Raw genomic sequence first — 72089 nt, forward strand, 5'->3', positions numbered from 1 at the left:
CCAAGACAATGCCAAGCACAACACCTCTTATCAAGAGCCTCTGACTAAAAACATAGTTGTAAATTCGTGTGCCCATATCAGCATCTTGCGTAGAGCCACAATCTTCAAGATGCATGCATAGGTGATTCCATCTGAAGAGGCTTCACTTGGCACTCAAGCCTCCAAGACAGTGCCAAGCACAACACCTTTTTTCAACAGCCTCTAGTGGCCGGGCTACGACCTCTCTTCGCATACATATCAACCAAGACAGTGCCAAGCACGACACCTCTTATCAAGAGCCTCTGACTAACAACATAGTTGTGAATTCGTGTGCCCATATCAGCATCTTGCGTAGAGCCACAATCTTCAAGATGCATGCATGGGTGATTCCATCTGAAGAGAGGCCCTCGCTTCACTTGGCACTCAAGCCTCCAAGACAGTGCCAAGCACAACAGTTTTTTTCAACAGCCTCTAGTGGCCGGGCTGCGTTCCTGCCTTGGCTCTACAAAGCTATAGAGAGCCCTCTTTTCAAGAGCCTATGAGTAACAACATAGTTGTTAATTTTTTGTGCCCACATCAGCATCTTGCATAGAGCCACATTCTTCAAGATGCATGCATAAGTGATTCCATCTAAAGAGAGGCCGCCCTCACTGAGCCCTCTCTTCACTCGTTGTTTTCAAAACTTGGCTCTTCAAGACGGTGCGAAGCAAGACAGCTTTTTTCAACAGCCTCTAATTCGGTTGGGTTGCGTTCCTGCCTTGGCTTTAGAAAGTTATAGAGAGCCCTACATCTCCTTGCAAGCTTGTAAAAATAGCCAAGATTCCACGCTTCGGCCCTTCTCCCTATGCGTATCGCTGTCCTAGGTGCATCGATAAAACGATGGAGCCCGTGTGAAAAAGTCTGCCACGTTGCCCCGCCCTTGCTAAGCATATCCTCCTATAAGTGCAGCCCAAGAAACTACATTTGGGGACCCTCCCTCTGCATTCGTTGAAAACACCCCTTAGCTTCCTTGCCCTGCCCCTGTCGAGCATATACTATAATCAGTGCAATTAAGAGACTTCATTCCGGACAGAAAGCTAGTCAAGAACTTGTTGTGCTTTCAAAAGTACACCACACTTGGCATACATGTCAAGCAAAGCCTTGCCAAGCACGACATCTTTTAGTAATAGCCCCTGCCTAAAAATCTCATCATGACTCTGCTTGCCCATGATAGCGTTTTGCATAATGCCACATGCCTTCAAAACACAAGCATAGGTGACCTCACTTTGCATCCGATAAAAATAGTGAAGCACTTCCTAGCCCTGATCTTGTTGGGCATATCCTGCCATCAATGCATTCCAAGAGATTGCATCCCGGACATAAAGCTCGTCAAGAACTTGTTGTGCTTTGGAAACTACACTACACTTGGCATACATGTCAACCAAAGCATTACCAAGCACGACAGTTTTTTGCAATAGCCCCCGACTAACAAGCTCATCATGAATTTGTTTTCCTATGTCGACGTCTTTCAAAGTGCCATATGCCTTCAAAATGCAAGCATAGGTGACCGCATCTGGAGAGAAGCCCTCGCTTCGCATCCGCTAGAAACATCCCAATGCTTCTTGGCCCTGCCCCTGTTGGGCATAACCTGCAATCAATGCATTCCAAGAGACCGCATCTCGATCATAAAGCTCAACTTGTTTAGCTTTCAAAAGTACACCACACTTGGCATACATGTCAACCAAAGCATTGCCAAGCATGACATTTGTTTTCAACAGCCCCTGATTGACAATCTCATCGTGAATTTGTTTGCCCATATCAATGTCTCGCATAATGCCACATGCCTTCAAAATGCAAGCATAGGTGACTGCATCTGGAGAGAAACCCTCACTTCGCATACAATGGAAGCAATTCAAAGCTTCCTGGCCCTGGCCTTGTTGGGCATATCCTGCAATTAATGCAGTCCAAGAGATGACATCTTAGGTGGGAAGCTCTTCCAGAACTTGTTGTGCTTTCCAAAGTACACCACAATTAGCATACATGTATACCAACACATTGCCAAGCACGACATTCTTCTCCAACAACATCTGACTGCATCCGGAGGGAGGCCCTCGCTTCGCAAGCGATGAAAACAGCCTAGAGTTTCGTGACCCTGCCCATGTCGGACATATCCTGCAATAAGTGCAATCCAACCGACGACATCCCGAACTGGAAGCTCATCAACAACTTGTTGTGCCCTGACAAGTGAACCGCACTTACCATACATACTGGCCAACAAGCTCTGTAACCTGCGAACTCCGTGTGGAGAAGATCGGGTAGCTTTTGACGGCGTAGTTTTTAAGGGATGCTATTGCACAGCGAGGTTTGTTGAATAACTTTCAAGCAGGTAATCTTCGTCCTGTTTCTCGACGTGAAGAGAAGGCACGAGGACCGAGGGGGTGATGCCTCGATATCATGTAAGAGGATTGTCTCCCACCCCAGTTAAAACAAACCTCTCATGGTGGTCGACATACTCGATCCTTAGAGAACGCGTGCTTAATATGAGCATCTGTCTCATGAATTTCCTTTCAAAGGGGCCTGCCTGTAAGCATCAAGAGCTCCGCCAGAGTGCGAAGGCAAAGAGAAATTAGCTCAAGGATGGAGGTCAGAAGAGAATTCAAAAGCCACAGTCAAATAGAGGCAGAATATGATGGCGTAGTGCCGTCGAAAAGCATACAAGCCTTATTAAACGGGAAAGTCGGACACGTGGGTTCATGAGGGCACAGATTTAAAATTCGCTACTATGCTAACGAAGTAACTAGGGAAAACTACCAAAATAAGCCTGTAATTTGTGAAAATTCCCAAAGTACTACTCAAATTTCAAAAATTATCAAAATACCCCCATATTTTGTCCAAATTTCCCAAAATGCCCTTCAAATTGTGCAAAATTCCCAAAATACCCCCGATTGTAAGATTAAACATCTCGAAAGATAAATTTTTTTGGAGCACTTCATAAGAAGATTGATTGTCTATCATTGTAAGACGCTAAAACTAGAATTTGAGTTGGTCATGTAAGCTTTAGAGATGAATTGCTTCATTATTTTTAAACATAATTGCCCTTTTTTGACAACTAATTCATGAGAAATCATGTGTTAAGCAGTTAAAAATGGATCTCTATTGTCAAAAGGAACAAAGTTTGAAAAATCTAGAGCAATCCACCCAAAACGGACACAAGGGTATTTTGGGAATTTTTAAGAATTTGAGGGGTATTTTGGGAATTTTGAGTATTTTGGTAAATTTTCCCTAAAAACTAAGTGCCACATTCTTGAACAAGGATTTGGGGCCACAGTTGTCCACAAATCTAGAGTCATCACATTGGCACCTTCCCTCGAGCATTGCCAAAAATTAAGTCAGTGAAATTGACCAAAAGAGTGGTCACTCACCAAACTGCCATCTCAAGTGTCAATTTTTTTTTAGGAGTGGAAGCCAACCTCTGAAAAGCGTCGTGGAATGTGAGATCTTTAAGTTGTAGGAGCAATCCCAAGAGACCTGAATCAAAGACCTATCCGACAAATCTTGACGATTACAAAGGGGGCAACAATAGGGGCACTTGCTTGTTGGAGTAGAGAGGGCGATGCACCATCAAATACACAGACGCATCATCAAATACACTATAGGAAAGTCAAACTTTGACCACGACACAAAATCGGTGTGAGTGCCTCTCACCAATTCTACATCGTCATCAAAATTTGCACCTTTTCGACGATGTAGTCAAAATTATAGGTCCGAAGGCATTAAATAAAACACCCTTGAGATAGAAACCATATGGGAAAAACTACCATTGATGCAAAGTTACAAAAGATGGGTGATACAACAAAAGCTAGGAGCATGGGAGTGAGAAAGAAAGTAGCAAAGAGCTGAAGGAAAAATAAGCCATCCTAACGTTGAGAGGAGGCCGAAAACTCCATCAAAGAATCTCTGATAGCCAACTCCAAATCTCCAAGGCCGTATCCAACGCTGCATCCTCGAAGAAGAGACATCACCACCGCAAAGTGCACTAAAATCTCTCTCTCTCACACACACACATAGACTAGCCATCCCTGGCAATTATCAACAAGGCTATGACATTCTTCAACCTACAAGAAGAAAAAACATTTAAAGGTGAGGCAAAAACCGCTCCCCCCACCCAACCCACACCCACCAAACCAATTCCAAACCTCGATCACCCATAAAACACAAAAAGAACGAGCAATAAACAAACATGCACGCACCTCAACCATAAGCAATCATGCAAAACACACTCACCCCAAGCACATGCATCACACAAAAGAAATAAGGCAAAAACAACCAAGCATGCTAAACAGACAGAAACCAAGAGCAACAAAGAAAGATACCTACATAAGAACAGCAAAAACATACAAAGAACCATCACAAGCAACACAAATGACATGAGTGAGCAACAAACATCTAGTGAAACCGACCAAGTAGAGCAAAACATCTAGTGAAACCGACCAAGTAGAGCACCTGCGATTTTGTAAACCTTAATTAAGCGGCCACCGTAGTCGGAAGCACGATGGTTGCTTAAGGTGGGGGGCATGACAATCATTGCACCCAAAGGCCACCACATGGAAGCTGTGTGTGTGTGTGTGGGCGCAATTTTTGGTAGTTGTAATCAAATTCTCCAACAAAATAAATAGAAGTAGCTCTTTTTCAATCTGGCTTTCTCGAGGAGTAGGGCCTGACCTAATAATCACCATCATGGAACGTCGTGTAATGCTGGCGAAACTTTAGAGTTCTTCGTCACAAGCACCAAAGCCGATGATGGGGTAGGGAATGGTCATGCACTGACCATTCCCCATAATCAGGGTGACCGACAGAGGCCGGGAGTGTTGATTATGGGAATGGTCTATGCAAGACCATTCCCAGACGTCAAAATCCAGGGGAATGGGGGCCAATGCCATATTGACACGTCATATGTAGCAACCCTCTGCTGTGCTGACTTGGATAACAATGATTGTTATGCAACGTTCAGTGTCGTTTTTATTTACGTGCTGAGTTGTCAGAGATCTGACGGGGCTTCAACACGATTGCTACCAGGAAAGTACAGTAGATGTGTGGTCCAGCCTGCATGTTCACTGACCATGGACTTAAACGGAAAGAGTACAGAGGATAATTATGGCCTCTCGTAGTCCAGAGAAAACTAGTGACAAAAGCGTCTGCCCTAGGAGCCTGGGTGCATAGTCCTGGTCGTTCTTCTTGTGCACTTTTTTGGTGTATGAGGGGAGCGGTCGGGAGTGCCCAACCCGACTCCTAAAACAAAAAAACAAGACAAGGATATATAGAACACTCACAAAAGATGGGGAAATATAGAGAGAGACTAGGGCAGCATTCCAAAAGCTCTTCGAGGGCGAAGACGAACAAAGAGGTAGATAGTACGAGAGGGAGCACCTTGTTGGTCGAAGATGTCCAAAAGTGGCAACTCCATGATGGGAAGGTCTGCTCATATCACAGATGACACACAAAGCTGCACTAATCACATTATCACCGTGTGGTTAAACTTTTTGAAGAACAACTCACCACCGTTTTAAAAAGTACAAACAGCAGCAGTTTACAGTACATTTCACCATGCTGTACATTCTTTAACACAGCCTTTCCTGTCATTTACATCTTCCATTCAGATGGCCTGGCTGTGTATCACAAAAAAATCAAGAATCTGTTTGTATTGATGCAGATTATCCAAATCCTCAGCAGGATGCTCCTTCTGTTAGAGCAAGCCAGTGGCTTTGCAAATACCATTCACTGGCAGGCTCCACTTGCTTGATGTATGTGCAAAGAAGCGCTCCAAGAAACCGCCTGATCAGGACCTTGGTTCTACTCTTCATCCATCAGCAACAAAGTTGAATTCAATGAAAAAAGAGCAGACCGACATTCAAATAGGCGGGTGCTGCGGAGGATGACCGCCTGAGCTGTTTACATGAACAATTCCCTTGCCTCGATCTATTGATTCAGCTTCTTGGAATGAGGCATGACCGTTGGGATCGTCAACATGAACACTTCCCTTACCCTTATTCACTGACTCATCTACTTGGAGCCTTTCGTTCATAGATGAACTAGAAGAGCCAATTCCGATTCTGGAGAGCAAGCTTACAGGTGTTTTCAAAAATGGAAGGCGTAGCACGTTCACACCACCATTTGATGAAGAACCCTCCAACTGGCCAGGATCAGGACTGACAGTAGAAGTTGATGCATTACCAAACAGTACACGGTAGGCGACTTTACTTGCTGATACTACTTCTGTCTTTGCCTGCCGTAGCTGCACAAAGGCAAACCTTTGTAACAATTTGCAATTAGTGATGACAATACAGAAAGGAAGGCGCCTAGAGGCTGGGGGCTATTCATACCCGTTTCATTGTTGTTTCGGCAACCTCAAACGCAGTTTCTCCAGCATTTGCAAAACGGTTGACCCACCCTACCAGCCAATCGCTTACGAGTTACAGCAAGATCAATATGCAATAGTCAAAATGCACCACTCCAAAACAAACACAGAGCCATAACCACTGTCCTTGCTGTTTATTATTTCAGCATCATTTGGGCTAGATGGGTGTCCAATGCGTGGGCAGACATGAGTGTCAAACACAGCCAATGTGAGCAGCTACTTATAAGGCCTCATTTACACTGATGAAGACACACCTCTAGCAGATGGCTAGTGGACAGCCATCTGCTAGTGGACAGCCAGTAAGGTTAGATCAGCATGACCTCACCCTCACCCAAAGGAGGTGAGGCCCGGTGTTATGGGACGCACAGTCTCACAATGCTCGCCTTCTCATCTCAACTAGGAGGTGCTTTTAAATGGTGGTTATGGTTGGATGATTCGACCAACACCCGGGACCTCCTCCCCCATACATTATTATGAACCAGAGTGCTCTCACATGAACAACTAGTTCTAACAGAACACCTTTGTGCTATTACACTGTTTTCTTTGTTGATTGCACATGCTTCCCATGCAAAGAAAGTGACGACCATGCCTGAATATCAGTTAACTGTTCTCAAATTCACACCCACGGCTTGCCTATTCAAGCTGACCTCATTCAGCAAAAAGCAAGTGCCTACGCAAACTGACTATTTACTAGAGAAGGGACCAGAAGCACCGAAGAGCTTGATTTAACTACTTACCAGGAAGCTTTTGAACCCCCAGTTCTGCACAAAAATCATTGCAAAAATGGTTGCAATTTCGAGATAGAAGATCATAAGAATTTCCTTGCCATTCCTGGCTAAGTTTGATAAGAATCTCTCTGACCTTTGCTGGAGACAGTTCAGTATGCCCTAAAGATAAGCTCTCCCTGAAGATGTACATGGGATTTTCAGTTCGGCGACAACTGAAAACGCCACTACCTGTTTCACAGAAACCAAAAGACCACTCTAGCTTGTTGTCCACCTGCATGAAAAGTAATATCACCAGACACAATTGGCTTCAAAATTCTGATTCCAACGAATGAATAGAAAAGTACTGGAACTTGGCCATTATAGCAAAATTCATAACAACACACATTTTCCACAGCCTTAGACTAGTTTTAGTTCAAACAGAATACATCACATCATTAACCATGTTTACAAGCATTAAAGGTCAAGGGCAGATGACAAACAGCACATATAAATAGATCCAAAGTTTTCTGATTCCAAACTCCAGATAATCAATGTGCTCTCTTGACACTTAATTCACAATGTTGAGAACTTCTCGAATTCATCTCTCCAAGTTTAAAATCTGTTTAGTATTTTGGTCACAATCGTATGATGTAGTTTCGCTTCAACTGCCAGTGCACATGTCTGCTCCTTTGGGATTTGAGCCCATGTAGTGGGCATTTGGCCAGTTTTGGGCGTCTCTCTAGTTTTTCAACCCATTTATGCTGTTGTGGGGCAGTTGGGCAGCCAGGTATGGGTCCTACATGCCACAAATGATGTGTCAAGACAGTACCAGACTCGAGCAGAGTAGAGCGGACCTGCCCAGGAATCGCAATCCCAGGACTATACGGTTGGTGCTGATGTGGCAATGTACGGACTGATATCGTGGCAGCTGCCTATGGATGTGTTGGTGTAGCAGTTTTAGGGCTAAAGGTGCTTTCTGGGATGCCAGTTATTCTCAAAATAGATTATTTTTTATATGCTTTAGCACTGTGGTAAATAAGAGGCCAAGGTGCCCATTAAGCCTCAGATTACGTCAGTGGGCTCATATGTGCAGTTGTAACCACAACAATTTGTTAGTGCTATAGAAAAATACGGCAAGGGGTGCCTGTTGAGCAGCCAATCTCTCTGAGTAGGAAGCTCTGTCCCCCACTGTCTTGACTGAAGTATTCTCTTTCCATTCAGTTTGCTGTTTTTCCGTCAGTTTTAGTAGTGATGCATTCTCTTCAAGCCTCGTCAGATGATTCGCCAGTTTCAGTGGTATGAGCACAAGTCAACTTTTCTGCTAAAAACAGTCTGATGCAATCGAGATTCGACCATGGAAGCAGTGGAAGCAGCACCTCTTACTCATCAAGAAGAAAAGTACGAGGAAGTGGAAGGGAAAGTAGAAGAACAAGAAGAAGAGGAGTGGGAATATGTGCAAGAGGAAAAAAGTAGAAGAAAATGCTAAGGATGAAGAAGTTGACTACGAAGAGGGTGATGAAAAGGGCCAAGTAGGGCAGTTTGATGCACAACATAATCCCTTTGATGTGGAGAAGGCTTGGGAAAACAAAGTCAAGATCCTCATGGAGCATCTTCTCCCCTATTTTAGAGATCCGCTTTACGCCAAGTAAACGAAGGTCAAGCTGATGAATACAGTGATTAGACAGTGCAAGGGGATGATCAACCCTCAACTAAAAGCAAAAGCAAAGGTAAAAGCAACCAAAGCGTCAAGCAACAAGAAGGGATCCAATTCGGCTGCCAATCATCTGCAACAGCAAATCCCACCCTACCCAGCTATTTGGGCAGGAATCCAACGTTCTCAGATATCACAGCCAAGTGTCAGTTTGGTATGCCTCCAAGGGTATTCAGTCCCTATGCAGTAGGTGCTTTTGGACCTTATGGCATAGGCACTTTTAGCCCGTATGGAGCAAGGATGCCTGGCTTTACGGATACCCTTACGGATTCCACCAAGGAAAGATGCCTCCTACCTTCAGCACAACTATTGGCACAAAGGGAATTCCACTTCAGCAACCTAACTAACATGATCACTTAACTCCAATGGAGGGTCAAAAGGATTACAAAAAAAGGAGCAAGAACACCACGCTTGACAATTTCTTTGGGCCTCCAGATGAGAAGAAAGAGCTTTCTTTATACACCCATTTGATACTGCTTTCTTTGGTGGCAACTTCATCGAAGCATCCTGTTTCTGAAGGGGAACGCTCAGCAATGGTGGTTGACTTTATTATTACATGGACAAGCAAAACGAACATGGGTGGATTCGAACAATTGTTTGCTTCCCTATAGTGGACACCAACCTATGAGACAAATATCTTGATTGCTTAGAACCACTTGCGAATGACATTGTTGTGTCCCCAGACATCTAGATGGGCGCCAAAGCTATGTTCGGCCAAGTGTGAACATGGCCCTACGGTTAGGGCGGTTAAGGAATTCTATAAATAGGACCCTGGGCTCATTTGTGAGCTATCTTGTGTGATCACCACACTTGAACTAACTAGGCCCTTGGCAAGCTGGTGTGAGCTTGATGGTGTGGGACACCAGCCCTTCTGGTTGTAAGGTGCAGTGGAAGTGAATGTTGAGCTTTGTTCAAGATGAGTGCTCCAAACTATGCTCAAGGTTCCTTTTACTTACGGAAGGGAGAGCCTTCCATTCCTTTAGTGAGAGAGTGCAATGGACACCAACAAAGTGAATGGACACTGTGAGTGAAAGTGCATGAGACTGAGAGATAGAGAGAGAAGAGAATACGACACCGGAGATGTTGTCAAACCCTCCTCCGAAGGCCCCACTCTCGATGGCGAGAGCGGTCTACTATTGATTGCACAATCTCTACAATGCTTGGACTTGCCGACGATGTCGACAACGATGAGGACGACGACGAGACGGGCTGAAATCTGAAACTGCTAATGGCTGAAATCTGCAAATCTTTATCTACTGAATTCTGACTCTATGTCGGTGACGACGATGCGACAACAGGCCGCTGAAAACACAGATGCTGAAATCTGCGTTTTCCGGGCTGAAACTGCAAACTTCACTGGATCTGACCGTGCGGCGAGGATCTTCTGCGGGAAGGTGAGATCTGCGAGGTTCGGGACTTCTACTGCAGGATCTGACTGCTGAAAACTGAAAACGCTGGTGCTATTGTGGATTCCGTCGCGAAGGAACTACAAAACGCTAGGTCGCCTGCTGCTCCAAAAACGCTAGGGCTGAATTCTGCTAACGCTAGGGCTGATCTGCTGTCTACTGTCGCCGTGAATCTGCAAATGCAAAAACGCTGGCTGATCTGATGCAAAAACGCTAGGCCTTCTGCAATGTTGAAAACGCTAGAGTTGTCGTGTGGGTTGGTCTTGTTGAGAAGTTGCCTGTTGAGCAAGGTGCTCCCGTTGCCTCTTTTGCCAGAAAGTGCTAGCGCTAGGTTTGCTTATATACAGCTTAGCAAAATTGCCCTACCTACTTTCCGACAAGTCACTTAAAGATAATAAGTGAAAAATGTCAAAAATAGGAAAAATAGGTCTATGCACTGTAAAAATGCTACTGATGGGATCTGACTGGAATCTGATGGTCATGTTGTGTGCAACCAGAGGATATGCATCTAATCTAAGTGTCTGGATATGCACGGTCCGTGAACAGACTCACAAAAGTGCCAGATCACTTCCTATTCTAGACTGACTTGACTGAATTGAACCCTGGTCATGCTGTAGCTTGTCCACGGACACATAGGGTTAGATGTGTCACGTGGCATCCCCTCCTTTTCAAAGTGAGGTACTGGTACCAAACTGTATGCCATCAAGGGAGATCGCCAATAGCGTCCGGAATCTTGGAAGGGACTCTTTGCCAGCCCACTTTGATGTGTGGGTCGTGCGGTACTTGAACTTCATAAAGGTCTGCAACGCTTGCTTTGGGCCGCCCTGAAAGCGACACAAAGTCTTTTGTGGCTCCTTCAATGCTTCAACTTCGTATAGAGTCCTGCTTCTTTCTTCTTCAAGAATCTCCACGGCTGAAAAGTCCTGAAACCACTTCCAACACAAAAACATGAACATACCTATTCCATGTAAAGTGACTAGAAAAAAATCTCGTCTTCCTAAAAGACTGTGCATGCAATGTAGATGAACAAATAGATGGAGTGCCAAACCGTTCATCCAAGACATGCAAACAATGAGATCAAATCTTTTCTTTTTTATCTAAATCAATCAACTGTGGCAATTCACAACAGAAATGCCCATGCTTGGTGCTCATACTTTCATGTGCTCTTTCTAAAACTGTGTCATGCCAAGGAAGAGACATGGAATGTGACTTCCTTGAATGCATACTTTTCAACTTTTCATGAATAATCCGCATACATCTGTGCTCATTCATGAGTGAAACGTGCTCAACGTACAATGTCATGCCTAGGAAAAGGGATCACATAAAGACGTTGACTAAAATACAGGAAACGATCACGAATGAAACACTCGAACAATGCGTGCCGACTAATCACTCGAACACATAATACTTCTTGTGAGGGTTCTTTCGACCTAGGCTCGAGAGCCAAGATCGGTTTGTCAGGATCTATCGAATCGTCTTGTGGGGGATCCGTGGACCTTGACTTGAAAGTCAAGATCGGTTCTTTGTGATCGATCGAATCTGCAATGAGGTTAGCTTCACTAGAAAAAGTATCAACTAAATCATCATCCTTGTGAACAATCACAGTTTCTTCCTGCCAATCATCATGCTTGTGAGAAATCACATCGTGATCATGCAAATCATCATGCTCGTCATTGTCATCCAAATCATCATGGTCCAAGGTGGTTCCAAAGAACGTTCTAGACACAAAACCTACTGCTTGAGTTCCTATTCCCTTCATTATTCTCTTTGAGGAGCAACCATGCCAACATTGCAAGACAGAGAAGGACAATCCGAAGACGCCCTTACTCTTATCAAGGAGCAGATGGCCGCACTTTCCACAAGCCTCGCCTCAATCTACACCCACCTAGAGCAGATGCAGACTTCTTAGAGTCATCCTATTGTTTCTCGAACTACACATGCTACTTCTCCGTCATCTTCTTCCGAATCTTCCGTGGACGAACGAGAAGAATCGGATCCAAGTGCTTGTCAAAGGTGCAACAGAACAAGGTTAATCGGGTGATGAACTTGTCTGCAACCGCGAACAAACCACCTCTTCAGATTGGGCAGCCAAATAGATCTCGGATCTATCGCGATGGATCTCCTTGTACTCAAGCTCCTACCACGTACCGCCCACCGAACGAGCACAGGAACTCATTGCAAGCAATGCCACACACAGAGGGTGTGCACATGGCAAGGGAGAGGAAGCGCTAGAGAGATCGCAAGAGAGAGAGAGAGAGAGAGAGAGAGAGAGAGAGGGAGGGAGAGATTGTTGGTGGACAAAAACACTAGCAATAGAAAACGCTAAGCAGAGAGGATGTGCCAAACATTGAAGCTTTGCAATCATTACAACACATGCCAAAAGTACAAGGAGAGAGGTTGCATATATAGAAAATTCCCATAATTGCCCTACCTACTGCAAAACCCCACGATGCTGATAAATGGTTTGAAATGCTAATAAATATGTGAACTCACTAAAAGTGACCCGACACACATATTTAGTAGCAAAACTGCAGAGCACTCGAGACTTGACCTCGGATAACCCTAGGAACAGGAGTCTTGCCTCATGCCAGCCTACCTGGTGAGCAACATCGTGGAGTGCATTGTCGAGAAGAGATACGTCTACCTCAAATACGACGGTGTACAATCACAAAACAACCCTCACTCCCTAATCTGCTCCTGGGAGATATTGGAGGCACCACCAAAAAGCAATTTGAACCCCCTCTCAGCTCTTGAACGGGAAACAAGTCCAAGGCAGTATAACCGGCCCGTACAACGTAGAGGGCGGTACTATTTCAATTACCTGTTAACTTTACACAGAGCACTGAGAAGGGAAGAGAACACAGTTGCGTCCAACGACTAGAATGTCACTGCGCACACGAGACCGACACCCTGTAGGCCCCAAAGACTGGCGCCCCTTTCGGTATTTCTTTATTCAAATTAAGGTAGACGATCCGACCACTTAGCACAAGCTTTCACAAAGCTGTCCAAACCTGGCGAGGGCTGAAAACGCAGGTTTTCGACCGGATTTCGACAGCATAACGACGCAAAAACCCCTGTAGGTCAAAAACACCTGTCTAGGACGGATTCCCTCGATATCTGGAAGCTTTCTGGTGAGCTGTCAAAGAAATTCAGCGGGCTGTAATTCTCTGTTTTTCACTGGCGGGAGCCCAAAAGCCTGTACACGCATCCCAAGGCTCTCACGAGGCTCCCCTGATGTTCCCTTGCAGTTTAGGTGCGAAACCCTAAACCTGCAGAAAAACACAGCAGGCTGTAATTCCCTGTTTCGGATCGTTTTTAGCGGAGCGAACACGCCTACGCGTGTCCCGAGGGCTCCCGCACGCAATGGGACAGTTCCCCTGTGAATTGGACGAGTTTTCACACGAGAAAACTCTCCAAACTCGCAATCTTTCGTGATGGAACTGTGCGTACCTGTGGGGGATTGGCAATTAGCTAATCCGGTTCCTGTTCAGAAGGCTCTTGCCTTGGCAAACGCGCATAAACCCCCAGAACTGTACATAGGTCAAATGAGAAGCCCACTAGTGGGGCATAACATACTGTACGTAGGGGAGAAAGAGAGCAGTATGTAGCGTGCGGGGCATCACTCCCATCACCATACTGTGCATAGAGGGCAAGGTAAGCATTCCATAGCTTCTGTACCTGCTACAATCCACCTGAGGCTGAAAATGGCGCCCCCTTTGTTGATATGCATCTCGTTTTTGCCTCCAAGAGTGGCAGAATCGCTTACAGGCTGACACGTCGCCCAGTTTCCGAGTTTGGGCTTTCCCTACTAAAAATATCTCAATTGGTGCGTCAGTTGACTTGGCAGCAGAGCAATAAAATGTTCCCCTTGTCATTCCAGAGCTAATGACGCGAACACATTTTCCGGTCAAAAATAGCAGTTCCCTAAATTTTAGGAGATGCTTCCATGGCGTCCCTATCGGTCTCCTGACCATCATTGAAGACTACCATTTGACCAACATCTACAATGTGGGTTAATTTACTGGCCCCTTTCAACTTATAAAGTTGCAGTGACTTGACGAGTGGCCCAAATTCCAGTTTGGCGCACACGAGCTTCCATACTCATCAGAATTCAGTGCTAACTGCCCGGGCAGTCCCTGTCTGACCGACCTAGATCCCCGATGTGAGAAACCCATTTGGCTGCAGCCGTTTCACACTGGCCATGCAATGTCCACTTGCACCTTTTCAAGGGTTTTGGGACAAACAAGTAAAAATAAAATAAATATATCTAATACTTATTTACGGAAGGCAACAGGAAAAATACACCTCCTGGTGACAGGCAGCTTATTTGAAGTCGGGATGTAGACACAATAGGCTCCTTATATAGGAGACGAAGAGACATAAATGAAAAGACACGTCTCATGGTGAAGAGACATGACTGTAGACTTAAAGACACATCCTTTGGACGGAGAGCTGCAACTATTGAGAGAAGGGGTGTGACCAATCGTTGAAGGAGTGTGGCTTTTGGCAAAGAGGCATGTCTTTAGAGCGAAGAGTCGTGACCATCTACGTATAGGGATCCTCCTTGGCATGCCACTTCACGTATCTGCAACTAGGACTAGATGTAATAATGTAACATAGTCACAATCGTGACACTCAACCCTTGAGTTACACACAACATTGTCTTCCGCATTACATAACCTTCCTGCATAGCATAGCCTGCAACTGTCTCCCCACTCTTTAACCAATCAAAGATGTCTACAAAATCTGGACCTGTGGCATACTGATCAACCATATCCTCAAAGTTTTGATGGTCAATCGCCGAAATAGCCAATATTTGTGGCTTGCAAGACAACGCGTCTGCCACCAACTTTTTCTCTCCCTTAACATGGACGATGTAAAAATGAAAAAGTGACAAAACATTTGCCCATGTCATTTAGTTGTTTCTAGGACAAGAAGAGAGCATGGATGACTGCAAATAGCTCCTTTTCGTAAATCTGTGTAACCCACTCTGGTCGCGAGAACATTCTACTCTCATAAGCTACATGATGGCCCTCCTACATTACGACACCTTCAGAGAAGCAATCGGCTTGTGCTTGCAAGAAATCTTGTCGTTCCTTCTCAAGGTCAAACAAATTGGACATTTTATTGTCATTTGACTCATTCAAGTAGATCGAGTAAACAATCAGACTGGATTTCATTAATTTTGAAACGGCCGAAGCCGATACAAGTAGAACGGACTCGCCCTTTAATTTTACATTAAAAATATCTCTAACCTTTTTGTTCTTCAATGTCGCTTTTCTAGCCATGCAGTTGACCACAACAAGCAGACAATGATTGTGCACAATAAAGACTGAAAACGGTACTTTCATCCATCTATTCTAGGTCGGTCTCCACAAAATCTCGGACCAGTCTTGCCTTGGTCTTTCCTTTCTTTGCTCGCTCCTCTGATTGGAACTCTCTGGCTTGTGCTCAGCCTAATCATGAGACACTTTGTTAGGGAACTTGGCAAGAACATGCCCATGTTCTGTAAGGTGCAGCGGAATAAATGTTTGAACTTTGCTCAAGGTGAGTGCTCCGAACTGTGCTCAAGGTTCCTTTTGTTCTTATGGAAGAAAGGGCCTTCCGTTCTTAATGAGAGAGTGCAATGATCACAAACATAATGAATGACACTGTGAATGAAGGTGCTGAGACTGAGAGATAGAGAAGAGAATACGACACCAGAGACGTTGTAAAACCCTCCTCCAAAGGCCCCACTCTCTATGGCGAGAGCGGTCTACTTATGATTGCACAAATCTCTACAATGCTTGGACTTGCCGACGATGTCGACGACGATGAGGACGACGACGAGACGGGCTGAAATCTGAAAACGCTAAGGGCTGAAATTTGCAAATCTTCTATCTGCTGAATTCTGACTCTATGTCGATGACAATGTCGATGGCGACGATGCAACAACGATGCAATGAAAACGCACATGCTGAAATCTGCGTTTTCCGGGCTGAAACTGTAAACCTTGCGGAAACTGACCGTGCGGCGAGGAACTGCTTCGGGAAGGTGAGATCTGCAAGGTTCGGGACTTGATCTACGAGTGCTAAAGGCTGAAAACTGAAAACTGAAAACGCTGGTCCTATGGCTGATTCTGTCGCGATGATCTGCAAAAAGCTGAGGTTGATCTGCAAATCAAAAACGCAAGGGCTGAAAACCGACCTTGCGGGGAAATCTGCTAACACTAGGAAATCTGCTGCGTTGCTGTGGGAATTTGCTAACGCTAGGGCTGATCTACTGTCTACTGTCGCCGGGAATCTGCAAGTGCAAAAACGCTGGCTGATCTAGTGCAAAGATGCTAGGCCTCCTGTTGAGAGAAAACGCCAGAGTTGTCGCGGGGGTTGGTCTTGCTGAGAAGTTGCCTGTTGAGCAAGGTGCTCCTATTGCCTCTTTTGACAAATAGTGCTAGTCTAGGTTTGATTATATACAAACTTACTCAATTTGCCCTACCTACTTTCCAACAAAAGTCACTTAAAAATAATAAGTGAAAAATGTCAAAAATAGGAAAAATAGACTAAATACACTGGAAAATTCCCCTGAAGGATTCTGATGGATTCTGATGGGAATGCTTATGATCATGATGTGTGCAACCAGAGGATATGCATCTAATCTAAGTGTCTGGACATGCACGGTCTGCAAACAGACTCACAAAAGTGCCAGATCACTTCCTATTCTAGACTGACTTGACTGAACTAAACCCTGATCATGCTGTATCTTGTCCACGGACACATAGGGTTGGATGTGTCACGTGACATCCTCTCCTTTTCAAAGTGAGATACTGGTACCGAATTGTATGGCATCGAGGGAGACCGCCAATAGCATCCGGAATCCTGGAAAGGACTCTTCGCCGGCCCACTCTGATGTGTGGGTTGTGCGGTACTTGAACTTCATAAAGGTCTGCAACGCTTGCTTCTTTGGGACGCGCCGAAAGCGACACAAAGTCTTCTGTGGCTCGTTCTATACTTCAACTTCGTCTAGAGTCATGCTTCTTTCTTCTTCAAGAATCTCCATGGCTGAAATTTCCTGAAACTGTTGTAACACAAAAACATGAACATAGCCATTCCATGTAAAGTGAGTGGAAAAAATCTTGTCGTCCTAATAGACTGTGGATGCAATGTAGATAAACAAAGAGACAGAGTGCCAAACGGTTCACCACACACACGCAAACAATGAGATCGACTCTTGTCTTTTTGATCTAAATCAATCAACTGTGGTAATTCACAATGGAAATGCCCATACTTGGTGCTCAATCCTTCTTGTGCTCTTTCTACGACTGTGTCATGCCAAGAAAGAGACATGGAATGTGACTTCCTTGAATGCATACTTTTCAGCTTTTCATGAGAAATCCGCATAAATCCGTGCTCATTCATGAGCGAAACGTGCTCAACGTACAATATGTCATGCCTAGGAAAAGGGATCATATAAAGACGCTGACGAAAATACAGGAAACGATAACGAATGAAACACTCGATCAATGCGTGCTGACTAATCATGCGAACACATAATACTTCCTGTGAGGGTTCTTTGGACCTAGGCTCAAGAGCCAAGATCGGTTCTTCTTGAGGGGGTTCTTTGGACCTTGACTCGAGAGCCAAGATCGGTTCTTCGTGGTTGATCGAATCCACGATGAGGTTAGCTTCGCTAGAAAAAGCATCAACTAACTCATCATCCTTGTGAACAATCACGTCATCTTCATGCAAATCATTATGCTCATCATTGTCATTAACATCCAAATCATCATGCTTATCATTGTCATTCAAATCATCATGCGTATCACTATGCAAATTCTGTGTGTCAGCTTTGGAGAAGAAGAGACTGAGAGAGTCTCCTTCTCCTGATTCTGTGCAAAAGTGCGCCTGCACTTGAGAAAAGAGTCGCAAGAACTCTTTCATGTGTTGGTCACTCTTCTCTTGTCTTGCTTTGTTCTCGCAGTCATATTCTACTTGTCTTTCGTTGTTCTCGCGATCAAATTGTGCTTCTCTTTCTTTGTTCTCACGATCCAATTTAGCTTGACTTTCTTTTTCTTCCGAGTCGTACTGACGCTCTATGGCTGCCATTTCTTCTTTGTAGGCCTTTCTATCTGCTTTTCGTACTTCGCGGTCTAACTTCATGTCCATCACCATCTTGTCGAAAGCCTCCATACGAGTTAGTGCAATCCTTGACGTAGATGGGGAAGGGTGAGGGTCGGAAAAACCTCTTGGTGGGGAAAAGTCTTCTTCGCCTCTCTCATGCTAATCACCTCCAAGCGAAGTATCCATTCCGCTTCGAGTGACGACCATTTTGAAGTCGTGGATTCTTGTGGGTTCTTGTGGTCTTGGGTAACTTGGGTTCTTGGGGTTCTTGAGTTCTTGAGGTTCTTGAGGTTCTTCTTTCGCTTGCAATCTGTGTTCGTGAAGGATCTTCTCTTCATCCGAGTTCTGCTCTTTTCCGCGGGCGCACCCCTTGGTGGCCTTGCGCTCACACCAAGGTTGCTTTTTCCCACCTCACGTCGATTGGCCGGCCGCTAAGTGCACGGTCCAGTCTCAATGAGTGAAAAGAGGCACAAGGGGAGGCTGGACAAGCCCTTCTTTCCTAGGATTCCTGTCACTCTTCAAAAACACGATTAGGAATCTACACACCCAAGCGAACTTGGGTTCGTGCGACCGCAACAAGCAAAAAAAAATTGTTGTGATTCTTGTGGTTTTTTCCTTGAGTGATACAAAACACTGCCAAAGCTCTGATACCAATGTTAGGTGCAGCGGAATGAATGTTTGAACTTTGCTCAAGATGAGTGCTCCGAACTGTGCTCAAGGTTCCTTTTGTTCTTATGGAAGGGAGAGCCTTCCGTTCTTAATGAGAGAGTGCAATGATCACAAACATAGTGAATGACACTGTGAATGAAGGTGATGAGACTGAGAGATAGAGAAGAGAATACGACACTAGAGACGTTGTAAAACCCTCCTCCGAAGGCCCCACTCTCTATGGCAAGAGCAATCTACTTATGATTGCACAAATCTCTACAATGCTTGGACTTGCCGACGATGTCGACGACAATCAGGACTACGACGAGACGAGCTGAAATCTGAAAACGCTAAGGACTGAAATCTGCAAATCTTCTATCTACTAAATTCTAACTCTATGTCGATGACGATGTCGATGGTGACGATGCAACGACGACGCACTGAAAACGCAGATGCTGAAATCTGCGTTTTCCAGGCTGAAACTGTAAACCTTGCGGAAACTGACCGTGCGGCGAGGAATTGCTGCAGGAAGGTGAGATCTGCGAGGTTCGGGACTTGATCTACGAGTGCTAAAGGCTGAAAACTGAAAACGTTGGTCCTATGGCTGATTCTGTCGCGATGTTCTTGAGTTCTTGAGGTTCTTGAGGTTCTTCTTTCGCTTGCAATCTGTGTTCGTGAAGGATCTTCTCTTCATCCGAGTTCTGCTCTTTTCCGCGGGCGCACCCCTTGGTGGCCTTGCGCTCACACCAAGGTTGCTTTTTCCCACCTCACGTCGATTGGCCGGCTACTAAGTGCATGGTCCGCTCTCAATGAGTGAAAAGAGGCACAAGGGGAGGCTGGACAAGCCCTTCTTTCCTAGGATTCCTGTCACTCTTCAAAAACACGATTAGGAATCTACACACCCAAGCGAACTTGGGTTCGTGCGACCGCAACAAGCAAAAAAAAATTGTTGTGATTCTTGTGGTTTTTTCCTTGAGTGATACAGAACACTGCCAAAGCTCTGATACCAATGTTAGGTGCAGCGGAATGAATGTTTGAACTTTGCTCAAGATGAGTGCTCTGAACTATCCTCAAGGTTCCTTTTGTTCTTATGGAAGGGAGAGCCTTCCGTTCTTAATGAGAGAGTGCAATGATCACAAACATAGTGAATGACACTGTGAATGAAGGTGATGAGACTGAGAGATAGAGAAGAGAATACGACACTAGAGACGTTGTAAAACCCTCCTCCGAAGGCCCCACTCTCTATGGCAAGAGCAATCTACTTATGATTGCACAAATCTCTACAATGCTTGGACTTGCCGACGATGTCGACGACAATCAGGACTACGACGAGACGAGCTGAAATCTGAAAACGCTAAGGACTGAAATCTGCAAATCTTCTATCTACTAAATTCTAACTCTATGTCGATGACGATGTCGATGGTGACGATGCAACGACGACGCACTGAAAACGCAGATGCTGAAATCTGCGTTTTCCAGGCTGAAACTGTAAACCTTGCGGAAACTGACCGTGCGGCGAGGAATTGCTGCAGGAAGGTGAGATCTGCGAGGTTCGGGACTTGATCTACGAGTGCTAAAGGCTGAAAACTGAAAACGTTGGTCCTATGGCTGATTCTGTCGCGATGTTCTTGAGTTCTTGAGGTTCTTGAGGTTCTTCTTTCGCTTGCAATCTGTGTTCGTGAAGGATCTTCTCTTCATCCGAGTTCTGCTCTTTTCCGCGGGCGCACCCCTTGGTGGCCTTGCGCTCACACCAAGGTTGCTTTTTCCCACCTCACGTCGATTGGCCGGCCGCTAAGTGCACGGTCCAGTCTCAATGAGTGAAAAGAGGCACAAGGGGAGGCTGGACAAGCCCTTCTTTCCTAGGATTCCTGTCACTCTTCAAAAACACGATTAGGAATCTACACACCCAAGCGAACTTGGGTTCGTGCGACCGCAACAAGCAAAAAAAAATTGTTGTGATTCTTGTGGTTTTTTCCTTGAGTGATACAAAACACTGCCAAAGCTCTGATACCAATGTTAGGTGCAGCGGAATGAATGTTTGAACTTTGCTCAAGATGAGTGCTCCGAACTGTGCTCAAGGTTCCTTTTGTTCTTATGGAAGGGAGAGCCTTCCGTTCTTAATGAGAGAGTGCAATGATCACAAACATAGTGAATGACACTGTGAATGAAGGTGATGAGACTGAGAGATAGAGAAGAGAATACGACACTAGAGACGTTGTAAAACCCTCCTCCGAAGGCCCCACTCTCTATGGCAAGAGCAATCTACTTATGATTGCACAAATCTCTACAATGCTTGGACTTGCCGACGATGTCGACGACAATCAGGACTACGACGAGACGAGCTGAAATCTGAAAACGCTAAGGACTGAAATCTGCAAATCTTCTATCTACTAAATTCTAACTCTATGTCGATGACGATGTCGATGGTGACGATGCAACGACGACGCACTGAAAACGCAGATGCTGAAATCTGCGTTTTCCAGGCTGAAACTGTAAACCTTGCGGAAACTGACCGTGCGGCGAGGAATTGCTGCAGGAAGGTGAGATCTGCGAGGTTCGGGACTTGATCTACGAGTGCTAAAGGCTGAAAACTGAAAACGTTGGTCCTATGGCTGATTCTGTCGCGATGTTCTTGAGTTCTTGAGGTTCTTGAGGTTCTTCTTTCGCTTGCAATCTGTGTTCGTGAAGGATCTTCTCTTCATCCGAGTTCTGCTCTTTTCCGCGGGCGCACCCCTTGGTGGCCTTGCGCTCACACCAAGGTTGCTTTTTCCCACCTCACGTCGATTGGTCGGCCGCTAAGTGTCACCAGCGTGTGACTACTATCTATCCTTTTTGTTGATTTCTTTCTTATTATCTATTTACTTTCACTTTTTGGAAACACCCCTCGGGAAATCTAACTGCCCTGCATTGCATAGCTAGTGTGGAACTGTCCAGAGGGAGTCCAGGCCTGAGGGCAAGAGAGCACTAAGGTTGGACAAGGACTATGGTTAGCCAAGTGGGGTCATTGACTAGCCAAAGTGGAATCCTTTGCTACAGAGGCTACATTTCAGTTTTGGATGTGGCCACAGTGTACAAAGAGGGTCGGATGACCTAGAAAGATATAATGGCAGCATCTCCTAAAATTTAGGGAACTGCTATTTTGGGACCTGAAAATGTCTTCGCGTCATTACGTGCAGTTTGACATGGGGATCATTTTGTTACTCTGTGGCCAAGTCAACAGAGGCTGCAGGTGAGATATTTTTAGACCCGAGGGTCTAAAGCGGGAAAATGCACAAATGAGTGACACTTGGCACTCTGAGGCCAGTTTACTACTTATAGAGAAGGCAAAAACGTGATTTATAGCTGGGAGGCTCATTTTGCAAGTCTCTGTCACAGGTTAAGAGCTATGGAGTGCTTGCTTTCCCTCTTATGCACAGTGCGGTGCCAGGAGTGATGCCCTGCACGCTACGCACTGCCCTCTCTCTCCCCTTTGGCAGTATGTTATGCCCCTCTAGTGGGCTCTTCATTTGACCAATGTACAGTTGTGTGGGTTCATGCGCGATTGCCGAGGCAAGAGCCTCTTGCACAGGTACTGGATTAGCTAGCGGCTAATCCCCCCGCAGGTACAGGTGAATTCGGAGAGGTTTCACGCCAGAAATCTCGTCCGATTCAAAGGGCAAGTAGCCCTACAGGTGCGGGAGCTCGAGGACTTGCTAGGGATGCGACCGGCACGCGAAACGGAGCCCGAAACAGTGAATTACAGCCTGCTGTGTATTTTTGCAGGTTTAGGGTTTTGGCCCTAAACGGACCCTAATACCCCCAGGAGGTTCGGGGACGCAAGGGGACCGCTGTACAGGCGATCTGGCGCATTTTCAGGGCTGAAAACAGAGAATTCAGCGTGCTGCAGATTCTCGCCAGGTTTTGCAAAGTGCCCGTATGCGTCGGGAAAGTCAGTCAATGCGTGGGAATACTGACCGTGAAAGGTTCTAGTACAGTTATGCTGCCGAAATCGGGCTGGAACAGTGGAAATTCAGCCGAGTTTGTGCGGGGCAGCTTGTAGGAACCACAGCGTTTATTCCCTCTTTTGAACAATAAAGAAATACCGAAAGGGGCGCCTAAGTTAGGGGCCAATCTGGTGTCTGTCCACTCATACAGGTGCAATCTAGCAGCCTGTATCCCTCTCCCCTTTGTTGTGTCTTGAAAGTACAGGTAAAATAGACGACTAATAATGGGTGAAAGCTAAATCAAGGTTTAAAGTAAAGTCTACCGCCCTTTTTGGATTGAACAGGCCGGTTTCACTAAGTGCACGGTCCAGTCTCAATGAGTGAAAAGAGGCACAAGGGGAGGCTGGACAAGCCCTTCTTTCCTAGGATTCCTGTCACTCTTCAAAAACACGATTAGGAATCTACACACCCAAGCGAACTTGGGTTCGTGCGACCGCAACAAGCAAAAAAAAATTGTTGTGATTCTTGTGGTTTTTTCCTTGAGTGATACAAAACACTGCCAAAGCTCTGATACCAATGTTAGGTGCAGCGGAATGAATGTTTGAACTTTGCTCAAGATGAGTGCTCCGAACTGTGCTCAAGGTTCCTTTTGTTCTTATGGAAGGGAGAGCCTTCCGTTCTTAATGAGAGAGTGCAATGATCACAAACATAGTGAATGACACTGTGAATGAAGGTGATGAGACTGAGAGATAGAGAAGAGAATACGACACTAGAGACGTTGTAAAACCCTCCTCCGAAGGCCCCACTCTCTATGGCAAGAGCAATCTACTTATGATTGCACAAATCTCTACAATGCTTGGACTTGCCGACGATGTCGACGACAATCAGGACTACGACGAGACGAGCTGAAATCTAAAAACGCTAGGGACTGAAATCTGCAAATCTTCTATCTATTAAATTCTAACTCTATGTCGATGACGATGTCGATGGTGACGATGCAACGACGACGCACTGAAAACGCAGATGCTGAAATCTGCGTTTTCCAGGCTGAAACTGTAAACCTTGCGGAAACTGACCGTGCGGCGAGGAATTGCTGCAGGAAGGTGAGATTTGCGAGGTTCGGGACTTGATCTACGAGTGCTAAAGGCTGAAAACTGAAAACGTTGGTCCTATGGCTGATTCTGTCGCGATGATCTGCAAAAACGCTGAGGTTGATCTGCAAACCAAAAACGCTAGGGCTGAAAACTGACCTTGCGGGGAAATCTGCTACTAACGCTAGGAAATCTGTTGTGTTGCTGTGGGAATTTGCTAACGCTAGGGCTGATCTGCTGTCTATTGTCGCCGGGAATCTGCAAGTGCAAAAACGCTGGCTGATCTGGTGCAAAGACGCTAGGCCTTCTGTTGAGAGAAAACGCCAGAATTGTCGCGGGGGTTGGTCTTGCTCAGAAGTTGCCTGTTGAGCAAGGTGCTCCTGTTGCCTCTTCTGCCAAATAGTGCTAGTCTAGGTTTGCTTACATACAAACTTACTCAATTTGCCCTACCTACTTTCCAACAAAAGTCACTTAAAAATAATAAGTGAAAAATGTCAAAAATACGAAAAATAGGCTAAATGCACTGGAGAATTCCCCTGAAGGATTCTGATGGATTCTGATGGGAATGCTTATGATCATGCTGTGTGCAACCAGAGGATATGCATCTAATCTAAGTATCTGGACATGCATGGTCTGCGAACAGACTCACAAAAGTGCCAGATCACTTCCTATTCTAGACTGACTTGACTAAATTGAACCCTGATCATGTTGTAGCTTGTCCACGGACACATAGGGTTGGATGTGTCACGTGACATGTTCCCAACATCCCTAACATTTGCCCTGTTTGTAGTACTGAACGCGTTGTTCTGCTGACAATCTAGGGCCTGATGGTTTCTTTTTCTGTTGTTTCCCCTTCTTCCTATTATCGTCAATCAGTCCTTGACCGATTCTGTCTCCCACAAGTCTGTCTGTAGGGTAGGTGAGTGTGACAGCATGCATAGCAAAACCTTGTCCGATGTTAGGTTTGTCAAGCCCAGTACTATCCATGGGAACATGCTTTTTAATAGTAGCAATTAGATCTCCAGATTGCATGCCTTTTTTTTGCATGGCCAATATTAGCCTAAAAGGCTATATAAAGTTTACAAAGAAAAATATCAATATAGCGTTTTTTTTAATTCTCTGTGTGTCGACTCCTCTCTCTCTCACGCGTTTTGCTGCATCTCCTCCACGCCATGGCACTGCTCAGGCTACATACACCCTAGCTACATCCCCTACATATGGTATCAGAGCCCAGGTGGGCCGCCAAAGCAAGGAGAAGCTGGGCGCTGGCAAGCGGTGGCATCTGCAGGAGCGTATCAAAACGTTGCCTTTGTTGCGCTATCTAGAGCAGAGCCGAGGAGGGAAAAGCTTCAAGGCAAGAAGAGCTCCAGGAGGTGTTTGTGCAAGCATGGCGTGAGGCTGATGCTCTTCGACGTCAGTGTATTAAAACGCTATGTTGTAGGCTTCAAAGCAAGAAAATATCTTTTCCAATAACTTCTCAAAATGCCCCTCTGACTGTAGATAGTTGACGACACTACAGAGGCTTCGACTTTCCCACCTGAACAATTTCTCAGCATCCGAGTGCACAAGCTCGAATTTCCTCCACATATAGGCAGTTCGCAACTATGGAGCATCTGGTTTATTGGTGGAAAAGTATCCTTCATGCATATGATCTTGCACACACACTGATGGGACTACTAGATGTGAAATCTTTTGCCCTCGTAGGACTATATGTTGATGTTCATTTTACAGCCTTCAAGTTTGACTGCTTCTTTGAAGAGTTCTTGGACAATCAACTCGAGTTGCCCTTACATGAGAAACTTTGTTTTGTCAAGATGTTTGAAGAACTATTTGTTGTGAAAGTGCAAGAGCTATGCTTCCTTATCAACTCGGCATTACACACCCATCCCATGTTAGAGATATTCGCTTTTGTGGTGAGCCATCAACTTGGAATGGATGCAAAGGAGGATATGGAAAATATTCAAAAAGACTTCACAGATTGGCAAAAACAACATGCCTTGTATGTGTTGAAGGTTGTTTTGGAAATTTCTCGATTTACATGAGTTGTGCTCGAGGCACATGAAGAAGCGGAGATTTTGGAGCTATGTTGTTTTATATGCAGCATCAGTTGTCATGCATGGATGTTCGCTTCAAAAATGCGGTATACGACTTCAAATTCAAAGCTCATGCAGCAGGAAAGAAAAGCTCATTGAACGGTTTGCTCAGAACACTTGACATATACACAATCCAAAATTTTATTCTATTTTTCTTGTTAAGTGTCATAGACTTATGGTTTGTCTTTTGGCACAATTGTACGGGCTCTAGACACGGCCACATATGAGTGGTAAGACCTCCCAGAAATATATATGTTCTCAGCCTATTTTTCCATTTCTCATGAGGTTATTGGGTACACCTTAAACCCAAGGTTTGGCAGTGAACCAAAAACTCCATTTTTGGTAGCTAATTTTTTGACCTACACCCTATCTGTTCAAGGGGGGGTTACTGATCTAGCACCAGGTTATGGATACACCAGAAATCCTTGGTTGTGAGAGAACCTAAAACTCACGGTTGCCGAGTATACCAAAAACTCGAAGTATCATGAGAGGGTCTGTCTAGTTCGGGCTTGAGGGGGGGATTGTTAGGTTTTTCAAGCCTAGTACTATCCATGGGAACATGCTTTTTTATAGTAGCAATTAGATCTCCAGATTGCATGCCTTTTTTTTGCATGGCCAATATTAGCCTAAAAGGCTATATAAAGTTTACAAAAAATATATATATCAATACAACGTCTTTTTAATTTCTCTATATGTCGACGACTCCTCTCTCGCGCGCGTTTTGTTGCATCTCCTCCACGCCATGGCACTGCTCAAGCTGCATCCACCCTAGCTACATCCCCTACATCTGACATGTCCCATGAGTCGTTGCATGGACTCGGAATTCTTTTGTAGGCAATAACTCCGTATCTCTTTGAGAAGTCTACGGCAAAAACGCTCAACTTGTTGCTTGAAAGTTACCTTTTTGAAGGAAGAAACAAGCAGAAAAGCATCCCAAAATCTCTCGCAATAGGTATCCAATGTGTCACCCTTAGTCATCTCGGGATGATTCCAAGCGGTGATCACATCTTGTTCGTATTCATGTGTGAGCCATGAAGAAGTGCAAACTCGTTTCAACTTCAACTACTTAGGCGGAACATCCCTACCTAACACTAGGATAGACCACCATGTCTGGCATTCCCTATTAGATATGACATCGCTCTTCGTACCTTGGAGTGCTCTTAGTAACGCCCTCCCGAAAAGGTGATGTCAAACTGTTGGATAAAAGCAAGGGCTCTGTGGGCATCCCTAAAGCCTGAAAATGTATCAAACTTTAGAGCCTGCCAACCCTCCTTAAAATCCTTGGCCTTCTAGCCCTTATCCTCAAGATGGTCGTATTGATTTGCTCAGTACAGGCATTTTCTCCATTGGCTCCTCAGAATCTGACTCCTCAGAGGACAAAGAGTCCTGATCCGCATTGTCGGAATGTTTACTAGACTTCCTACGGGATTTGCTCTTCTTTGCCTTCTCCTTGCCTTTGTTGTTTTTCCAAGTCTTTCTTCGCTTCCCATCTTTTCTACTCTCATCATTGGAGTCAGAGGACAAGGAACTCTCCAAATTGTTAGAAGAGGACGATCATGAGGTAGGATCATCCTCTGTAAGGTGCAACGGCAAATGCTCCAAACGCTAGTCAAGGCTGATGAATAACGTTGGCTCTTGCTTGCTGAAAACGCCAGGTCTTCAATGGTTCCTGCTTGAGAGAGAGAGGGAGATGCCTGCTGCAACTAGTGCAAGTGCTCTCCTTGCTCTTCTGCCAGAAATGCTAGTGCTAGGGTTTGCTTATATATTGTCTTATGCAAATTGCCCTACCCAGTTTCCCAACAAAAGTCACTTAAAATAATAAGTGAAAAATGTCAAAAATAGGGAAGATAGGTTATGTGCACTGGAAAATGCTCCTAATGAATTATGATGGATTCTGATGGTAATGCTCATGATCATGCTGTGTGCAACCAAAGGATATGCATCTAATCTAAGTGTTTGGACATGCACGGTGTGCGAACAGACTCACAAAAGTGCCAGATCACTTCCTATCCTAGACTGACTTGACTGAACTGAACCCTAGTCATGTTGTAGCTTGTCCACGGACACATAGGGTTGGATGTGTCACGTGACATCCTCGAAGTGAACACACTTACCGGCTGGCCTCAAAGGTATATTTGCGACCCAAGTAGCCAGGATAGTCTCTTGTTCGACTCTTTTCCACAATTGCCTCTTGGTCTTCATGAGTCTGTTGACTCGTCGCTCCACAGCTTCATCAAATTTATCCTCTGAGTACACTCTCTTTCTAGATGCAATTGGTGTAGGTTTCTTCTTTAGAGCCGACTTGAGAGGTGAATGAATGGCAACACGCCATCGAGAGGGCACCTCGTCAAGTGGATACTTCGCCAAAAATTTCGTGTGCTCGAAATCCTTGGAGTACCGTCTCATTTGTTGAGCACAGTTGTCGACATGTTGTTGACGCTGCATCTCCAATCTTTCAAAAGTTAAGGGTGGACACGGACCATGCTCCTTGTCCGTTTCCTCAGAAAGTAATTGAAATCCCTGTTGGTTTCTTCTTCATCCGAGTGATCGAGTGCGACAGTTTCCTCTTGGCGCGCTTCATCGATTTAATCTATGTGTGCTACAAGTGAAGGGATCGGATTTTTCGTAGAAGAAGAATCATCTAAGCTCTGATACCACTGTAAGACTTCAACACCCCAAGCCAAAGATCTAGAGCAACACACGCAAGAGAATCTGAAACAACTGAACACGACTGAGAGAGAGAGAGAGAGAGAGAGAGAGAGAGATACGACATGGCACGATGGAGTTCCGCACCCAAAAGCACTTGCCCCAAAGACTCTTTATTTAACAAGTACAATGTCCGAGAGTCCTCTCTCTAGCAAGCTTTCCAACTAATTTGCTTGGAGAAAATGCCCTGGCACACTTTTAAAAGGCCTGGCCTGTCTCAAAAGCAATTACATGAAAAGCATTAGTCTAAAAGCATCTGGTAGCCAAAAGCTAGCATCCCCCCTAGGGTTGTCCGTACGGCATGCCACATCAACGTTGTCAGCGCGATTTGCACCGCAAATCGTGGGCGTCCATACAGTCTGCCACACCATCATCTGGCTACACAAATTTGGTCCTTGCTTTTATTTTGAAGGGTTTAGGCCCCTCGATCGGGGTACCATAAGTTAGAACACTTTTGGATTAGGTTTTTTGACCTAACCCCTTCTGGGCACTCGAAAGGGTCCTATAAGTTGGTAAAACTTCTTTTGCTAGGGTTTAGGCCCCTCCTATCCTTTAGGCCATGCCACGGCATCAGTTTGTGACACTACAATGTACACAAGTGTCACGTAGTGATGACGTGTCTGCAAATTCCTTGAACAAAAGAGGAGATAGAGACCGTCCAATGGCAAGTCCCGCAAAACGTGTTGGAAATCCCGTCGGGATGTGCGACTCCAAATGTGGTCTATATAGTGCAGATAACGTGGTAGACCATACATTGCTGACCTGGCACAGTTGGCAAATTTAGACAGTAAAAAGCAATTGACTTTTAGCAACGCCATGTTTTTAGCAGGTTTGACTTTATAGGTGCACTAGCTTTTTGTGCTTTTGACCTCAGTGCCCTATAAAATTGTACCTTGGTCCACTTGACAGATCAATGTATAGTTGCACATCTACAAAGCAACTCCCCGGCAGTTATACTCTGTGGATTATTTGATATGAAAAGAAGCATTGAAAGGGGTGCTTGACTTTGGAGCCAATGCTTCCTAAGTGAAACTTTGCCACTCTATGTCTCTTGTCTACTATCGAGTGTTATCTCTTTCAAGTTGAAGTGTTTGCTATCCAGTCCAGTTATTCTTGGAGTGATTTTACCGCCTTGCTAGGGGTTGCGCAGATAAATGCTCCAGCAATCACTATTGAAGACAATCTTTTTACAAAAAATGCTCTTTGAAGAAGAATCTTTTTACAGAAATTGCTTTTGAAAGAAAGCATTTTGAAAGAAGGTGCTTTTTGGAAGAAAGAGTTCTTCGGAAGAAGAAGCGATATCAAGAGAGAGAGGAGATGAAGAAGGAAGGGGTCGTTTTTGCCCTAAAAAGCCCAAAAAAAACATGCCTATGGACGCTTTTATGTGTCTCAAAGACCTCCAAATATCTCTTCAACGGATAAAAATTGAGATATGTGTAAGAAGTCAAAGTTGATCCGCTTAACAAGCCCTACGCATTTACGCAAAAACTGATTTTGATTCCAACAACTGGGCTTTAATTAGGTTGCACAAAATTTCAAGAAGTATGTAATGGATTCAAACAGTGTCACGTGCACATCTAACCCTATGTGCATGTGGACAAGCTATCTCAGGTCTAGGGTTCAGGTCAACTCAAGAAGTGTTCTCACACCTTCGTGAGCCTGTGCACAGGCCGTGCATGTCCAGGCACTTAGATTAGTTGCATATCCTCTGATTGCACACAACATAATCATCAGCATGGCATTCAGTACCCATCATGAGCATTTTACAGAGCATAGAACCCTTTTCCCAAAATACACATTTTTCACTTATTTACTAATAAGTGACTTTTGTTGGGAAAGTAGGTAGGGCAAATTGCTAAGGAAATATAAAAGAAACCCAATGGTCACTCAGTAGAAGCAGAAGAAGCAGCAGAGGGAGCTCAGGCGACTTGCAGTGCATCTTCTCAGCAAGACCAGCAAGAAACCAAGCGTTTTCAGCCTACAAGACCCAACGTTTTTGCATTAGCAGATCAACCTGGCGTTTTCCCAATTTGCATATCAGCCTGGCAATTCTGCAAACTCAGCAGATCAGCCCCAACGTTTCTAGACTTGTAGATAGATCAGCGTTTTCAGTTTTCAGCCTTCTGCATCAGCAAAACCAGCCAGCATTTGCAGTTTTCAGCACTTACACTTTGCAGATCTAGCCCCTAGCCTCGCAAATCTCACCTACCCACAGCAGATCCTTGTCGTATCGTCGAGTTAGCCAGTGTTTACAGATTCAGCCCGCTGTTTTCAGATTTCAGCATCTGTGTTTTCAACGCATCGTTGTCGAGTCGTGGTCATCGCCGTCCTCATCGACATAGTGTCAATGCTCAACAGAAAGTCAACATCTTCCATATTTCAGCTTTTCAGCCCTAGCGTTTTCAGTTTTCAATCGTCCTCGTCCTTGTCGTCGACATCATCGGCAAGTCCATTGCATCTAGACCATTGTACCAGATTTATGCAATCTATAGCATAGACCTCTCTCGCCATAGAGAGGGGGCCCTTGGAGGAGGGTTTGAGAACCGCCTGGTGTCGTATTCTTCTCTCTTTCTCTCAATCTCAGCACTTTCATTCACAGTAGAATTCACTTTGTTTGTGATCATTGCACTCTCTCTCTAAAAGGAATGGAAGGCTCTCTTCCATAAGTAAAAGGAACCCTTGAGCATAGTTCGGAGCACTCATCTTGAGAAATATCAACATTCACTTCCGCTGCACCTTACAAACAGAGTCAGCTAGTGAGCTACTCGACTCGACAGATTTGGAAAGGGATTGTTAGAATCACTTGAAAAGTTGCAGTGTTGCGAGAACTTTTCAAAAAGTTTCATAGAGAGATCTTTCAACTTTCCACAAGTTTGGATTTGGAGAAGGGACATCCTCAAAAGAGAGAGATCTTTTCAGCTCATAAGAACCATCCACTTTATAGAGTAAGCAAAACCCATATTGAAGAAATCATGAGCCAAGTGAAAGACCTTTTGAAGAAAGATTTGATCTAGCACAAGTCTTCACCTTTTTGTTCTCCATTGTTGCTTATGCAAAAGAAAGACGGATCATGAAGAATATGTATAGACTACAAGGCTCTTAATAAGATTACCATCATGCGCAGGTTTCCAATACCCAAGATAGATTACATACTTGATGGATTATCAGATCTACTTGTTTGAGCAAAATCGATCTTAAGAATGACTGTCATTAGATCAATATCGCTCCTGGAGATATATGCAAAGACCGGGATTAGGACATCCTTCAAATTATGTGAGTATCTGATGATGCCTTTTGACCTCACAAATGCGCTTGCAACATTCAACAGGATGATAAATAGAATCTTGCGAGAACATAGGTAGTTTGGGGGCTCATTTTTGTTTTCTTCAAGTCCAGAGTAGAACATCGCAAGCCATTGTTGCAAGTGTTTAAACTTCAATGCATTGCCCAAACACAAATTGGTATTAACGGAAAGAAGAGAGTTCTTTGTGTCAGTGCTACACTTTTCCCAACGGTGCTAGCATGGATCCAGCTACACTGATGATTATTCAAGATTGGCCTATATTAAAGAATGTATATGATGTTCAGGGATTACTACATGCAATTTATCAGATAGTTTGCGAAGATTGCTTCGCCATTGCATGCCCTAACTCCAAAAGGGGTATCATTACTTAAGGACCTTCACAGATTGCAATTTTTGAGAGACTCAAGCAGCACTTGACAACGGGGCTTATTGTGATTGATAAATAGAATCTTGCGAGAGCATAGGTAGTTTGGGGGCTCATTTTTGTTTTCTCCAAGTCCAAAGTAGAACATCGCAAGCCATTGTTGCAAGTGTTTAAACTTCAATGCATTGCCCAAACACAAATTGGTATTAACGGAAAGAAGAGAGTTCTTTGTGTCAGTGCTACACTTTTCCCAAGGGTGCTAGCATGGATCCAGCTACACTGATGATTATTCAAGATTGGCCTATATTAAAGAATGTATATGATGTTCAGGGATTACTACATGCAATTTATCAAATAGTTTGCGGAGATTGCTTCGCCATTGCATGCCCTAGCTCCAAAAGGGGTACCATTACTTAAGGACCTTCACAGATTGCAATTTTTGAGAGACTCAAGCAACACTTGACAACGGGGCTTATTGTGATTGATGGAAGCCATTTCTATTCTTTGAGAGTTTTTAGCGTGTAGAGACTTACGCTTACAACATTCTTTATGTAAATAGCATCAACCAACTAATTCAGCACGAGAAATTTTAAGAGAATTGATAAAGTTGTCTCCCAAAAATTATTAACAACACCACATCTTAATCAAGCGTTCTCAAACAATCTAAATAGGCTTTTTCATACATAAACTTCTGGTCTCCTTCTCTTTAACTGATATACATCCAAGATACTCAAATTATAGCACATTTCTCTATGGGACTCCAATGATTTAAAGCAATGCTCTATGGGGAAATATTATGATCTCATTCTAGGATGTGACACTAATTCTCAAAATTACTGCAAGGTTTGTATATTTCCTATGAGTTTAGCATCTTTGAAGGCAATGTCATGAGGGAGTAAATCAAGAAAATAAGGTGGATGGTCAATCAACTAATTAAGCGGGCAGAGCTACATGAGCATGTCTTTATCACTTGCATTCAACATTCTAGATATTTATGGATTAAACTACAACAAAAACATAACACAAAGACCAGATAACTCAGACCCACTCACTATAAGTAACATGTTGATGTCACAAATGGGTCACAACACACCTATGGCTTATCTATTACAGAGAAATTAGAAACATTTTGTATCTAACTAATGGTTCATGCATCACCTGTACCCATGCTTACAACTAAGACTCACTGACCATTCCACTAACCTTGGCTCTTAAGTAGCGGTAGTTTCTCTACATGATACATGAGAGATGATGTGTATGTGACATTACTTGCAGGAAGCTACAATAAAGAAAAAAAACTCTCGACTTTTGTCGTCACCAGATTGATGAGATTACAAAATTTTACACATGAAACTTCTTCTTAAGTGAGCTCTAACAAAAATAACTTTTTAGCAGCTGCATTGAGAGACTATCTCTCCAGGTGCTAGTGCATGTAGAAAACAAAGCCCAAGAAAAAAGAGAAATTTTATAGCATACCATCAAACACAAGAAAACTCTTCAAACCATTGAGCTAATACGCTTTCACAAACACTAAGCAAAAATGTAGAGAGAAAGAAAGTAGAGACCTCAATGGCGCTGTGGAAAATGCCACCCAAACCAATACCATCCTTGCAGATCTTGTTCAGTTGCAAAATGGCGTTGTTTGTCTTGACTGAGTCGCTATTTGCCACATCATACACATGGAGGAATACCTCTGTCATTGCAATGACAGACGTCTGGAGTAGCGATGGCGGAAAAACCTCCAAATGGAAAAGCCGAGGCAAAGTTCCAAGAGTCACCTCAAGGCGAACCCAGATTATGGTGTACGGATCTGTCGAAAAAGGTGGCCCAGCAGCGAAAAGGAGACCCTTGAGAGCCTGATCTGCACAGAGTCATGTGACGCGAGACGCCTAACGCAGCAAGGCGTTGCCATGCCTGAGGCATTTTTGAGCCATTTTGGAGTGTGTGTGTGTGTGTGTGTGTGTGTGTGTGTGTAGCAGTGGAGTATCGATAGTGAAATAAGGCTACTACCTAGTGTACAGTTTATACTTCTGAAATCATGGTCGGCCACGGTCCACCCGCGGAAGAAAAAACTTGTGTGCAGTTTGGTTTGTAGGATTGAGAGTGTGACGCCCCAGAATGTGGGCGCGTCGGGGAGGGACCGTTTTTCTTTGCTCTGATACCAAGTGTGACGCCCCAGAATGTGGGCGCGTCGGAGAGGGACCGTTTTCCTTTGCTCTGATACCAAGTGTGACGCCCCAATATCTGGGCGCATCGGGGAGGGACCGTTTTCCTTTGCTCTGATACCAAGTGTGACGCCCCAGAATGTGGGCGCGTCGGGGAGGGACCATTTTCCTTTGCTCTGATACCAAGTGTGACGCCCCAGAATGTGGGCGCGTCGGGGAGGGACCGTTTTCCTTTGCTCTGATACCAAGTGTGACGCCCCAGAATGTGGGCGCGTCGGGGAGGGACCGTTTTCCTTTGCTCTGATACCAAGTGTGACGCCCCAGAATCTGGGCGCGTCGGGGAGGGGACGTTTTGGGCCCGGCTCGGACGGGACCGCCGGCTCGGGTCGGGGTGTTTCTTCAAGGGGTCCTGGTGCGGACGGCACCGGCTCAGGAGGGTCCGGCTCGGACGGGACCGGCTCGGGTCAAGTTGCCTTCACGAGGGCCCGGCTCGGACGGGACCGGCTCGGGCGTGGTTGCGTTCCATGGGTCGACGGCTGTTTACGTTTCGCGAGTCTTCGCGGGTCTTGCGTTCCGGGTCCCTAGCCCCACGTAGCCTCAGGCTCCGCCGCACTGACGGAGGGTCATAGCGTGCCCCGGGGAACCTTGCGTGGAGTCCCCACGGTGCGCGAGTGCGTGGAGTGAGGCTACAGTGTCTAGGTGGGGGGTCCCCTCCCGTGGCCATTCTCGGGAGGCTCATACCCCTTATAGAGAGTCCCGTCCCACGTAGTGCACGGGGGCTATGCAAGCCTTGGGAAATGAGGTTCCATGGATTGGTTGTGGCACTTAGGGGGCCATGACCATTCCACTCTAGGCGCTCCAAAGAGGAGCCTTTGACCCCGTTGGAGCGAGCATTGTCTATTGTGAAAGACGTTGTGCGCTGATTTGCATGCTTTAAATACCTTTGTCTGGAAATTGGCACGACCAAGGGTTGGCACTTACAAAGCATGACATAGCCAGCCCTTCCAGTGCTGAGTGGGATGGAGCTCAGCGTGCTTCTATTTCAACTTTTTGTCCCGGCAAGCGCAAAGCCCTTAGCATTCGATTAGATTTGTTAAAAACAAAAACGTGAGGGTGTAGGGAAGTATCTAGACAGGAAATTGTGTGTACATCATTGGAACCCAGGGTCTCACGGGAGGTTGAGTTACAAAACTTCAAAACATCAAGTCACATCACATAGGGAGCTTTGTGGAGGGGAAGGCATGATCTTTGTCTTGATGTTCTTGAGAAAAACTTGACCTTCTTAGATTCTGTCCATCACCTTCTAGATTTCTTTGCCAATGTCTTTAAACCATTTATACAAATGAGCATAGGTCCCCTCTTTGATTTATGCTTCCCTCCCCTCGTCTTGAAGAGATTCTTATTGTTTAGCAATGTCTTTGAGGGCATCTTCTCCTCTTGACAGCCTACCAATGCTTAGACCCTAGGCTATGTATAAATTTGATGACCTGTTAGACTGCGAATCGAATATCAGGCCTTGTATTGTATACATAAATAAGGCATCCATGACAAAGAATGACATCAAAAAGAGCACCACCATCATGAAAACTCAATCTCAAACTTGTTTCCATGGGAGTAGCAATAGCTTTGCATATGCCCAAGTAATGATGCAACACCCCCAAATCTTTCATCTTGAAAATAGCATTCAGATTAACCTCAAATTCAGCAATATGTGTCTCATTCGATCCAATGATCAACAACTCATCAACATAAAGAACGACGATGAGAAGTACATCACCCTCACACTTTACATACAAAGTGTTTTTTGTTGGACTGTTACAAAAGTCTTGTTTAACCAAATGAGTGTCAGATTTCTCATACCAAGCACGAGGAGACTGCTTCAACCCATACAAAGCTTTTTTACACTTGCACACTTTATCTTGTCTTTTTATGACAAAACCATGAGGCTGTGTTACATAAACTTTCTCAAATATATCACCGTTCAAGAAAGCAGTAACAATGTCTAATTGATGTACATCCCATCCAAAATGAGCTGCCAATGCACATAGAAGATGAACAGTAGCCATACGACAAGTGGGAGCAAAGTACTCTTCATAATTTATGCCTTTCTTATGTGCATGACCTTTTGCAACAAGTCAAGCTTTATAGCGATCAATCTCACCATCCGGCTTACGTTTCAACTTGTACATCCACTTCATACCAATGGACTTTTTTCCAAGAGGCAAATCACATTAAGTCCATGTGTCATTTTCTATAAGTGCATCATAATTTTGATTGCATGGCAGCCATCCAATTTTTTGAATTCCGTGCTTCATCAAAAGACAGAGGTTCCTCCACATCACATAAACTAGAAACAACCAGAGCATAACAATCTGACACATAAGATGCATGGGGAGAACTTGAACGAGTACAACTAGACAAAGGTGTATCCAATTTATTGTCACACAAAGTATACACCATACATTTTGGCATACCTCTAGCCTCCATCATGTACATCTACATCAGTAATAACATGCTGATTCATAGCATTTTCAAAAAAACCTATCGGTTGTGCATTTGCCTCATTGGAATTTACATTCAAGTTTTCACCAGTAAAAAGAGGCAACTGGGAGACCCTATGCATAGATTGGTAGATCACCATAGAATCAGACCATTCTCCGGTCCAGAAGTGGGTAAACAAGAAATATTTTGAGAACAAAGATTCCAGGGATCATGTGGCAGCATTTGTGCGCGTCATTAGAGTTGAGGAAGTCCTAGACTTTCCAAACACAATTCTTAGGATTTGGACTAACCCTTGAAGAGGATGCCGCCACCTGGTTCATTTCCATAAAAAGTAAGGATTTTGAGTCAATTGAGGAGATGTTTGACAAATTTATCAAGGACTTCTCTCAAAGGGAGATAGTCCACAACATCATCTCACAAATCTACAAATTCAAGCAGAAAGAAGGAGAATCCGTACGAAAAGCAGCCTTACGAGACTGAAGAGATATGTGAAGTTTTGTCTGGTAGAAGATTTGCCAACCCATACAAGGTTAATGCTCATTTGTATCCAAGGACTGAGGAACAAAAATCTCCAGAAAGGCCTACGCATGAAAAAGAACCCTACATTGAATGAGTTGACGAAAGAAGCTCTCTACTTGGTAGAGAATTGTGTTGTCTACAAGGAAGGAGAATACAAGGATTTAGATGATGATTCCTCATCATAGCATAGTGGATCCAAGTCTACTAAGTCAATACAAAAAATTGAATCTTCGTCAAATCAAGAACAACTCATTGAAGAGGTGCTCAAGAGGATTAATCCATTTGCTAAGCTGCAAGTCAAGCAACCTAAGTGGTGTGCGATAGAGAAGAAATGGACAAATCACCCGATTGAAGAGTGCTATTACAACAAGGGGTACGTAAAAGAACGCTAGTATGCCCCACAAGCCCAAGTAGTGCAAGCATAAGTTCCCCCAATACCTTGATACACAACAAGAATTCTTTATGGAACAATAGGAATTGAAAAACCACAACTAGTCTTAGGACAACAAACCCCCACTACCAAGGACGAGACCTGTAGGAGTCAGATATGCACCAACTATAGAAGAACCTAAGGAACAGACACTTGTACCAATCCCAATATATTACGAGGAACCTAGTGGATATATGACCAAAACGGGATACTACTCCCCTGAAGAACCTAAAGCGCCAAAACCATGGAGCATGATTGGGTCTGTTGGACCACCACCTGTTGCATATGTTGTAGAAGAAGGTAGATACAGTTTGGACGAACACACATTGTTAGGTTTAATGCCCATGTGGCCGATCGCCCATCACTAAATTGCTATTAACCCTAAGTGTACAGTTATACACTTGTGTGAGCCACTAACACAAAAGTAGAGTGTGTATTCTGCCTAAGTGCATAAGATAGGGAAGAAAGAAAGGGGGCACACAGTGTGTGTCGGCTCTCCCCTCCAACCTGTGTGTGTGGCTATGGTGGTGTCTGTATGTGAGTGTGTGTGCGTATTCATCTTCCTCTTCCGCTGTGCTCCCAGCTCCTCTCCTGCATCTGGTATCAAAGTTGTTTCATTCTGATGAGCTATGCAGGTCTATGATTAGACTGCAGTTGGTGAGTTGGTGTACTTTTCAGTGTTAGAATGCGAGACTGCTCATGCTTTATGGTAGAAATTATGCGACACTTATGAAAAGGATACGGCTAGCAATAAGGTTTTCATGATGCAAAAACTTTTCAACCTTCGTATGAAGGAGTCAGCTAGTGTTGCCAGCCATATCAATGATTTTGATTCTCTTTTTGCCTAGAGTCGTGCACATCGCATGACCATTGATGATGAGATGAAAGCAATATTTTTGCTTTATTCGTTGCCACCCTCTTGGGATATCTTTTGCACAATTGTTAGTAACTCTGCTCCTGATAATGTTACTAGTGTACTTTTGTCAGAGGAGATGCGTCGGAAGACCTTGACTAGCTCGCATTATGGCAAAGCTCATTATGTGCAAAGGGATGATAAGCAACATAAGGGCCTTTCTTTGCAACGTGAGTCCAAGAAAGAGGGCAATACAGATGCATCAAAGGAAATATCAAAGTCTCGTGGTTTTCGCAATGTTCAATGCCATTATTGTGATAAGTTTGGTCACATAAAGAAGGATTGTTATGCTTGGAAGCGTGACAAAGAGAAGGGCAAAGGTAAAGGCAAAGACCGTGATGATAAAGAGGAGAAACCAAAGAGTTCGGTTAAGATTGAAGAACTGAACATAGTTCAGGATGACAGTGATGTGCAAGACATTAATATGTTGACTGAAAATAATGATGTCTTTTATGATGCACAGGAAACTCTATCTTTGCAGAGTTCTATGCCAGTTGTACTCCTTGTTAGTGATGAAGTATCCCATACATGGATTCTTGATTCGGGTGCTTCGTTGCATGTCACACCTCATAGGCATTGGTTTACTACATACGAGGAAACCATTGGCTCTGTTACACTTGGTGACAGTTACTCTTGTCACATTGTTGGAGTAGGTGATATTGCCATGGTTATGGCAAATGGGGTGAAGTTTATCATCCATAATGTGCGTCATGTTCCAGCTTTGACATGCAATCTGATTTCGGTTGGACGTCTTGATGACTTGGGCTACAAAGTCACTTTTCATCAACAAACTTGGCGTGTTGCGAAGGGTCATCTTATTATAGCCCATGGTTCTAAAGTTTGTTCACTTTATGCTCTTTATGTATCTGATAAAAACAGTGTTCTTTTTGTAACCGAGCAGACAACCGTTGCTTTGTGGCATATCCGGTTAGGACATATGTCAAAGAAGGGAATGGAGACACTCTCTCATTTGGGCTACTTACCGTCTTTGTCATTTTTTTATTTTTCCTTTTGTGAGCACTATCAATATGGAAAGCAAACACAGACACATCATACACATTCTTTTGACAAAGAAAGAAAACCCTTAGAGCTTGTGCACAGTGATTTATGTGGGCCTATGCTTTCTAAATCCCATGGTGGTGCGTCCTATTATGTTACATTCATTGACGATGCAACACGGCATGTTTGGGTCTACGCCATGAAGTCTAAAGATGAGACCTTTTCTTGCTTCAATAAGTACTTATATAGTGTTAAAACTCACTCTGAACATAATTTGAAAGCTTTGCGCTCAGACAATGGTGGAGAATATGTCTCCAAAGAGTTTAAAGACTTTTGTTCAAGTAGGGGAATTAAGCGTGAGTTTGCAACTTCTTATATCCCTGCACAAACTGGTGTTGCGGAACGAATGAATAGGACCATCTAAGAGTGGATTATGTCTATGCTATCAGAGGTTAATTTACTGCAAGCGTTTTGGGTTGAAGCATTATACACAGCTGTGTACTTGATCAATAGATCAACCACATGCTTCATTACCGTTTCGTGTACCTTTGGAGTTATGGTCAGGACATAAATCGTTTTATGAAGAACTTTGCACATTTGGCTATGAAGCTTATGCACTTGTATCCAAGGAGTTGCGTGCTAAGCTAGATCCTAAGTAGAGGAAATGCATCTTCATTGGCTACGGTGTAGATGGTCAATTTGGCTATCGTTTACGGGATCCAGAAAGTCGATCAATGATCCGTAGCAGTGATGTTGTCTTTAACAAGACTAAGATGCATAGACAGCCAATGAAAGAGGTTGAATTTCGGAAAGTGACATTTTCCAATGTATCACCTTCTGTCCAGACAGCTCCCAAGCCACTTACTACATAGGCTAGTACAAGTTCTGATCAGACGTGATCTCAAAGAGTCTCACATCCGCCAGAATGTTTTGTTCCAGGCATGGATTTTGTTTTTCTGACAGGTAGTGGTGAGCCTTCTTGTTACAAATAGGCTATGCTAGCCAATGATAAGGTTCAATGAGAACATGCTACAAAGAGGGAGCTATACAGTATTGCAAAGAACAAAACATGGGAGCTTGTTCCATTGCCAAAAGGTAGGAAAGCATTGCCTTGTAAATGGGTTTACAAGAAGAAGATTGACAATTACAAAGCTCGTTTAGTTGCCAAAGGTTTCAAGCAAGAATGGTGTCGATTTCCAGGAAATCTTTTCTCTAGTGGTCAAGATGACCACACTAAGAATGTTGCTTGCTTTGGTTGCCATCTCCTTTCCTAGAGTGCAACCATCGGCTTGGGCTAGCCAACTACTCTTGTGGAAGCAAGCTTCTCTTAATGAGTTTGATGCTCTCCTACAAAATGAGATTCTTCAAACCCATTTGGCCTCTTCCTTGAACTTGGTGGCTCACAATGCTAAAAAAAGATCCCAAGGGCTCTCCTAGAGGAGGTAGAATCTCTATTTAAGAAAAAAACGGTGGGCAAATTGGTTTACCACGAAGTCACTACCCAAATGAAAAAACTTCTCTCACCACCACCCCCAAAGAAGCATTTATACAAGCCTCCCCACCATTATACCCACAAAAACCTCCTTCCCCCATCTATGATTGGCACTAAGCCAATTTTCAAATATTTCCCTCCCTTGTGCAAAACCTCCCATGGAGAATTCATTTGGCAACCTTTAAAAAAATCCAAAACCTCTCCCCCTTTAAACCACCCCCGCTCAACCTCCCCTCTTGTATTTCCCCCATTTTAACCACTCCAAAAAAACCCTCTCCCTCTCCAAAAAACCCCTCCCCTTCTCCCTCCTCTTTTAACCTTTCCCATCAACCCTCTCTTCTCCAAACCCCCAACTATCCTCTAATTTCTCCTTCTCCTAACACCTCCCACGTATCTCAATCTAGATTTAGCTTGCCCAAAAACTCAAAAAACTTGCAATGGAGGAGGATGAACTAAGGAAAGAGCACGCTACAACTTGGGTCCACTTGCTCTTTTCTCAACCTCCTCTTCTTTCTCACATTTGGACCCCTCCTCCATGTACCTTCCCTCTCCTCTCCCACCCCTCCCCTTCTCGTAAAAAATGTTGTAAGTATTGGCTTCCTCTCGCCAACCCTCACCTCTTCAAAATTTTGGTCTTAAAAAATATCTCTACCTTTTCTCTTGAACACAAAGTCACCAACCTCTCTTCTCACAAACTCTCGAATCGCTCCCTCTCCTCCCTCGAAAAAAAACTTATATGTCTTGGTCTCAACTATATTCCTCCCTCTCCTCCACCCCCACCAACCGTAATCCTAGAAGCCTACTCTAACCTAAAAAGATCACTTCAACTTAAACTTTTTCTTTAAAAATACTTTCCCCGCGTCTCCTCTCTCTCTCTCTCTCTATTTATCCCTAATCTCTCTTGGAAACCTCCCTCTCCTTCTTCTACTCTTAACCTCGCCTTCGAACATATTTTCACCTTCCTTAAACCCCTTCTCTCTCTCTCTCTCTCTCTCTCTCTCTCTCTCTCTCTCTCTCTCTCTCTCTCTCCCCCCCCTCCTTTTACTCAAAACCTTCTCTATTTGAAACCATATCCTCCTTAAAAAATGACCTCAACATTATTATCAAGCCGGCCGATAAGAATCTTGAACCGGTAATCCTCTCAAGGGCATGGTACGACAATGAAGCACTTCGCCACCTATTGGACCCCCTTACCTACTCCATAATATCTTCTCCCCCTTTACCTTTTGTTTCTTCCCTCCTCACCTTCATTGTCTCAAAATACCCCCTTCTCCCCTACAATGAATGAATCTTTATCCTCTCCTCCTCTCTTGGTAAACCGAAACCCAGACCATGTGCTTTCTTTCTCCTACCTAAGATCCACAAATCCTCCCTTGTAGGTCGCCCTATTTGCTCCTACCAATGATACATTTTGAAACATGCTTCTAAATGGCTCCATGCACAACTCTACCCCATCCTCTTATCTAAACCCAACACCTCAAAGACTCCCACTCCCTTATCTTGGACCTAACCACCACCCCCTTTCCTCCCCACATAATTTTATTTACTTTCGACATGGAATCCTTCTATCCAACCATTCCCATACATGAGGGTCTTTTGGCTCTCAAAAACACCATCCATGATATCTTCCCCTCTCCCAAAGTCCACTTTATCCTATCCCTAGCCTCTCTTATCCTAAACCATTACTATCTTTCTTTTAAAGCAGATTGTTGGCACCAAATCAAAGGAACGACAATGGCCTCCCAACTTTGCCATGGTCCATGCATGCCTCTTTCTTTGCTCCCTTGAAGAAAGCATGAACCTCCTCGCCTCTCCCTGTCATCTCTACGTTAAAAGATTCGTTGATGACACTTTTGGGATTTGGTATGGCCCTTCTTCAAGCTTGGGCAAGCTTCTTCAAAGCTATGGACACCCTCTCCAACAGCATATAAAGATCTCTTCCTTCATCTTCTTTAAGAGGCGGTTATTTTAGACATCCATTTTTTCAAAGGAACCTCTTTTGCCACGCATGGGATTCTAGATTCTAAGTGTCATAAAAAAAGTCTCAACTCCTACAATTATATCCCTTGGCAGTCCTAGTATCCTACACACCAAAAGATTTCCTTCATTCTTCAAAAACTCAAAAGGTACATCATTTGAGAAAGCTCCCTTTTGGGATTTATCTCGATCCAAAACCTCTTCTTTGCTAAACTAAGGACAAAAGGTTAGCCACCCTCTCATTTGGAAGCTTGCTTTTGTTTCGTCTCTTACAACTCTAGATCTTCTCTCCTTCAAAAAAGCCAAAAACCCAAACCACCACCCACCATTATAAAAATTCTCTTTTTTACCCCTCACCCGCACTCTCAACCTCTCCCTCTCCATTAACAAACCTCTCTCTAAGCTTTTTAAAGCTAATCCCGAGCTTGCACACCTTCCAAAACTAATCGTGTGTTGGCTTAATGCACCAAACCTTGGCTCCCTTCTCTCGAAAAAACCCAGTAATACCTAATGTCCCCCCTCTCCCCCCGAAGGTTTTCCACTCCTTTTTTGGCAAAAACCTTACCTCTCATGTATCCCCCCCCCCCCCCCCCCCCCCTCGCCCTCTCCCCGTAGGTTTTCCACTTCTTTTTTTGCAAAAACCTTACCTTTCATGTATTTCCCCTCTTAGAGCTTCTCCCAACCATGGTACTTTGCAAAACCTCATTAAACTTTATCTAGCCTCCTCCTTTTTTGTACAACCCCATTAACTTTAAAACTAGCCTCCAATTTTGGTACACCCTTTAGTAGACTACAGTTTTGTACATCCCTTAAGAGTTCCCCCCTCTTTATTTAGTACCTCCTAAAGAATTTGGGGAGTAACTCATCTTTATAACTAGCTCCATCCTACCTTGATTATAGTACTCTGTACAGGTTTTTGAACCATGCCCTCCTATTTATATTCCCTCCTCCCCTCCACCAATTTCTTGCACCACTGATGAGCTAAATCTAAGTGAAACGTGTTTGGTGTAAAAATTGGTGTTTCTATTACCCCACCCCCCACCTCCTTTTTCTCTATCCCTTTTGCAAGTCTCGCTCGCTATAAATTTTTCTTTAAAATAATGATGTCATCACAGCTTTCTTACATGGTGATCTCGAGGAAGAGATTTATATGCAGCAACCCGAAGGATTTGTGCTAAAGGGCAAGGAACATTTGGTCTATAAGCTTCTAAAAATGGCTTGAAGCAATCGTCTAAACAATGGTATCAAAAGTTTGATGTATTTATGCGTTCCCTAGGCTATAAGTGCAGTAATGAGGATCCATGTCTTTACACGAAAAGACAACCCAATGGACATTTTATTATGCTTATCCTTTATGTAGATGACATGCTTATTGTTGGTCATTCCGAGAAGGACATTGCTGACTTGAAAACCAAGCTGAAAAGTCAATTTGACATGAAAGATTTGGGTGAAGCCAATCACATTTTGGGTATGCGCATTACTCGTAACCGTAAGTAGAAGTTGTTGTACCTTTCTCAAAAAGAGTATGTGCACAAGCTTCTTGATTGTTTCAACATGCAGAAGGGAAAGGCTTTGAGTACTCCATTGCATGCATATTTGAAACTTAGCAAGAACGACTATCCCAAGTCTGCTAAAGAAAAAGTTGCGATGGCTAAGGTTTCTTATGCTTCAACTTGTGGTAGTCTTATGTATGCCATGGTGGCTAGAAGACCTGACATTGCACATGCAGTGGGAGTTGTCAGCAGATTTATGTCTAACCCTAGTAAAAAGCATTGGGATGTTGTCAAGTCGATTCTCAGATACTTGAGTGGCACTGCAGATAGACAGTTATGCTATGGTCATGGAGAGTCATCCATTCAGGGATTTGTAGACATTGATTATGCAGGCTATGTTGACAGTCGTAAATCAACAACACGTTGGATTTACACATTTGCTAGTTTTGCTATTTATTGTTCTTCAAGAGTGCATTTCTACCATAGAGGCAGAGTATGTTGCATTGAGTGAGGCATCCAAAGAAGCTATTTGGCTTGCTCGCCTAGTGAAAGATCTTGGATTGGAGCAATGTACACCAGTTCTTCATTGTGACAGTCAGAGTGCTATTGCCTTGGCTAACAATCCAGTGTTTCATTCAAGAATGAAACACATTGATGTGCGTTATCACTTCAGTCATGAATGCCTGGCAAACAAGAGCCTTAATTTAGTGAAGATTCCTACGTCAGAGAACACAGTAAATGCAGTCACTAAAAGTCTCTCCAGCCATCAGTTTCAACACTATTATGAGTTGATGGGCATTGGGTGAAGCGTGGTTCTCTTTCATTCTTATGGTCTCCCACATTGGCCGTCAAGTGGGAGAATGTTAGGATTAATGGCCATGTGGCCGATCGCCCATCACTAACTGCTACTAACCCTAAGTGTACAGCTATACACTTGTGTGAGCCAGTAACACAAAAGTAGAGTGTGTTTTGTGCCTAAGTGCATAAGATAGAGAAGAAAGAAAGGGGGCACACAGTGTGTGTTGGCTCTCCCCCTCCAACCTGTGTGTGTGTGTGGCTATGGTGGTGTGTGTGAGAGTGTGTGTGCGTATTCATCTTCCTCTTCTGTTGTGCTTCCGGCTCCTCTTCTTCACACATTGCTATGCATAGCAAATGGGGGATTCCTCCGTTTTGCATGGAATGCTTGGTGTTGTTGCGTATCTTGATGGTGCGATCGAATCTCCAATGCGATGAGCAAGCGGGAAATAGCGTCAGGATGAAGCTCATGCTCTCTCTCTTTCTCTCTCACACACAGTCGACGCCAGCTCAAAACTTTGATTAAGATAAAGTTATCTTTACAAAATGTCCTAGGTACCTTATATACTAAGGCTACCATAGGCTATACCAAAAATAGAGTTCAATGGGTCAAATGGCTTTGTATTTACAATTTGGAAGTGACAATGCATCCTGGCTTTTGCAATTAGACTAGCAACTCATTACAAATGATGTTTTTAACCATAATCCGCATCATTTCATAACTCTCAAAAAATAAGACTTTGGTACAAAAAGTGAGTTATGTCGTATTGTTGACAGTGGGTCAACACTCCTCCCCTCCGAATTCATGTCGTCCCTGACACGACCTAATCGTCAATGTCGGTGCGATCTTTGTTGTCATTTTTGCTTTTGTTTGCTCCATTGCTTGTACATTGTCGTTTGGATGCCTCTATAAATTCCTTACAATTATATATTTTGATGTCCAGTACTTAAGGAATGACTTAAGGCTCTGAGTCTTCAATTGTCGACCTTTTGTGTCTGCTCTTCTTCATTGGGGACTTCTTTGTTCCTACATCAAGGTGATCAAAGTCTCACTTGCCCCTGCTAGCTTTTGTGTGTTGTGTAAATTATTATACTGCTTCTACTTGATACATGACTTAAAGCCTGAAAACTCCCAGTTAATTCCCCAAGTTAGTAACTTTCTTCAAAAGGGCCTTATCCAACATAGTTTGTGATAGATGACCATCTTAGAATATCATTGTCCCAAAATTCATATACATAATGTGCAGGGTATGTAGATCGCTATCATGGCTTCAGATTTGAAAAAATTGCATCTCTGGCGCTAGGGGTTAGATGTCTTTTCTTTTTTAAAATTTTTTTCTTCACCCTTAGCTTGTATTCTCTATTCATAGCCTATTGACAAAGTTTGGCTTAATTTGGACTTGTATTTGGCTTTCTAAGCTAACTTTTTGGATTTCGGTATCGAAAAAGACTGAAGGGCATCTTTGGCACCTTCCGACTGCCAAATTGAAATGAATTATACACTGAGCATCATCTAAACATGTAGAATCAATATTGATGACCAGGATTTGGCTTGACCCCTGGTTGCTCGTACAGACATCTATCGCAATAGATGACCGAGTTGTCATTTTTGCCCCCCTTTTTTTGTCGGTATTGTTAGTCCCTTTTGTTTGTTAGGCTTCATTAAGTCATATACAAGATAGAAGATTTATAGTATAAAAATCTACTTTTTGTATACGGTCTCTAAGTCATGTGAAGTGTCTGATAGGCAACTTTACATTTGATGGATGCTTTTGTTGAGTTGCATCACCAAGTTTCTTTGTCCTTGTAGGCCATCCCGGAGTTTATGACCATTCTCAATCATTTTTGGCCTCATATTGTTGTTGAAGATTGATCAGTATTCTTTTCTTACCTTTGACATTAAAGCGTTGTGCATATGGCTTTTGAGACATACCTTGTGAAGTTTCGTCATTTTCTAGTACCTTCTTCTCTTTGTACTGTTCAAGCATCCCTTCAATGTTTTCTTCATGTGGATTATGGATTTTATTTTTTTATAATGTTTTTCTCAAGAAAATAAAAAAAAACTAAATAAAACCAAAAATCAACTCAACAAAAAGCAAAATCATTTAAATAGAATTCTGATACTATGTTCACTGTACACATGTCCCTAGGGGCTCATATATGGCTTTTGTCCCCGTACTCCTCCTTTAACGCTATTATGAGGGCTTATACTCTAAATTTTGTCAGTGGAGGTTGTTGTCCTAAGACAGGTTGTGGCCTTGAAACTCCTACTGGACCTAGCTCATTCCTTGTAACGTATCTAGGTGAAGTAGGTACTACTGGAATAGGTTGTACATACCTTTCCCTAGCATATTTCATGCTATAATAGCACTCTTTCCTTGTATGGTTTGTCCATTTTCTCTCAATGTTGCACCACTTAAGCTCTTCTGGATCACACTTTACAAGAGGAGTTAACCTCTTGACCATTTCGTTAATAAACTTTTTTTGATCAATAGATGCCGTCACAATGGACTCACTCATATGTGAATCACTGTGTTGAGAGGATGTCTCGTTCTCTTGACTCTTATGATCCTTTTCTTTATATTTCTCACAGTTATCCACCAAATAAAGAGCTTCTTTGATCAATTCGTTTAGTGTCAGGCTCCTTATCATATGCAGATCCTTTTGAAGACCCACATGTCTCATTCCCTGGATAAAGATCAGCATCGATCATGCCTGCGTAGGTAGTTCCACTGTCAAACAGAACTTGACATATCCCTTGAGCTGTAATGCCGCCTTGCACATTGATTCACCGTCTTTCTACTTAAATCTGTGGATTTGTGAGACAGTATTGTGAGCTATGCCTTTATGCAAGAATTCTTCAATGAACTCTTCAAACAACTCGTCTAGAGTCTCAAAATCTCGTCTTTCCACTGAGTCAAACCATGTAGCCGCGTCCTCCTCTAGAGTCAGTCTGAATCTTGCAAACTGTGTTACAAAATCCGAAACTTTCTCTACTCTAATTACTCTTTTGAAAGCCGCTATGTGATCTCTCGGATCTTTATCTCTGAAGTATTTCCTCTTTACCCATTTCAAGACTTGGGTCGGTCTAACTCTCTGATTGTCTACAAATCTAATCATAGACTCTCCCAATCCTTCTCTCGTTATCGCTCTAGGAGGGAATCCAGGTGGCTCCCTTTTTCGAATTCTCGTAGCAATCCTCATGTCTAGTGGGGGTATCTATGGTCCTTCATTGACCAAATATCCATCTATTTATAATGCAATCTATGGATTTGTGCTTTCTACATCTCTGTATTCTCATCCATACTTGTCAACAACTATAGATTTCCATTGACAATCGACTACGTATGTATAGACATATAAGAGCTTGTAATCCATCAGCTCTTATGGGTATTGGTATGAGCATCTATACAGGTTGACCTCACTACCGTCGACGTATCTATATAGTCCTTCACTATCATTATCTATCATCCAAACTCTCTCAACAAAATTGGTCTTTATCAACTGCAAGTTTGGAAGATCCATTATGCATAGATGCTCCTCTATCGCTGGGATCTCAGAGCTTGTGTAAGCTGAGTTTGAGTCTAAAGTAGACATGTTCTAGACTTAATAGCTCTAGCTTGATGTAAGTAGTCTTGTTCCAATGCGTTCAAATGCTTTGGTTAGGAAAAAGTAAAAACTATGTCCAAAACCGCGATCGTTTCCTCACAATTCTCTCAAATTGTCACTTTTAGACACCCCTATTTTCGGATGCATTTTAAGACCTTAAATGACGTGTTTTTTTAGTGCTGACCAACAATATGACCCAAAGGGTCGTTGATTATTGTTCATGGGTTGCACTAAATGTTGTAGAGCTACTCTGGAGCTTCGTTTTGATAAGAAAGGTTTTTGAATCCGATAATAGGAGCTCAAGTTATGGCCAAAACAGTCTTCTATTGCATTCAATCTTCCTGTAGGTCAATTCTGGAATTTTCAAAGTATCAACACTAGATCCATGCTTTGGTCCACTAACAAGTCTCCATTTTTTTTTTTGGAATGATAATTGGGATTCTAGGGTCAAAAGGAAGTCCTTTGATTGGTCAACGTTCCTCTCTGACCTTAACCTATGCCTGAAGTCTTCATACGCGTATGATGTCTCCTGACTCATAATTACTCCAAACTTTAAATGTAGACTCTCCTTGATGTACTCTAACCACTCCAAGTCTCAATTTGTGATTCTGACACTTTTAGACAGGTCGTCACTCCTTTTTCTGTTTGGTTGCTTGCAACTTCCTTAGGAGGTTAACTAAGCCAAAAGTAATCCAAATTGAATGAAACTTGGTCTCTAGAACTATTTTGTGATGGCAAACACTTCTATAAAATCAGTTGTTGGCGCTTGAGACATCAAACAAGTATGATGTCTTTTGTGGCAAAATGAGGTGAATTTTATCCCAAAGACTGTCACTCAAGCAACTCTCAACAACTTTTAGAATTCAATTTCAACACTTTTTGTGCAAGTTATGGTCAATACAAGCATGAACCTTGCCCAATTTTTGTTGTTTGGCACTTTTTAACCCAAATGTGCTCCAATTGCAAAGAAATTTTGGCTAGGGACTTCTTTTGTGCTTTAGGATAGTAGGGTATACTCAAATGTCTGATTTGACCCAGATTTGGCCTAAAAGTCTTTATACGCGTATGATGTCTTTTGGCTTAAATTTCAATTTTGCTTCTACCCAAGGTGCTCCTTGATGAATAAAACAAAAATATGTGCTCACAAAAAATTTTGGACGTAAAAAATGCACAAAATTGCCACTTTTTACGTTTACCTTCTTGGAATTGCAAAAATCTCCTTAAATTTAAAGAAATGCGTCCAAATGAGATGAAATTTTGCAAACAGGTTTAAATCATTATTTTCAAACCTACTGTGTGGTCAAAAATGCAATTGGACTTGCAGATCTTGACTTGACATCATACGTGTATGATGTCTATGTGCTCCAAATGCAATGAAATTTGGTCCCTAGGCTTGTTTTGTGGTGCTAACACCTTGGTAAGCTATAATGTCAACTTTGGTCCCTAAAATTGCCCTTTAGACATCATAGATGTATGATGTCTAGCTAGTCAAATTGAAGTGAAATTCACTCCAGAGGTTTCCCACCTCTCACAAGCAACTCACAACAGCTTTCAAAATTCAATTCCAACACTTTTTGTGCTAGATATGATCAATTCAAGCATTCACTTTGCCTAGATCTGTCTTGTGGCCTTTACAAACCCAAAAATGCATCAAATTCAGTGGTACTTTGCTTATTTGCTTCTTAACTGCTCTAGATCACAAGGGTTCACTCAGATGTATCGTTGGACCTCAAATCTGGCCTCTAGGACATCATACGCGTATGATGTCTATTTGGTCGAAATGGACTTCTGTTTCTACCCCAAGTGCTCCTTGGTATGTACAACATGCACATGTGCTCACATTAAATTTTGGAAATCAAAATTGCACAAATTCACCACTTTTTGACAAGGAAATCCCCCGAAAGAGTAAAATCAGGGTGTAAAGTCAAAAAGTCAATTTTGCTGCCAGAATTACCCTTCAGACATCATACGCGTATGATGTCTGCTGATGGATTTTTGTCTAAAATTCATTCACAGTCATCCACTAGTCTCCAACACTGGTTTCCAAGCACTGTACCAATTTTCATGCTAAAATATGCTAAAAATCACAAGTTTCTCTTTTTTTCGTTTCTGACACTCCGTCTTTTGTCTTTTGGGTGCCAAGGGTTGGTCAAAACCCTAGTCTTAAGGTGTACTTAGAGTAAAACACCCCTTTTGAACACTTTGGTGCAGTCAGATTTGTCAAATTTGGTCTCCAGATGCCTCTTGAGAAATCATATGCGTATGATGTCCAAGTTTACAAAATTTCAATATTTCTTCACAAAACTCTTGCAAATGTCCTCTTATATGCACATCATCAATCAGTCATGAAAATATGTCAACAAGAACCTATTTATTGCATTTTTACCATCAAAATCAACTTTTCAGAGATCGTGAATGCAAACAAGCACTTCAACATATAAATTAGTGATGAGTAACTCTAGATCAAAATCAGATCACTTATCGAAAGCTACTCCTACACATCCTATGGGGTTTTGGATTTATGAGTAGAAAAACGCTTCACTGCCACACACGGACTAGCAAACGCTTTTATCACCTCACAAATCACTCAACCACCAGCAACTACTCTAATCTACAACTAATACTACAAATCCTAACTAAATCTATCTAGTCGCATACCCTCGACAAGACACACGCTTCTTGGATGTCCACTTGATCTCGTAATATCCTCTTCTGGATCCACTTAAGAAAAATGCTCTCTTTAGTCAAAACTAAAGCAAGCAACCATCACACGAGTGTTAGTAGGATTACCTGCTCAAGTCCTTGTGTCTCCGACAACAACGCCAATGTGAGAGCGAATCACACCACCTATAAAGTGCATGCATTACTACCAAGATCAATATAATGTCAATCAAGGACACATATGACATGATAGGTGCACGAAGGCAATCTCTAAGGCTTGTCAGGCTGAGACCATCCCACACATACAACACTCTGGAAGGCCAACTAAACCTAAATTAGGAATTTCACTGCTCTCAACTACACTACCCAACCCACATACACACAAACGAAAAGAAACTCACCAAACCATACAAAAATTGTATGAAACTGAAGGAACACCATCCCCTCACTAGGATACACCTGTCCCAAAGCCTCTACAATCAATATCCTCACTCCAAACCCATTTGCAAAAAATGCGTAGGAAGACAGAGTAGAATTTCAAAAGCGCTCAAAATTGAAATGTACGAGTACCTATGAGTAGCTTATGTTGCCATGATTCTAAGGACTACTTGCACATAGAAAAAAAAAATTGTTTGATATACTTACGACCACAAATAGCTCGTAGATGAGCTAGCATGTGTACTCCGTTTTGCGTGGAATGCTTAGCATTGTTGCGTAGCTCTCTTTGAACCTATTGCGATGGTGTAGTCGAATCTCCAACGCAATGAGCGAGCGGGAAGTAGCATTAGGATGAAGCTCACACTCTCTCTCTTACACACAATCGACGGCAGTTCAACAGTTTGATTAAGATAAAGTTCTCTTTACAAAATGACCTAGTACCTTATATACTAAGAGCAACCATAGATTATACCAAAAGTAGAGTTCAATGGTTCAAATGGCTTTGTATTTAAATTTTGGAAGTGCCATTGCACCACGGCTTCTGCAACTAGACTAGCTACTCATTACAAATGATGTTTTTAACCATAATCTGCATCATTTCATAACTCTCAAAAAATAAGACTTTGGTACGAAAAGTGAGTTATGCCATATTGTTGACCCATGGGTCATTAGAACCTATGGCAAGGAACCTATGGAAACTATTATCGGGCATTGTCTTACAATGTTTTAAACCTTGTTGCGCTTTATTGCGATTTGATTTTTCAACAAATAATAAGTAAATGCCCGTAAGTACGTAAAGGGGAATCATGTCAGGTCAAGGCCAAAAGTAGCTCCATACTCTTGTATATACTCCATACATGAAAGCTTTTCATATTCTGTTTCTAATTATATGGTCAAATTTGGTTTAAAAAATCGAGAAAAAGTACAAAATAGACCAATATTGGTCTACATATTTTGTATATAGCAGGACAACTTATTTTCTTAACTAGGAATAATTTACCTAATTTTGGATAATTTTTGGCTTTATTTTGCTAAATTTTGGGATTTACCATAATTTTTAAAGTACCTTTTCGAATTTTCTTTCTAAAAATCTAATAAAAAATCCAATTAAGCAATAGGAAATCTGAAGCCAAATGACAAAATACCATACCTGGAGAGCTCCGAGAATCCAAAAAAGTTTGGAAGCAAGTTGAAGATGTCGAATTTCGACCTAAATATGAAGGTGACCTAGAAGGTAAACGTGTTGTATTTGGGACATACGAAGCCCAATCGCAAAAATTGAAGATCCATAAAAAAACTAAGGGATGCACAAGGATTGATGAAAGCGAAAATAAAAATGGGAATCCAAAAGCATTAGGCACATATACTAACTTAGGGGGATTTCCTAGTCATTTCCACATAGCGACCATGTGGGAGAGAGCGAGCGAGCAAGTATGCGCAACATCCGGAGAGTCCGTATGCACAAATCAGACATCCCCATGGTAAGCAAAGCTAGTGATGAGTTCTATGGTACTTATAAAACATGTGCATGCATGCCAAATACTAACCAACTCACCAAAAACACAAATCGGGATAGAGGCACCAAAGATATAAACATGCACATTAGGGGTTGCACAAGTGACCAAAACTTGAATGGAAGGGATCAAAAGAACCATTAAGGGGTAGGGAAAATAGATCCAGGGTCTCATCATGAAAAAATCACCAGTGGCAACTACCGTGGTTGGTGCCATCACTCCAGAAAGTGCATCAAAAGGTCACATCAGCTTCATAAGGGCATGTAGACCATGTGCATGACATGAAATCCCACTTTAAGCAAGTACTTGTCAGCAATGCAAGCAAAAAGTTTTCATAGGGAAAAACAAGCCATCCAGACCCAACCTTGGCTCCAAATGAATCAAACAGGGCACCTTCAAGTACACAAGAATAGGAGGAAGCTACCCATGAAAATTGGTCAAGAAATCATAGCAGTTGCTTCTTTGTTTTTTTAATCAACTTCAACTCTTTCATGCTTGTTCTAATCATAACTGCGGTTGCTGCTGCCACAATGCCATTTGCACAAGCAAGAGATTTTCCCAATTTCCCCAAGCTAGGAACACGTTGCCCATGCTTAGAAATCACCGAATAAACCACCCAAAAGGAAAAATAGCAAAGATCTTGCAGATTCTAGGACAAAAAACCAAAAAATGGCAAAAAACAAGCCAAACCAAGGTGCATTTCCATAATTTTGATACCACAACTGAGAAGTACCCAATGGAAGCAAATACCATTGGAAGTTTAGCAAAATTTGCCATAAAATTCAAATTAGGGCAAAATGTGTGTTTTTTGTGCGTTTTTCACCAAACAAGTCACAATCGGCTAAAACTCAAAACCACACACACGAATTTCTCCATGAAAGTTCTAGAAGGACCCAGGGAACAAGCATGAAAGAGTTGAAGTTGATTAGAAAAACAAAGAAGACCATAACAAAGCTGAACACCTTTGGAAACAGGAAAAAATTATGCAAGGGACCAAATCAAATTTTCTAAGATGGTGCATAGCATAAAAGGAGTCTATACATCAATAGGGACCACTTGGTACCATTCCCTTGATGATTGATCATGGAAGACAGCTATCGTGGTTGGTGCCACAGGGACAAGCCAGGCAATTGCAACTAAAAAAATGACACTTGAACTATAGCAAGTGGGTAGTCCACTGATCCAGAATGATGAGGGGATCCCATCTATGGCCTTGGAATCACAAAAAAGTGTGTCAGGTAACAGATGACCACAAAGGGCCAAATACTTAGGAGCCAAGATCCTTTTTTGCTTGTAAATAGGGATGTTGAGATCCAAATTGGTCAAACAAGGTATGATTGGAAAGAGGAAGACAAGTACAACCAAAATGTACAAATTTCATCTTCATCTGACACAAAAGCTAGCTATTAGCCCTAAATGCTTAAAGACTTCGACACAATTGACTACACACCACAAAATGCTGACAGAGCAATCTCTAGACTGGGAATCGAGGACTTCTTATCAGAGCCAATAGTTTGATTCGATTACAGGCGAGTTCATGAGATGATAACAACTCTTTAGAAGATAAACAAAGATAAAATGACGGCAACACTCACAAAAGATGATGGAGAAAAGGTGATAGATGAAATCACCCCAGATACGATAGTAGAAATCACTAAGTTGCCAAGGGGAGAGCCTGTGAAGCCACAAGGCTATGCAAATGAAGATTTTAGTACAATGAAATTGCCAACTTTTAGCACTATCAAAGAAAGGAGGATCTAGCACTTGAAGAGGGTCTTGCACGAGCATCTACATTTTGATAAGCATACCGAATACACAAGGCCAAAACAGAACCTAGCATCAACACTACACGAGCTAGTACCACATCACCAACATGCACCTATTGATATGGCCAAGTGGAGATTTGATCTGCTAGTAGAAGCAATGGACAAAGCAATCCGAAATCCCACACCTAGGGGGAGCCAAGTTTCTGACAAAAGTTGCAGCCTGTCTTGTCGGGGAAAGAGACCCACTAGAAAATGCTCTAGACTCTAATGAATGCACGTAAGAAATGTGTCAACCGAAGGGTAAAAAGGTAGCAGAACCTTCTACATCAGTAAGAACCACCAAAGCAAAGAAAACAACACAACCTGAATATGTCAGAGATGAAGGAGCCAAAAACTTTGAGTCAATAGGATCAGAGAATAACGAGGAAGCAGTAGAGCTCCAGCCAGATAGATCCCACAACTCAAGAAAGAAAGCCAAAAACTGTATACACCAAGAGAGTGGAACAAAGAGAGAAAAAATCCAAGGAAGAGTATGAGAGAAAGCAAAAGGTCGAGGAGGAAAGGAAGCAAAAACAGCAGGAAGCTGCTCAGAAGAGAAGAGACACAAAACGATTAAGAAAAGAAGAACATGCTTGAAACCTGTCAGATTTGATGAGAGAGAGGCTGAGAGAAAGAACATGCCTAAAATTGAAGAGGACATCCGAAGGTGAGTTAGAGAAAGAAGCAAAGAGAATTAAAGTCCAAGAAAAACAGGAAGAGGATACACTCTCCAAGGAATTAAGGACAAAGACAAGACTTGACCGCCGGGAAGACAATGTGATAGAAATGATGGAGAGGATCTACCAACAAGAGGAACAAGCAAGGCAAGAAAAAGGATAGCAACAAGAAGCACATATAGAAGAAATTAAAGAACCAAGTCTAGTACATAGCCCCTTGATCCACATGGAATACAAGGCCTTTGAAGCAGAGATACATCTCGAGCAATAAATCCAACACATGGAAGATACAAATAAGGAAAAGATTTTGACCTCGCCTCTCACACCTAAAGAAACCGCCAAGTAGGTAATCAAGGACCTTATGGCCACCGGATATACATGGGAGGAGGCCTATGTTGCGGTGGACTTGCCAATGTCATTCCTAAAAGAGCCCAGCTAGGAGCCAAAGACACTAGAGCAGGCCACAAGACAAGATGCTCAGTTAGAGGGCTTGCAAAAAAAGCAAGAAAACCCCATGACGACTGATCAAGACAAGAAACTAAGAATGAAAAGGTACAAAAAAAAGTAGAACAACCTGAAGACTTGATAAAAATACAAGAAATTCTCGGGATGGTTGGTTTACGTATCTCATCAGAAGCTCAAACACGACAAGTTCTCAATGCTATCACAAAAATACAGGAAATGTGGAGAAAGCACTAGAAGGACCTTATGGCCACCGGATATACACGGGAGGAGGCCTATGTTGCGGTGGACTTGCCAATGTCATTCCTAAAAGAGCCCAGCTAGGAGCCTAGCTAGGATCCAAAGACACCAGAGCAGGCCACAGGACAAGATGTTCAGTTAGAGGGCTTGCAAAAAAAGCAAGAAAACCCCAGGACGACTGATCAAGACAAGAAACTAAGAATGAAAAGGTACAAAAAAAAAGTAGAACAACCTGAAGACTTGATAAAAATACAAGAAATTCTTGGGATGGTTGGTTTACGTATTCATTAGAAGCTCAAACACGACAAGTTCTCAATGCTATCACAAAAATACAGGAAATGTGGAGAAAGCACTAGAAGGCAGGGCTAATAGCCTTGCCCAAGCACTCCCTTAAGGAAGCTCCACATGGAGACAAATCAGAGAAAGGGATGGAGATATCCACTCAACCAGCAATCATGCAAATCAAGAAAGATAATATCAAGGAAACCAAGGAACCTGTCTAAGAAACAGCCCAAGAAACAACAAAAGAAGTTGCTCAAGGACCTCTCTTTCAAGAATCAATGTCCAATATGGCCACGGCAACATTGATTTCTAAGTTGGCTAAAGAGTTGAATAAAGAAATCATGCAAATCACTCTCAAATATTGGAAGGAAGAAGAGAACAATGCCGATCTCAGTCTAGTAGTAGTCAACATAAAGCAAGAGATGGACAAAACAAGGGCTGAAAATAAAGAATTGATCGAGATCGACATAATTTTGGTAGAGGATCTGCAAAGGAGAGATGCACAAATAAAACATATCAATGGGGAGCTTGCAAAGTACAAAGAGCTTTATGAAAAAGAAGTGATGGCTAGGCAAGTACAAGAGAGTATAGTCCAAAGCAGTAAGCTTGCCTTGGACCAAAAAGAAAAGCAATATCAACAAGCGCATCAAAGTGCCAAAGAGTCAGCAACATTAGCTCCGAAGCAAAGGGTATCAATAGATGTGCTAAAAGGCCGAATAGTTGATCAGAACAGACAACTTGAGGCATTTACAGAGGACCCTTTGCTCATCCCTACAAGTAGCTTTGAGCGGACTGACATCTATAAGAAGCAGATTGCAAATTTGCAACAAGCACTAGAAGTCTCTCAAACAACAAGGATTACACTGGAAGAGGCTCTACACACTAAAATCAAGGCCATGACAGACAAGGGAAAAGAAAAAGATGAAAGCATTGAAATGCTTATGAAGGAAGTGGAGGATCAATGAAAGCAGCTATCAAAGATCAAACAATTCCAGAGCCTCCCTCCTAAAGAGAAAGACCCTTGGAAACATGGCCCGACTTTGAGAATATAGAAGAAGAGATAGAACAAGAGAACAAGCAGTTTGAGGGCCTGGTAGGTGTGGGTACTTCAATTGAACCTCATAAATTACCTCAGGAGTACTCCTGGTAGGTGTGGGTACTTCAATTGAACCTCATAAATTACCTCAGGAGTACTCAATCTACTAGAGGAACACTCATAAGTGATGAGGGAAGTTGTGGCCAGGATCCTCCGCTAGGAGCATCATTTATTGAAGTTAGATTTATTAAAATACATCACTTTAGAGCAGCTACAAGAGGAGGTTTCTGAGCCAGAACTTCTCTACCCACTACTCAAGTGGCTAACAATAGAAAAGAATAAAGAGCTACTACTAGCAATTTTACCAAATGATGAGGGGAGTTACAAGGATGCATATCTCTCGAAATGGACCACTGAGCAAATCAAAGAGGCCAAGCCAGCATGGAAAATTCAGTTCATGGGAGAGAACAAGTAGGCAATAACAGTGAACTCATTTGCCCCAACCCACCTTCAGATCGACCCAACATACTACCCAATCATTAGGAGGAGAAGGTGGGATGACTTCAAGCAACTGCTTGTTTCTCACCCTACATGGCTGAACTACCTAGTCTTCCCTGAACCAAGAGAGACACCTTCACTCACTTATATGAGAAAAGCTATCAAGCAAATGATCAGCCTAGTACAAGGGAATCAGGCATAGCATGCAAAATGATGTTAAAGATTTGCTACTTTCTTTACACATGTATCAATACATTCAGAAATATAGAAGCCACCAAAGTAAAGTGGACTTCATTCTTGGAGGGATACAAAGGACTTATATCAACTTGAATGATACCCCTAAGATGAAGGTAATCCATCACATGTTTTCGTGGGCAGCTCTCTTATTGCTTGTAACTGATAATAACATAAGATTGTATATATGAGTTTAACATGGTCAAGGGAAGACACTGTTTTTAAAAGCAAGGGTATCAAACATTGAACTTAGGAAGATAATGAAAATGTGAAAGAACCTTCATTCCTTTTTTACTTGTATGGTCCAATTGGCAATGCCACAAATATTAATTTGTCAACGTGATTATACAAAACATAGTTGTTGATTTGGATCCTCAAGATACAACCTTAGAACCTCCATAATTTTCAAGAATGGTCACGAATAATGACATGGTAACTATAGTCATCCAAGTTTCCAATGCCAATCAATCTCTTTGCAAGATTTGGAGCATTCCAAGTATATTTGAGTATAGAAAATGAGCCATTTTCAAATTTCAGATGCACATCTCCTATTGCAACTATGCCACAAGCATCGTCACTATTTGCTCATGACTCCTTTACTCTTTGCCTTCATTTTGGTTAACCACCCCCTATCTAAATTAACTTGAAAAGATGCACTCGAGTTAATGATTGAATCATGGGACACGTGATTGTCTGTGGCAACCAAAATCACTATAGGACAACAAGACAACATCATCTCTAGTCTAGACACAAACAATGTTAACCTCTACAATGTTTTCCTTTGGCTTCTCAACTCTCATAGTCTTTTCCTTGGCTAGTCAATATAATTTCCATTTGTAACAGCCCTTTTCTTGCCACAATAAAAGCAATAAATTTTTGGGCAATCAAAAGGCTTGTTTCTCAAGTTACCTCTTTGGCAGAGTTCACCCGACCACTGGATCTACCTTTCAAATTGAAAGAACTTCAATTCGAATGCATAGTTGAAGTAAACCACAAGCACTACAAGTTATACTCTCCACACTTTTCTATCTAGCTTTTAATATTGAGTAAAATAGCCTTAATTGGTACCAATGGCAAACACAATGTCTATGCTATCAAAGTTTTGGCAGTGTTAAGATACCAATATACAATGAGCATAAACCAAACTAGAAATACCATAGAAAAATCAACTAGGATGCTCAAATGTAGATTGGGATCAGCAAAATAGCCATATATGGCTCAAAATTGGCAATGAATTAACAAATAATGCTCTTCCAATAAAATAAAAGCCTTGCATCAAAGTAGCTTGACTCGCTTTTCCATGACCAAAATCCATCTCTAATTTTCATGATCATGCACAACTTAGTCATGTAAGTAGCTAACCACAATTGAAATTACCAAAAAGATGCCACTATCATAAGAGGCACAAAAAACTAGCATACTAGACAAAGAATAAAGAACATGTCATCAATGGCACTCAACCTAGCATACTAGACAAAGAATAAAGAACATGTCATCAATGGCACTCAACATGCACATATGAATGCACTCAGTAAATTGCAACAAGCAATGAGCATGTTTTGGTGGATCACTTAAAGTAGCACATCCATAAAAAATTGTAGCAAATTTTCCACCAGCAGGATCGTTTGGCATACCAAAAACAATATATAACACCCTACGCCACCAATTCTAAAGCCAAAAACATGATAAAGCTAACAAAAAGAATGATGCCCTACGATATGCACATTGTTTCTCTTCCATCAATGACGAAACAAATCTACTTAATGAGAAGAATGAAGATGCACTCAAAGGCTTCTTCCCCACACATATTATTTATTAGTAGCAGGCAAGAAGAAAAGTGATCGTCTAGATTTGGTTGATAGTGACGTTTGTGGGCCTCGATCTAATTTGTCTTTGAAGTGCTCTATCCTTTGGTACATTCACTCATGCAACTTCATAAAAAGGTTTTAGTGTATCCTTTCAAGCAAAAAAGTGGTAATTTTGACTACTTTCAAAAGTTTGTTGCACTCAAGGGAAAATGTATGGTATGTTGCCTAATGCATAATTGTGTAATAATTTTTGGGGTGAAGCTTTTGTTGCTATAATTTAGCTTAGCAATAGATCACCACACATTGTTATATGGATGAAAAGGCTCCTAAGGACCATGGACAACAAGCTACCTTGTTATGAGCATCTTAGAGTCTTTGGATGTGAAGCCTTTTTGCCATGTTTAAAACAAAATGTGCGATAAGTCAAAGAAGTACATATCCTTGGTTATGACGAGTCCGGTAAAACAAAATGTGAGATAAGTCAATGAGGTACATCTTTGGTTATGGTGAGTTTGATAAGATGGATTACCATTTGTGGGGATCCAAAATCCAAAAAGTTCGTGCAAAGTAGTGACATTTACTTTGATCGAGCCAAAATGCATAAGAAACATATTCCTACCATTGAGATACATAGAGTGGTAAAAATAAAATTCAATTTTGCATAATAGAGCTCTTGTCAAGACAAGGGTAGGACCAAGGGCGAGCATAGCCCCTATGTAAGGCTATCTAGACATGCAAGTTCAGGGGCTCCTAAAGATGGGCTCGCTGGCCTATGAGAGGCGGTGATTGGGTGGAGAAGAGCATGCAGTAGTCCCCTTGTCCTTCGAGTGGTATTAGAGTAGTTTTTTTTTTTGGGAAAAGGAGACTTGTGGAGAGCCACTCTTGCATGTGCATGGGCATGCAAAAGCTTCCATGGCAAGCTTGAATGAATGACAAGCCATGTGGGAAGTAGATCTTGCACACACGGAAGGTGAGGGTCTGCCTACACATAAAGCGGTGGTTGTGTCTTTCAACTCTCTCCCTTTGCACTACCGTGTGAAATTTTTTTCCATACTTGGGTACCCTGCTGGGGATTATTTGGTGGCCTAGCTGGCCAATCCCCTTTAAGAGGACTATTCTCACAAGTAAGCACGGCTTGAGCTGCCACTTTCACATGAGGAGCAACCAAAGAGGGTCTCTTGGTGTGCAAGTTGTCTCCCATGTGTTTGTGTTGACGTGGAGTCGTAATCCAAGGCAAACCAAGGCGAGGATCCATAAAAGCTTGATGAGGTTTATTCTATCAAGATATCATTATTTTATGAGGTTTAAGCCAAGATTATGGTTTGATTCTTTACAAGCATGACTTGTAACCCTTTCTCTCAAGTGGTTTCAAATCACGCTTTTACTTACTGGTTTAGTGATCAACAAGCACAACTTACAGCATGATGAATAATTTAGTTTGATAGAAAAAGTCTCTATATAAGGTGTGTGCCAGGCAAGGTGAGGCCATGCAAAAACCATGCAAGGCAAGGCAAGGAAAAACTATTAAGCTCAAGGAGCAAGAAAATGCAAAACTTGGAGTCAAGAAGCTCTTAATTCAAGGAACGAGGCCATGCAAAAGCCTGCAAGGCATCGTGCAAAGGTTTTGAATTTCAAAGAGCAAGGCTATGTAGATGATTTCCCAAGAAGGAAAACCCTTCCAAAGAAGTCTTGGAATTGTGGTTTCCGTAGCAAGGCAAAACGACCAAGGTAATCAAAGGCAAAAGGGTCGAGATTTGGAGTCTAAGGATACAAGAGAAACTTTGGAGATCGTAGAGGTCCAAAAATTGCAAATGCATGCTGCTACATTTTGCACAAGTTGCATGCAAGGCATGCCAATTTGGTGGACTACAAGAAGGTTTTTATTTACGCTTCCGCTATGACGCATGACACTTTGTCAAGAACAACATCACCCAAATCACATATGCACAACGATGCAATAATGTTTCTTATTGGCATTTATTTTTCCCTATGCACATTTTTTATGCTTTGGATATGGATATCTTATTCTTAGAATTTATTTTCCCTCTATGGACGATCGATGACTCATTTATGATCGAGTTCTTTCATTTTTGGTATGCACACGACACATGTTGTTTTCTCTTATCTCATAACCTTTGGTTATGAGCCATATCAAAGTGCTTCTATATGGGTTGACTTATAACCAAAACTTATTCTTCTAGCAACATGCTAATCAAAATTGTCTTTATAAATATAGCAGCCCTGATGATGGGTGTCAGTTTTAATGGTAATTTCTCTTTTATGCTATGATCATTCAGAGAGTGGATGTCAAATTTTATAGTTGCATTCTAAGTGCAGCATTATAAATACTTTATCACATCTAAAGGGATGTGCAAGTATGATACAAATTGCACATTTATGTTTATTCTTTCACAACAGTTCTTGTGAAGATTTTATCATTATCTCTATGAGGTGGTATGGTATGCTTTATGAGTGTAATGTCGTTGCTAAACATTCAAACCAAGATTCATCCTCACTCCATCAAGACACCATGAGTGTGCAATTTTGCTTATAGCATTGATCATATCAATTTCATAGTTTCTGGATTAAGGTAGTCCAAGCATGTTAGAAGATGGCTATGGCTAAGAGCAAGTACGAGGTGTACTTTTGATTCTAAGTTTTCTCATCAGCAATCATATTGCCACCTTGACTGCCAATTTCTATCAGTATATCTACAAGGTGGTATGGTATAACTTGGGTGTATCTTGAGCAAAGTGCAAACAAAGATCATTTTCACTACTTCATGACACTATGTGTATATTGTAGATAAGTTTCCAATTCAAATTTTTACATCAATATTTTGCTTTCAAAATATTTTGATGTACATATGGCTACGAACAACCATGAGGTATGTGCCTAATCTGGGTTTTCCTATTAGCCTTGCTATTTCAAAACACTATGTATCGTTTGATGTTAGATGGGTCACCTTTGGCTACTCAAAGTAAAAGCAGAGGGCAAATGTAAGGACACGTAGTTTTAAGCAAAGGGGTGTAGGTTCAATTATCGTGCACTCCAAAATTGGGCACTTGTAATGCCCCTCACACTATGGAGTTGCAAAGCTATAGAGATCCCATTAAGTTACATGGGGATACTCCATCAAATGCTCTTCTTGTTTTATAGAGAACATCAAGGTTTACTTTGCATGTGAAGAGTAAATGTACCCATGGACTTAAACACATGGTGCCAAACTTTTTCATGTGTCACGAGCAAGTCCAAATGCTCATGACTAATGTGTATTAGTAGGAAGCATTCCAATTTCTAGAAGGAATTTTTTGAGAAGAGAGAGTAATAAGTTTTCTCACCTAGAGCAACTTGCTCTCGATGTTGAAAAGATAAGAACCTGGCAAGTCACCATCACCTCTGGTGGGACCTTATTTTTGTTTTGACTTAAAGCCTAAAAAGTTAGGAAATAGGACGTAGCTAAATAGATAGTAGAGTAGCTTACTTAATGGAGAGAGACAAATTTTCACACACAAGAGAGAGAGAGAGAGAGAGAGAGAGAGAGAGAGAGAGAGAGAGAGAGAGCACGATATACGTGGTTCACCCAATGTGGGCTACATCCACGGGGAAGCAGCCACTCAATGGCTTTAGTACTTCAAACAAAAAGTAGGTTACAAAGGGATTATACCCTTAATAGAGCTCCTGCCTTGCTTCACTCTCGCCACCTCACACCCACCTTGTTGCATCAACTTCACACTCTAAAATGTGTGTAAAAAATGCCTCCTTTTTTTAGGACAAAAGGGTTGCCCTCTCTCATGAGAGGCATCCGTGTGTAGTCGCCCTTGTGTAGACAAGTCCAAAATTGGACTCTCCAATCCGCCCATGTGTGGCTGCCCTTGAGAAGACAAGTTCACCTATGAAATTGGCTACCGGCCATTGAAATTTGACTTCCGACCACCGGCCACCAGCCAACCGATCGGCCGTTTTCCGACCACTTTTCGACCGCTGTCAAACCATAACATTTCGGCGAAGCCAGACTCAGGCAAAGCTTGAGACTGGCCGTGGAAATTTTGGTGTTTTGGCGAGTGTTTTTCTTCATACACAATGGCTTCTCCTCATAACGGGGGTCTTACAAATGTACATTTTTAATACAAGAAATTACAAGGGGTAAATTAGGCTCCATACTTAACATAAAACACACAAGAAAACAACTTAAATGTGCTTACACACAAGATATGATCGCTTGCATCCAAAATCATATTGAAAATGCGGGCACATGTAAGTTGGCTCTTACAAATTTGAACCTTGAACATATTCACTTGATTTTCTTCTCCATGTGTTTCCACCTTGAAAACTTCATTCACCCGTTTGACACAGCAAATCTCCACCGTCACAGCCTTGCCTTCAACCTGTTGTATGTCTCATTTGACACACAAAACATTGACAAGTTCCAATGTCATAAAATATAATATCTAACTTTACCAAATGATTTTTTCATATTAAACTGATCATTTAATATGGAAAGATAAAAGGGGAAGAAGAGTTAGGATATATATATGTACTTCTAGACCTATCTCAACAGGGGACCAAAAGGAGAAATGCTTGCATCTCAATAGGGGTCCAAAAGGAGACAGTCTACCCAAAGAGCAATTTGCAATAAGTGCTTCTAGATTTACCTCAGCAAGGGACCAAGAGGAGAGATTGTTACATCTCAATAGGGGTCCAGAAGGAGGTACTCTAACAAAGAGCAGCGTGTATCTAATGAAGCTTAAAAGACCTTAGGGTTAGCTTCATTAAAGACCTCGAAAAGTTAGTGTTAAAAAGTCCTTTGACCTTAGGCAAGCGAGGGTTGACCTTGAGGTGGGAATCCTACCCAAGCATGAGGTGCTTGTCAGCTTGCTAACTAAACTGCTTAAAGTGTTTGTGGGAACCTTTCCCAAGCTTGAGGTGATTCTCATGCTTAAAGTGTTTGTGTGAACCTTGCCCAAACTTGCTAATAACTAAAGTGCTTAAAATGTTGTGGGAACCTTGCCTAAAGCTTGATGTGATTTTTATGCTTAAAATGACTAAGGTTCTTGAAGTGTTCAATTCAAAGGTAAACTCTCAAAAGGCATCAACGGTTTCCGTGCTTGATTGAGTAAGTGCTTGAAGTATTAAATTTTTATCAAATGACTTAAGAAGCATAAAAGACACATGTTGAAATGATCCTCCACATGTGGTCCTCATGATGTGCTTGAATCCTATTGGATAGGATTTAAAGGGGTCCAATGAGAATTTAAATGCATAAAAATAAATAATTAAGTTCTTTCTCTCAAAGAGGAAAAAGAGGACACATGTCCAAATGAAATAATTAAATAATACGAGAGAGAGAGAGAGAGAGAGAGAGAGAGTGGACCAAACATGAGAGGGGGGTATACTCTCTGACACACACACACATTCTCTCATTGTGTGGAGTGCAAAGTGCAAGAGCTCCATTTCCTTCTCCAAGCTTGTTGAGAAGTGGAGAGTCTACACCAACACTCTTGTCTATGGAATGCAAATCCAACCAGGAGCCATGCTTCAATGCTTAAGCTTGCCATTTTCGTCATCTTCATTACTATGCTATTATGCTATGCTAAGCAAGAAGAGTGATGATAAGTAAGGAACTATTTCTTTCTCCTATGAATGATCCTTCTTCCTCTTCCCTACCCTCACTCCCCGCTAGCTCTCTCCACCCTCACTCCCCGCTAACTCTCTTCACCTTCCCTACCCTCACTCCTATGAATGATTCTTCTTCCCTACCCTCACTCCCCGCTAGCTCTCTCCACCTTCAAAGGTGTTTGAGGCCTTGGGACTGAGGCTTGGGATAGTTAATGCTTTTTACAAAGTTTATGTTATGCTCGTGATGTATGAAGTTTTTCACCTTCATAGCATCACCAAGGTCACAAAGAACACAAATATTGTATTGTACCAAGTCTCTCTTGATGGAAGAATCTATAATATAGACACCTTTTGGAGGGGGAACCGGCTCCAAGTAAATCCGGTCCTCAACTATTGTCGTGTTCTCCAATACTCTCTCTCTTGCATAAGTATTTTTCATGCCAAGTTAATTAAGTACTATGTTCATGTTGCTACCATCAATGAAGTTCACCCTCTATGTTTTCAAAGTAATCTCATAAAAAGGCTCACTCTAATTCTCTTAATTCCTCTATTCCAAAGTTCATAGGTCATTTTCATTACATCTAATGCATAATGCATCATTGGAACAAAACTAACAGACTACTTTGCTTGATGTTGTGTTGCACATCTTGTCGGGTGCCGATACCCTCAACAAGCTACCACAAAAGTGCGCACAGTTAGAATGTCCATAGTTCAAAAGTTAAGGACAAACCTCATTGATGCATTTACCAGCACATTGGATTTGTTGTACAACCCCAAGGAAGGCTACATTTGAGATTTGTGGCTTTGTCTAGAGATGAAGGTTGTATCAATGTTTCATTGAGTCCATTGCACCCTTGGCCAGTGGAAACTCAAAAATGACATCGTCGTTTTCAATTTTGGGAATCTTTGTCACCTTCACTATGAGATTGATGTCAGATATGATATTTGTTAACGTCTTCTTTCATGATGTGGACCTCAAAATATCCATGAGTATGTTTCCATTCCTTGCAAATGGTGAACGATGCAAGCGATTTTGTATTGAGACATCGTTTGCATTGGGGGTGCTTGAATCAATGCATTTTGTAGTGTTTGGTTCAGAAACAAATGTAATGGAAATGGCCTATGAACTTTGAGAGTAGCGAAATTAGAAAAATTAGAGAAAGCACTTTTGTGAGATTACTTTGAGAGCATAGAGTGTGAACTTATTTGATGGTAGCAACATAAACATAGTACTTAGTTAACTTGGCATGAACAATACTTTTGCAAGAGAGGGAGTTTAGAGAACATAACAACAACTGATGACCAGATTTATGTGGAGTCGGTCCCCCTCCAATAGACATTTGTATTATAGATTCTCCCATCAAGAGAGACTTGGTACAATACAATCTTGTGACCTAGTTGGGTAATCCAAAGATGAAATCCAGGGATATACTCTCCCATGGTAAATTTGGGATAGGCAATGGCTGGAGTAATCCAAGTTGCTTCCCTCTATCATACTTGGTCTTTTGGCATACTAGACATTTTGAAACATACTCTTGTATGTCCACTTTCATGGTAGGCCAGTAGAAGTACGTTTCTACTCATTGAAGAGTAGGTTGAATGCCTCTATGCCCTGCATAGGGAGGAGCATGGGATTCAAACATGACTTTCTCCCAAAGGGAGTGGGTAACACATAGTCTATTGTCGTGGAGAAGATAGCCATCCTGCAAGGTGTATGGTTCCTCTTTCTTAAGCTAAAAGCTCTTTCTCATAAATGCCCAAGACTCGTTCATCACTATTGAGCCTTTGGCTCTCATATGCTATGGCATGCCCTTCTTGAAGCAAAACTGCTCCAAGGTAATCACCACAAGCATCACATTGGACCTCAAATAGCTTTGAGAGATCCGAAAGCATGAGGATTGGTTGGGAGGTAATCTTCTTTTTGAGGTTGTCAAAAGCATTTTGCTCAACGTTCTTCTTTGTTAAGTCATGTAATGGTCTTGCTATTTGAGAAAATTTTGCTATGAAGCATCTATAGTATACACACATACCAATAAAGCTTCTTAGCTCATGTAGATTCCTTGGATTAGGCCATGCTTTTATTACCTCTAACTTTGATAGATCCATATGGATACCATCTTGAGAGATAATATGACCTAAGTATTGAATCGCTTGAAGGAAAAATTCACTTTTCTTTTGGTTGAGAAAAAGCTTCTTCTCCCTCAATGCTTGAAAAATCATTTGGAAATGTTGCTTGTGTTCCTCCAAGGGCTTGGAGTACATGATGATATCATCAAACAACACTCCAATGAATTTGCGATAGAGTCTAAAGATTTTCTCCATTAGACGATTGAACGTGGCTAGTGCATTAGTCAAGCCAAAAGGCATGACTATATATTCATAAAGACCAAACGTTGAACGAAACGTGGTCTTTAGGATATCTTCATCCACTATCCTTATTGTTTGATAGACGCTTTTAAGGTCAATCCTACTGAAGTAGGTAGAGCCTTGTAGCTTATCAAATAGATCTTCTACCCGAGGCACAAGAAATCAATTTTTTATAGTGATATGATTTAGTGCTCAATAGTCCACACACATACGATATGTACCATCTTTCTTTTGCACTAAAAGGACTAGAGAACAAAAGGGAGAAGAGCTAGGCCTCACCATCCCTTTGTCTACCAATTCTTGTACTTGCCTCATGATCTCCTCTTGTTGAGCTTGGAAACTCAATAAGGAGGCTTGTTAGGCCACCGGTGAGCTTCCTGGTAGGAGCTCAATTTGAAGGTCATCATCCCCTCGTTTTGGAGGTAAGTCCATAGGGATATCATCGATGAAAACATCTTGGAATCCTTTTAGAAAATTAGACAAGTCTAACTGTACTTGATTCCTACCATTTACATTTGATGAAACATTATGATCTTTTAGGGATTCTTTGACAAAAATCATGTACATAGAAATTGAGCTCTTCATTGATTTATCAAACGCAAGAGGATTTACAAGTGGTATAGTACGACTAGACTCATTAGCATCTATATACATGCTCTTTCCCCTGTAGGCGAAGTAGATTCTTCTTTTAGGGAACTTCATGTTGGCAGCCATGCGATTGAACCATGGTGCCCCTAGGATAGCATCCTTGTGTTGGAGAGAAGAGATGAAAAAATCCTCCTTGTCGACATAGCTTTGGACATGGAACCTCAACTTCCCAATCAAGGGAGTAATGAAGGCTCATTGTCCCTTGAAAGAGGTGTCGGCCGTTATAGTATCTCCCATCTCAAAAGCTTGAATGCCCAACTTGGTGGCCAACTCCATTGATATGAAGTTGTGATTAGAGCCAGGGTCAAACAAGATGAAGGCGGCTCCCTTACCTTTCCCCAAGCATAGGAGAGAGGTGATCCTTTACAATGAGCATCCTTTTTTGGAGCTTCGATGGTGGAAGCTCTAGGAGTCTCATTGCGAGCATTTCTCTTGGGGAAAGAACGATAGCCATGTCCTTGCTCCCCATAGTTAAAACATTTATGGTCCTTGCAAAAAGCTTCAAGCTCTTCAAGAGAGAGTTTATTTTTACCTCTATAAACTCCCTTCTCCTTGGACCGATTGTTGTTGTTGTTGTTGTTGGAATTTCCTTGGGAAGAATTTTGGGCATTTGTTTTCCCCTTTGCATCACTCTTGTCTTTGTTTCCCACGGGCTTGACATTCCGTCTAGCCCCTTGTTGGAAATTGATGTGCGAAGCAACCATGGTGTGGTGGATTACTTCGGTGATAGAACCAGGCCGCTGAGAGTTGACATACTCAGCCATCTCTTCAGGCAATCCCGCACAAAATTGCTGCTTTTGCTCGACGAAGTCTATCTTTTGAAAGATAGTAGCCTTAAGATGTAAATCCCAAAACTTGTCTACATATTTGTGGATAGACTCATGAGAGAGAAGCTTCAAACTGCGCCATTCGTTTGGTAAGCACTTTGTCCTTCGCATCACTTGTAAGGAATTGCTTCATGATGGAAACTTGTAGAGTTTTCTATGTCTTTGGGACTTTGTCGTTGCCACAAAGGCTAGCCCACCATTGACAAGCCAATTTCTAGAAGTGCATAGCTACATGGCATAGCTTGGAGGATTCCGTGGAGCCCTTGTCTCCAAAGGCCTCATCAAATTTCCGGATGAAGGCTGATACTTTGTTGGTGGCATCAAAGGTGCCATCCAAGTGAGAATAGAGATACTCTTTCCTCCCTCTTTGAACTTCTTGAGCTTTTGTGACCCTTGCCATGCAGATTTGCGATGTCCTCCCCTCTTGTATTCTCTAGGAGAATAGCCATAGCTTTCGTCGGAAGAGGAGGAAGGTGAAGAAGAAAGAGAAGAAGGTGACTTCTTTCTTGCCCTTTTCTTCCTTTGTTTCCTCTCTTCCTTTTTGGAGTGAGACGAGGAGAAGGATTGTGGGTTGAACGTTTCCTCTTGGGAGGATTTGGAGATCGTGTAGGCCACCGTCTTCGTGGAGCCACTTCTTGAGTGGAACTTAGAGATTCATTGCTTTCTTGTTCTTTGGATTCCTCCTCTCGTATGGGAGAGAGTCTTCTTTTGGGGGTCTCATCAAGAGGCCTCCTAAGATGTCTCTCCTCTTGGAGAGGAAGGGTAATCCCATAAGCGCGAAGTTGTTGAGTAACTTCGGCTTGCAAAGCAGGTTTGCCCATAGCTTGCGGCATCATCATTACACCTTCATGTGCAAAATCAAAGTTATCAATGTTCATTCTACTCTCTTGGTTATTGTCAACCATGCTAATTATACTTATGTGTTTACTTAGTGTATTCTTTGGCAATTCAAAACCTTAGTTGCTACTCCTCTTAGCCTTTGAAAATCAACACTTAAGTATCTTACTGGACTTTTTTTTTGGCTTAATCTTATTCAACAAACTCAAACCCAAATTTTGAGATCTTCCAAAAATTCTCAAAAGGGATTTCAAGGTCGTAGGCACAAGGGTTACGTCAACGAACAACTGAGCAACATTGAAAAAGGTTGGGTTGTTGCATCACCAAAAGACGAACCGGCTCAATGGCAACAACTCATCGCCAACGACAGTGGGAACTAATCCCTGCACACACACATAGTGTGAGGTCAACTTCAGCAAAATCCAACAAATTCAATACCAACTAGTTCGCCTTGCAGTGTGGAGTTGTTTTTTACTTTGTTGCATCACTAATTGATGAGCATGGTGGTCACCATACCACAAATCACATCGCACAGTGCTTCAATTGTCTCTGCTTGCTTCCAAACAGTCTTCTCGACCATTGCTTTTCACGTGCTTTAATACATAAAGTAAGGCTTTATTACTGTGGCCGCCCAGTCTCCACCACCTTGATTGCCCAACTTTAATCCTCTTTCGACCACCCACCAAGCCCACCCTCAAATTTACTAGGCCACCTAATCTTGGTTTTCTATTGCCCGACTCTGAAAACTCTTGGCCATTCATTTATCCAAGAAAAAAAACTCCTTTGGCCACCCATATACTATCCATTTCAGTCGCTTACC

At 42.5% G+C, this 72089-nt stretch overlaps 1 protein-coding gene across 1 annotated transcript; it reads right to left on the minus strand.

Moving 5' to 3' along the window:
• Positions 1-5451: 5451 nt before the first annotated feature.
• On the minus strand, positions 5452-34457 carry LOC147441794 (uncharacterized). Its single transcript, XM_086528182.1, has 4 exons — positions 33988-34457; positions 7111-7372; positions 6339-6406; positions 5452-6250 (listed from the first exon to the last, which is right to left on the minus strand). Exons 1-4 carry the CDS (start codon positions 34120-34122, stop codon positions 5867-5869), a joined length of 849 nt encoding a protein of 282 aa, XP_086384308.1. The 5' UTR covers positions 34123-34457; the 3' UTR covers positions 5452-5866.
• Positions 34458-72089: the final 37632 nt, after the last annotated feature.

The sequence above is a fragment of the Adiantum capillus-veneris genome, chromosome 14 (assembly GCF_014529385.1).
Source record: "Adiantum capillus-veneris isolate H3 chromosome 14, ASM1452938v2, whole genome shotgun sequence".
Lineage (NCBI taxonomy): Eukaryota > Viridiplantae > Streptophyta > Polypodiopsida > Polypodiales > Pteridaceae > Adiantum > Adiantum capillus-veneris.

Bases quoted from the DNA above. Each gene is read 5' to 3' on its own strand.
- LOC147441794 (XM_086528182.1), bottom strand. From the start codon at position 34,122: ATGACAGAGGTATTCCTCCATGTGTATGATGTGGCAAATAGCGACTCA. The intron at 7,373-33,987 runs GTCTCTACTTTC...CTTTTCATGCAG, and splicing joins TTTTCCACAGCGCCATTGAG to GTGGACAACAAGCTAGAGTG. The intron at 6,407-7,110 runs GTAAGTAGTTAA...ATTGGCTGGTAG, and splicing joins GGGGGTTCAAAAGCTTCCTG to GGTGGGTCAACCGTTTTGCA.